Raw genomic sequence first — 55,042 nt, 5'->3', positions numbered from 1 at the left:
ACCTGAGAGATGCTCCGTGAGCACAACACATGCAATAGGCAAACGCTATCTTAGGCAGCATTGGAGACGTAATGAAAACCAAATAAGGAAACCATGCTAACATATGGGAGACAGGCAACATTAGAGAGCCAACATGATGCACGTACCATTTTGCTTTATGATGATTAAAACACGAACATCCTTTAAGGCGGATGTGCTGTTCAAAGATGGAAGGCTCCATAAGGAGATGTGAAATGAATCACTCACAAAAAGTACTGTTGAAGTCTTTTAATAACACTAGGAAAATATCATAGTATTAAAATCCTGCTCTCAAAGGGTTATTTCGGTTGGGATATCTGTGTTTATAAACCAAACTTTTGACCCAGTTGTGTTTTACTTTTAAACCAACTACTCCTTTACAACGGCATTTCCAGTTAAAACACAGCTAACCTATAAATACCTGAATACCACAGCACACACCGCGTGCGTGGGTTTTGTTTAAATCTTAGTGGAGATATTGGTAAATCTACTCAACACGGGGAAGCGAATGTCGATTTGTTAAGCGGGGAATGTAACAGCCAGTAAAGAGTACATTGCATATATAATACAGAAGGAAAAATTATCATCTGGAGTATGTGAAATTACACGGATCTTTGCACCTTAAACCTATTAGAAGTTATTCTGTTGGCCAATACTAATCCGCTGAAGAAGCAGAACGTTGGTCAGAAGTCTAATGTTTCCTGTACCAGCACAGAGAGAATATAAGCAGTCCAATGCTGTTAAAAGAAAACATGAAATCCAGCTCATGTTTCTGGTTAGGGATCAATTTCTTCAGGAATTATTGTTAACATAACATCTTCGTTACCCCTGCGAACAACCATGTTCAAAGTACTGTCCTTTTTAATAATGTCACTGACATCAGAGGCTGAAGTTATCGACTGTCCATTGATGCTTATAATCACATCATTGTCCTTCAGGCCACCACTGAAAAGACAAAGGAACAACGGATTACTGTTAGGGCCATTTCATTACCCTTGCTGTACTTTTCAGCCGAACCAAAAGGCACCGAGTATTTCCATTTTCCCACCTGACAGCAGCCAGACAGACACAGCAGGCCCCCAAAAAGCAAGCAGAATTTATGTAGCCATGCACACACTGCTTGGCAGCCATTCATCCTACCTTCATATTTTAACCACACATCGATCTAGCTCAGTCACCAGGAGTGCCTGGGTGCCTATAGAAGCCAGACACAAACACCAGACACCAACCAAATGAGGCTGGCCCAATATGGATCCTCTGCCCAGGGCTGCCCAGACTGCTTCTGGGACCAACAAACGGGGTGCTGAGGGATACCATCAACCACAGAGTCTTGCCTGGTCTTGCACAACAATCTGGCTCCAAGTCATGGAAATATTAACCAAGAAACCAGATCAGACATGATTCAGCCCTTCAGCATAATCCGTTTTCACAAAACCACAGACCAGTCATAGGCCGCTTCCGCCCGCAGAAAATGCCTTACATGAGTGGCTCTTGTAAGCAGGATGCCTCGGCCAACGTTGTCAGCCTGCTAACAAATCTGGTTGCCTACTTTTAGCTGTGGCTTTCAGCATTTTCCTCAGAGAATCCATCCCTGGGTGTCTCACACTGGTGGGCTCCTGCTCTCGACTCAAATCCCACATAAGCTACTGCAGACTACCTCACTGTTTCCTACCTAACGTCCTACTCTCACCTTCTGCTAGCTACTGCTATCACTGCAATGTTTTTCCTGCTCCTTCAATTTGGACCTGCACGTCAGGGCAGCTAGCACATGTTATTCATAATGGGCAAACAGCCACAGTACTTCTACACCAACAGAAGTTGCATTTCACATTACAGACATGCACTGGCATTCTGCATAATCAACACTGCTAACAGGAATTACCTACAAAAAGCAGCAGACAAGCTAGACAACTTACATTACATCTCGTATTGACAAACAGGGATCATCCAACCATCCCCTTGTGATCAAATATAGTGGCACCGAGCAGCTTTCCGTCTATGTGTTTGGTGCTACATTAGCTTCTTTGCTGCCACAAATTCATGTCCAGTTGCAGAAAATGGACAATGTTTCCTATTTCCTGCTCTGGATCACTGAGCAATTTTGTACTAACCAAACTCTAGAATGTAGGCGCTGCCAACATGAGACATCCAGCCCAGTCCCACTGACTGGAGGCCTTCAGCAAGGCACCCTGCGAAGCATGGCACCGAGCAGCAGCCTTTGAGGTTCTGAGCACTGCTGAGTAACACTGAGGAAAATATCAGCTGGCCAAACCCAAAAGCTCTTCCCAGCAGCGTGGCTCCTGGAAAGGTCTCACATAGAGCAACGTTCCATGCCAAAAGAAGATCTCACCTCAAAATGAGGTGCATCAGGATTTGCCATCAGCAAGCACAGAAGGACCTGGGATAAGCCAGCCACATCCTTGCAAAGCAGGAGCGAAATATCCCCCCTTGGCCTCACACAGCAGTGACCTGCAGGGTTGCAGGAACACGTACAAGCCATCAGCTCCAACTCACCCCTGGCATTGGTACATCAGAGGTCTTGGAAGTGATGGCTGAGAAAAATGAAGAGTAAGCTTTCATGCTCCCTGACTCCTTGCCCTTTCAGCTGGGAACTCTGACAGGGCTTTGCAGCAAAGTGCTGGCACATCTACATTATTGCTGATCAGGGAATGAACGAAAACCACAAGCTGATTTCAAGCTGACAACCTAATAGCTATCAGATGGTCGCAATTCTGTTCATTTAGCTTAACCAGGATAGCCAGCTAAGCATGGAACATTCTCTCCTTCAGACAGTGGCAGTGGTTTTGAGAGCAAAGCACTCCAACTTACGCTTCAGCTGGTGTTTCTGGAATGACATCAATAACGTAGGCCCCAGAGACAACGTCAGGAAAGTCTTTATGGCGATCTTTCAGCTCTCTAGCTTTGCTGGAAAATGAAGAAGCATCCATAAGAACATTGTGCCAACATGGGGGAGAAAAGCATGGATTCTTACTCAGTTAACATTTACCAGCTGGGATATTTTACACGTGTTGGTGCGACACCTCACAATTCATTTTAACCCTTAAAATTACATCAAGAATTATCATGCTTTTCCTGCAAATGGCTTTTAATGCTTATTTCTGGCAGTAGAAAAGACCAGCTTTTTTTACAACTTGGACTTTAGTTCTAGAAGATTCAGAACACCTAAAAAAGCCTCCAGTTTTCAGTGCTCTGTCATGCTGCTGATCCTTAGGCATGGTGAAATGCAAACTGATGGCTTGCTCTACTAGGGAAAGTAGTTAACAGTCCATCTATTGTAGCCTAGCACACACACAGTGTTTGTTGATCATTCCTATAACCTGCTCTCTTCTGGTTTGAGTTTGAATAAGCAAGTCTACCAGAAAGCTTCATTTCACATTAAGTGATCTTAATCAAAATCATTTCCTACAAATGAAGCTATGCATGGAGCTGCTGCAATCCTTGACCACAGTGACAATGCAGGATAGATGGCAGCAGTAGCAGTTAAATTAACAATTGCTACATCTTCTCTTCTAAAGTGCTAAGGGAAAAAAAACAAAAGCCAGGGAGCTGCTGGACAACAGGCTCATAAAAGAGCCCATAGAGGAGTCCAATCATGTAATGGGCACAGCAACAGAAGGCAAGAGAACTGGGAAGAGCTGGCACCAGCACTCTTCTGCCCCTTTCTGCAGACTGCTAGCTTGATCCAAACCCACATGAAATGACCTCAGAATAGCAAGATAAGAACTGTTTTCCCACTCTTACTTACCTAGGAGTTAGAGACATCATTCGTATGCCAATGTATTTCTTTTTGGTTATAGCTTTTCCTACAAAAAGTAAAACAGGCCTTCATCAGTGGCTCTGATCAAACAGAGAGCCTTGGGGGCTGTTGGCTCTCTGTTGGATCACTATATTAAATCTAACAGCAGTTAGATAGAGGTACATTACCTTTAGCTTGTCTGTCATGGGATTCAGTTAGGAATTTCTTGATTTTATCAGATGGAATAGCAAACGAGATCCCAGCCGTAACCTTTAGTGTGTTAATTCCAATGACTTCACCATCCTGGGGAAAACAAGGAATTGCTGTTAACAAAGGTGAAATGCACATCCCAAAGTGAAAGGGAATATTTCTTCCGAGCAATCACAAAGACAAAGGTGCAAAACAATTCTGTAGCCAGAATTGTCTTCTGAAGTTCCTTTTCATAGAGCCATAGAATTGCTCGGGTTGGAAAAGACTCTGAAGATCATCAAGTCTAACCACAATTCTGTCCCAGTTCTCTTCATGAATCACCTACTGATATGAGAAGTATTCTAAATGTTTTGAAAAACCAAAAGCTCTTCCCAGCAATATGGCTCCTGGATAAGCTCTCACATGTAAGAGCATTCCATGCCAAAAGAAGATTTCACCCCAAGCAGAGGTGCACCAGCAGAGCCAGTAGGTTTCCCATCAGCAAGCACTGACGTGCTGGGGCCAAGACAGAAAAAGGCTCTGGATTGAAAGAGCTAACTATCCAACCACAGCTTTTAAATGGCAGGTTACTAGAGCTGCAGTTGTTTTGCAAGTCAAGTAGAAAAAAGATGCCAGGTTTCCAACACAGAGTCTCTGAGAAGCTCCTACTCCCCATCTGGGGCTGACAAAGCTCCTGCACAGCCACTTGGTTTGCACCCTGCTTTGCTGTTCTCCTCTGGGCTCGTCCACAGCTGCTGTAAGGAAGCTGACTGCTTCCTACAGAACCAGCATACAAAGGTCAAAGTGCTCATAAACACATGGGGTTTCCTACCCTGTGAATGTGCTTCAAAATAAAGGAGGGGCACACATTTCTGAACCATTAAACTGAACAATTTTCAGCTGCATGGCATACACCAGGTGCAAATACCTCGCATTAAAAATGCACTTCTTGCAAAGCACAGGCAAATTATTTGGGCATTACAAGTAGCCCAAACTATGCAAAGTGTAAACACCTACATATTGAAATCATGGCGTAGTTTGTGATTTGACAACAAAAACACAGACAAGTGATTAGTAAGAGCCATGTGAATTCTGTGTGGCCAGGTAAACACTGAAAGCTCTGAATCACACTTGTGTTGCACTTGTTTTTGTTTTTAGACCAGAAAGTTACAGGTTTCACACTAAGCAAACAAAGAATCACTTACCAGGTTTACTAAGGGTCCTCCAGAGTTTCCATACTGCAAACAAACATGGGAAAAGCAGGTTTTAATATCCACTTAATTCCTAGTGAGCAAAATGTTCAAGGAATTATGATTCTGTAGCAATTTTTCCATTATCTATTAAAAATACACAGTGAATCACTTATGAATCCAAACTATTACTTAACACGCACTTAAAATCCCTCCTTTTTTTGCATTTCAATCCTCCTTCTCTTGCCAGAGTAACCTAAGGAAACTGGAGCTTCTCACTGATTTTAATAGTAGTGGACTGGCAGCATAGAAGACTTTAATATGGCTTGGTAGCTGCAAGCAAACATCCCTCAACAAGGCCAACAGTAGACAAAAGCTATTGTTTTCTCCTTAATGCTGAAACAAACTTGAGCTCTTAAGCTGAGCGTGGCTTCTTTCTAGAAAGCATGACAGATTTTGAGGAGAAACTCATTCAGCAGAGAATGCCTCCTCCTCCCTTACAGGCTGTAAGAAGCTGAAGGGAAGGCAGCCATTGGACTTGGTGTGGTCCCTTTGGGGGTTTGGTTTAATAACAATCAGGCGCTGCTGCACCACAGATGTCCATATTTGCGAGGATGAAAGAAAAGCCAGCTATGCTCACTGTTCTTAAGAACCGCATTATTGGAGGAACTTTCAAAGCAACTATTCCAGAAATCTGAGAGCACAAAGGGCTGAAAGCTCGAGGCAGGACATACATTGATGATGGCGTCCGTCTGAATGTAGTCCATATCAGAGTTGCGGAGCCCCAGCTCCTTTCCTCCGCGCTGCGTGGTGCTAACAATCCCTGTCGTCACCGTGTTTTGGAGGGAAAACGGACTTCCAATGGCAACCACAAACTCTCCCGGCCTCAAGTCTCCAGACTGACCAAGCAAAAGGACTGGCAATTTACCCTACAAATGGAAAGAGATTAAGAAAAGAAGAAAAATTCATACATCGTTAGGACATTACTATGCAGGTAGAAGAGAAATAACTGTAATGGAGTAGAAGAAAAAAAAACACTTGAAGAGTGCATTTTCCACAACAGGTCCCCATTAAAACCAAACGAAGACCAAAGGAATATTTGTGTATTGCTGTACAAAGCAAACATTTGGCGATACCAGGAAGGAGTTGTTCCCAACAGCTTCTTGAAGTAATTAGCCAACAGCTGTTGATGTAAAAATAATATATTCCTTAAGAGTGAATTCTAGAGGGAGTCATGAAAGCAACAGCCAGAGTGTATCAAACAAACATGTGTGTAGTTAAAAGCATTTCACATTCCCATAAGACATGAACTAACGTTTCATCTATTGTTCAGTAGACAACTAGATTGCCTCCCACGTATCTAGGTGTCTTCTGAAGATGTGAGGATTTAAAGACTTCCTAGTATTTTCTTTTTATGACAGTAAGGGATGCCATTATTCTTTCTTTTCAAGATCTTATCTCGAAACATTAACTATCACATAATTAAAGACTTTCCCCCCCGAGACAGAAAACATTCTTAAATCCAGCATTAATGAAGAGTGCCACGATTTACAGCAATTAAAAAAGAAGGAAATAAAAAAGCAATGGCTGAACCTAACACCCCTATCAATGCAGTGGATAAACTCAGCATCGTTTCTCCAGGACATCTGAAGAGGTTGGATAGCAGATGGTTCAAACAAGACCAGTAATGTCCCCTGAGAGCCGTAAACAGATAATGGCAGCAAAGTCCCCCTGCTCACTGAGTAATTAAGGGCATTGTGAAACACTGTATATCAAAGAAATGCTTTGCACTGATGCATCATCCGCCTGCACAACATGCCTTGGGTTTGCTTCATGTTTTTAAAAGTCAGGTCTTCACCCTTTCATTGATGTTACAGTTTTTAACTCTTCCATGTTTCACCTGCTGTCTAAATGATCCTGACCATTTCCAGATACTTAACCACGGCACCAGATCATTTCCATTACTACCAGTGGATTAGGACATGCATCATTTGAGGCTTCATTTTAAGCATCTTGCAGGACTTGAGAGGTACTGAACCCCAGATGGAAACTGAAGTCTCCCAGGACAGATCATCTACTTGGTAAACCTAACTTAAAAGATAGGTTTTCTCCAAGCCCATCCAGCTGAAAAATCCTTGCCTTTGCACAACAAGCTCAACCTCCAAAATAAAAGACATTAATACAAGCCTTCAAAATAGGTGACTGCTTCTAGATGCAGTAAATGCCCCACATATGGATTAACTTAAGCCCAGTTTCCAAGAAGTGGGTAATTTCTAATATAAAAGGGATATTTTCAAGATATTCCTCAGCTTTGTCCCTAAAATGAAGGTACAAATTGGCTTAATAGTTACTCTTGTTGCCATTTATGTCTTCCTGGAAGCCAGCAGAGGTGCCTCTTTAGCCTGAATTTGTTCCAAAGCATGCAACTTACATGCCTAAAGTGTAGGGGATTGTAAAAGCAGACAGTGTGCCTACAGAGCAAAAAGGCAAAGCAGCATTTAGTATATTCTGGTTATTTGTGCATACCCCAACTCAATAATAATTTTGCTTTAGAAGTTAATAAAAGCTGAATCCCAGCTACACATTAGCAAAAAAAAGAGAAAATATTACACATACTTGATTTGGAAAACAAGAGCTGGCTCTAAGATCATTTTTTTTTGTCATCAGCAGCTTGAAAGACTGTACCAATAAATCATCCACAGGGATAAAAATCCACTGAGTGAAACTGAACCAAACGCACATTGCTTTGTGTTTTTCACCGCTGGTTTTATGTCAAGTGTCCGAGGAGATGCACAGTGTCCCAAAGTAAAAGGAGATAGCAGTTGTGTCACTATGTGCTGCCACAAAGACAGGAGTTTCAGCTCCAAGATTTAACCAACTTCATTCTAAGCACCCTTTATCCAACCGCGTTACAATTCCAAAAGCACCACTGTGCTCAGATGAACATATTGTTTTAATAAAAACCATTGCCAAACCCAAGACAAGATCAGATGCTCTACGGAAACTCCATCTTTCAGTCTCAAGACGACAAGAAATAATTAGCCAACTGCTTGTTCAACAGAATCACTTGGAAGAGCAACAGAACAGGCAATGCAATAAAGAAATATTTCATCGGAAAGCAATCCAAATTTGTAACCAAGCAGCACCATCCCAGGTCAGCTGTGCTGAGCAGTTCATAACCTCAGAGCACAGCCCCAGCTCCGAGGGCTCCCCCAGCACAGGACAGCAGCAGCACGAGGAGCTGTGCTGGAAGCACACAGCTCCATATGGGTATTGTTTGCACAGAGGGAGCACCCTGGCCCCTCCTTGCCTCCAGATGCTATTAAGTTGATGTAGCACGTGTTTTCAAGATGCTGTTGATCCAGACGTGCATCTCTTTCTGGCACTGCTTTGGAAAAATAAGACAAGAAATGGCCAATGTATGGAAAGCAGATGCCTTATAAAGGAGGGCATCTAATCAGTAAACGAAACAGACAAGGGGCTGTGAAAAAAATATCTTCTCTTTCATTAACAGAGACACCAGATTGGTCACATGCAGAGCTGGGATTTATACAATCTTTCTCAGTTACAAAAACAGTCACAAAGCCAAAAGTCGCGTTTGGCGGCAGAAAGAAAAAACATGGGGCAGCCTCTGACTAACACAATTATTACTGATTGTGCTGAGTTTTCAAGCCTGTGCCTATACTAGTCAGGCCTCAGTTCAAAGCCCAGCGCTGCACGGATTGGTGTGGGCCATCTGTGTGATTCAGCACGCCTTCTGGAAAGAGTTAGGGCTAACCTCTCGTCTGCTAGCAGCAACAATCCACTGCAAAAACCGCCTTGCTCTGCACATTGTGACATTCAGCTGTGAAAAATGTGCCCTGTGTGCAGCACCCTTCTAGAAGGGATGTCACCTAATGTAAAAACTTGTTATCTCCAGTGAACTGCAATTGTAACTAATGCAGATGGTTTGCCATGCGGTGTTCACCGAGGCAATAGAATTCTTTTGTTTTGTGGCCACACGCCAACGCACCAAAAGAACAAGGAGGATGCTGAGCCCTCAACAAGGAGGATGATGACTTCTTAAGAAGCCACAGGACCCAGGAGTCTCCATGCTAAAGGAAAAGCAGAGGGACTCACACAGGTTTATACAGAACCCAACAATCATGAAGGCTGGAAAAGACTCTCAAATCCCCATGGTCAACCCCAACCTACCCCCACCGTGCCCACTGCCCACGTTCCTCAGTGCCACATCGCCACAGCTATGGAACACCTCCAGGGATGGTGAGCCCACCACTCCCTGTGCAGCTGTGCCACTGCATCACTGCTCTTTCTGATGAGAGATTTTTCCTAATATCCAACCCGAACCTCCCCTGGCACAACTGGAGGCCATTACCTGCTGTCCTACCACGCATTTTCTTATCATGTTCTCTGCAAAATTAACAGCACTGTATGTAAATATTCCCATCAGTACCTCTGCAAGTGCGTATCAAGGAGAACTGGTTGTGATGAATTTATCTATATCACATATATTCCTGTGGTTTAAAACTTGTGAGCTTGCTCCCCAACAGCATGACGCAGCTGCAAGTCTTCACTCAGCTACAGGTTCACCACAGCAGTTAATTAAAAACCCAGGCCAACCAGCATGCCCTGCAGTGTATGAACACAGAGCCAGAGGCACCCAGCACCTAAACCCAGCTTTCCCAGTGACTCACGCCATGACCTTGGGCAACACATAACTTGCTTGCTCTCCCTCCATCTTTCATTGGATTAACCCTCGGGCGCCTGCTGGGAATGGCACTGACTCAAACAAGACAAATCTGCAAGCACACAGAAATAGGACTAAACATGCAAACCCATAAGTGGCACATGAGTCACTGTTTACACCCAGCTGGAGAGGGAGCCATTAATTAGCGCTAATATTTTAAGCCTCTCTCATCCCGAAGCGCTCCACACATTTTAATATAGGGTTTTGACTCGAGCGCTGGGTAAACAGAACTCCCACGAGATGTGGCTTCATCCAGCACCAAAATGCAGCCACTGCAGGTGCTGAAGAGCTAAACACACAGCCAGATGTTCACCAGGTACAGCAGCAGAGCTGGAGTCAGGCACAGGACAGCCACCAGTAGTGTCAGTCATCAGTGACTGTTTAGTTGGAAGCCTTCCATACACAAAGTGTGTGAATCTGCCCCTACGCTGGCACTGAACGAGAGCAAATCCCACCTCTGTACAACCACCTCCTTCCATCAGGGATGTGCAGTGAACACTTCACAGTTCATTAAAGCAGTGAAGAGGACACAAATGTTCCCAGCTCTGTTTCTGTTAAGGAGTGACAGGTTGCCTTCAGGCTTTCCACGTCTAGGTGGAAAAGAAGCAGATGTTTGTGTGGCGCTCTAATTCAGCTGTAAGCAACCTTGGCAAAGCATGCAGCTTCACTGGGAACTGCATTCCACTCTCATTAACAGAACTATTTAACTTTCAGAATACGTTACGGCAAAACAAAAACACAGGCCGTGGGCTTATGGAAATGTAGAGTGTCATCTATGATCTTGGAGCTATTTGACCAAATGCCAAAGAAAGCGAAAAAATCCCAACTTGAACACATTACAAGTCTCCAAAAGTATTTCATCGGCAGTTAGAAAAACAAAACTGAGTTGCCTTATCTAAATATGGAGCATGGGAAGCTTGCGGGGAAAAAAAGGCCAACCACTGCCTTGCCATGTCTCTGGGACTTCAATGGCCTGGCAAGGCACTGCTGCTCACCCTTGAAATAAAAGGTAGTAAGGATGAAAGCTCTGTCCCTTGCAAAGACTGTTCTCAACACGTGGGGAGGGAAGCACATATGACAACATCCTCTTGTTCTTCAGATGGAAATGAAAGAAGACTTTTTAGGGGTTAGAGAGGGGCAGACAACATCCCTATCCCCATGCTGCCACCCAACCCAAGGAGCAGCAGGGAGCTCACACCCAAGCTTTTCTCAATGCTGTCTGATTTCCACAGGTCCCAAGTACTCCTGCAACCAAGATGAGGGCTTCCTTGTGGGAGACTCCAGAGAAAGCAATGCAATATCCAGTGACACGATTTCCAAGTCAAAATGAATTGGAGAAAAGCCACTGACATCTGGAATTCAAGTAGTTTGGTTTCTAAAAATGCGAGCTATTAGAATACTGATACATAAACAGGAACGCTTGCTTCCCAGCTTCCTGCAGTGTGTACACACACGGAGAGAGGCAAATCCCCTCTGACCACATCCATACAGAGGCTGCATTGCCTCACGAAACCACCAAAGCAGTGAGGGCAGGAGGCCCTGTTGACTTAAGAGCGCTGAAGCGAGTGGCTGTCAGTACGATGTTGGAAAGAAACACGAGCAAAGAGCTGAAACATTACCGCAAAGCAGAGGTGCAACAGCAACTCGCTGCTGCTGTATCGCTTGGGTGCCAAACCCTTTCTAGGAATATAGAAGCACGCAGATCTGGTTGCACTGAGAAATGAAAGCCTTCACACCTTGGCATGTTTTCAGTGATCTGGGGGCTATGTCAGCCAGAGGTGAACGCCTCGTGGCTGGTTTTAATTTTGCAGAAAGACGGGCCCCAAAAGTGCCGTTCATAGGGACCAACCCATGGGCAGAGGCAAATCTGTGGGGTGAAATGGCTTAAAGAGAAATACAGTGCATGCTACTGCAAAATCTGAACGGCTTTAGGAACACCAGCTAACAGCCTCAACTCATACTTCAGGCCCAGCTCTGTTCCTAACCACAGAGGCATTCTTCAGCCTTCAGATCCTGCCTTAACACGCCACAGAAAAAACAGAAAAGAAAAAGAAATGACACCTTTGATGTCATCTTCAAACAATATGTTCTAAAAAGACTTTGCCTCTCAATTGTTGAGAATGGTTTTCATGCTGTATCTAGACTTGTGATGGGTCATCTGTACTGTCACATTGACTTCCTCAGTCATCAAATAAATCGGAACTCAAGAGCTTCTCAGATAAACAGGCAGGGTTAACGAGGAGCAGCACACCAGGAAGAGTCGTACAAGGGATAGGATGCTTACCAAGCACACAGCAAACTATGGCTATCAAGTTCTATTTTGCCTAGTTTAGAGCAGAGATCTGACAGCTGATCTGCTGCTGCCCAAACGGGTGTGCCCAGTTGCCATCACACAAGCAAGGCAGTGGAGCCCACTCCTTCTGCAGGAGCTCAGCCTCCAGGCACCAGCTCTCCCCCAGCATTTCATTGGAACCAATCCTTTCTGTCATAGAGAGCAATGCTAACGTGGCGATCCCTCCCCAGCACCATCAAGAAATCTCCCGCTGATGTTTTGTTGGGTGGTTCCAAGACAGAAAATGTTCCCCGAGAGAATCTGCAAACATGTATGAGTGAGCTGGGTTGCAATGCTCACAATCTGAAGCATGCGCTGTGCTGGCAGCTTCAGAAGCCAAACACATCAAGCCAAAAACACCATCTTGTCTCCTCAGTAAGCACGCCGTATTCAGAGAATTCTGTATAAATAATACCTCTAAAAGACACTGCTGGTCATCTATTTTTGTCTGTCCCGTGGCTGAACACTGGAAGACGATTATACCTGGGAGTGATAAACACATGTAGAATGACCTGCTGATGTGCCACTCTCAAAGGAAGGCCACAGTTATGTCCAAAAGCTAAAGCTGAGTATCTGTCATCATGAAGCCCAAGCAGAATCGCTCCTGCTTAGCAGCACTTTCCACCATCAGCATGAAATCTGTTTGCCTTCCCCTTTTTCCAAGCCATTCTCCAGGCTGCAGGCGCCCAGCTCTCCCTGGGGCTGTGCCCACTGCTGCTCTGCAGAAGCTTCCCTGGATCTTTAAGTGCTCACTGTTTGCACAAGTGAGGCCTATTAGTTGTTTTTTATATATAAATGTACTCAGGCTCTTCCATCAGCCATTGCAGTGCCAGGGAAATTTTGGAACGATTTCTTCAGGGTGTCAGATAACACAAAACTCAATGTCTGCTCCCTCCTCACGGCCTCAAAACAATGTGTTGCATCAGCTCGGTGCCTCCTCCCTCCCTATCTCTGAGTTACCAGCTTCTCCCTTCTCTGAAGCTCGCTTTTGTATCACTTCTTTAATCCTCAGCAAAGCAGGAAAACATTTGGGGGATTTTCTTTTCTTTTTGGCCACATTGTTGATAAGAAGCTTTTAAATAAGAAAAACCTGACAGAGCCTTTAAACAACAAAGGTGGTGAGGGAGCAACCCTTGGGTCATCCAAGAGTTCAGCATCAGGCGTCTGATTCAGTCACAAACCCTGGAACAAACACTGCCTCACCAGGGAATAGCTCTGAACTAAAGCAACCCTGCAAGGTCTACATGTTTCTGAGTCACGTGTTTCAAACAACAGATGACTGCCCCGTCAGCTTTGGAGGTCATTAACTAGAAAGCCCAAACAAGGGAAACCAACACGAGCAGCACCTCAAGCCATCACATGCATCTGCGTTACGCAGAAGTGTTTCAACACCAAGATTCCCCCATGCGCTCCATATGCACAACCATGTGACAACTGTTCTGCTGTTGCAGGAGGCAGAATAGCACCGAGAGCCACAAGTCTGATACTGCTGAAGGAGGGGAGTTCAGTTCTGACTTCTATAGAAAAGCACCTGCAGTGGAAGAATATCACACTGGCTCGAGACTGGATGTTTAAGAGACTTCCTACATACTTCTGTACTGTACTTCATTTTGCTATCTACATCTGTGTGGTGCAGTCCTTCAGAGGCACAAACCTATCTTCTAAAAGCTGATTGCTGACAGCTGTATAGGCACATGAAGACAAACACATCTCTTTGCCAACAGCAGGGGAATCTTCCCACATCTTCTCTCAGAGCAGGAGAGCTGCACTGGCAAAGTGTGTGCAGATCAGCCAATGAGCTGTGCTGCTGTTTGCTTTGAGGATGCACACTGAAATGCTAGGTGCTCGTTTGCATGATACAGAGAGCTCTAAAGATAAACCACCACCAGCCACAACCTTGGCTTTGATGAAATGCACATCCATCAGGTTTGCTTCAAGATCTGTCAAAACTCAACAGCAAACCATTGCTCTTTAAATCAGCCACAGAACATCCTCATTTCTGAAACAAAGAGGGAGAAAAACGCCATCTTGCTCACTGCCTTCACTCACCTGAGCGTCTATTTTAATTAGTGCAATGTCAGCTTTCTCATCGACGTCTTTAATTTTAGCTTCGTATGTTTCCCCGTTCTTCAGCTCCACCTTCACCCTGTTCTTGTTAGTGACCACGTGTGCGTTGGTCACTATCAGCCCATCCTCTGAGACGATGAAGCCCGAGCCACTGGCAACAGGGATCTCCCTCTTGGAGTAAGGAAGTCTGAAAGACAAAGGGAATAACAAACATTTATTTGCAGGACCACAAACAGTGCACAGCCAAAAAAGAAAAGGTAGATTTTAATGCTTTAAAGTATCTGCTATTACTTTCTGTTGTTAATAAGGCAATGCACATGCATTGGTTTAAACTGGGGTGGGGCCTTTTTGTTGTTGTTGTTAGTCTTTTTTTTCTTTGCCAGGACTTAAATTATCTCTAATTCTTCAGCATGACAAGTCTATCAGCTCAGAACCCTCTTTGCTGCTGTCTCACAGTCAGCTGCTTGCAGGAATACAAAGTCAAGCTGGGCATGGTGTTTACTTGCGGAATAACTCGATGTGAACCACAGCAGGAGCGATCTTCTCCACCACATCTGCTATAAAGTTGTATTTGTGCCGCAGGCTATTAGGGTGTTCTTGGCCTGAAATAGAAACAGAACACATGTCATGAGTTCTTCAAGTGACAGGAGAAAGATCATTGCAAAACACCTGAATTGAAAGCACTGTGTGGGTCTCTCTCCCTTCCTTACAAGTCGATTGCAGCACAACCCTTGGCCTGCAGTTTCCCTTCTGGCTTTTTGCACAGCAAGCTCTGCTGTTACAACAGTAAGCTCCATGCAGACTTCTCATTTCCAATGCACACAGCTGGGCCGTGGGGCTGCAGATCTGCTGCACTGGCATGTCTGCAAGCTGCAGCACCCTGCATGGAGCAGCCCCTGCTTCAACACTGAAGCGATAAGGTCCTAATCCCTACCTAAGCCTAAAGCAGCTGCTGGGAAAGGTTAAGGTGGGTACAAGGTTTGTGCTGCCTTCCCAGTGAGTCTCAAAGCCCAGCCCTTCCCAGGCACAGACACAGAAGCTCCACACATTGCCCTCGGTCCGATGGAGGAGCAGCTCCCGTGCACTTTGGAGCTCTGGAACCACCCCTAAAGCCATAAAAATAGACACACACACGAAAACAATGGGACCACAAAGCTTTGCATTCCTGGGCAGTACTGGAACACAAAAGCCCATGGTCAGTGAGTATTCAAAGAGATGTCACTGGGATTTCCAAAAGCAACTGGATGCTGAGCTCCTATTGTAGCCAACAGAAAGAAAACCTCTCTGCACCATCAGACGTCTAAATACCTCTGGAAAAAACAAGACAGGCCTGACGCAGCTCCCCCTTCTCACAGTTCAGGGATAGAACTTACGTTAAACTGGGAGCAACTAAGCAATCTGGCACCCTAAGGAGCAACAAATGTCACATATCCATAGAAGCAAGAAAGAACATCCCCTGTTGTTGTCAGTACCCCCATTTTCTGTTATACACGTCCAGCACAAAGATGATCTGTGTGACTCCTAGATGAACATTACGTGCCATGCTGCCCCATCCATCCCTACCATTTGGCTCCTAAATCTGCAGATTAAAGCAATAAGCAGCTTGGGGATGCTGCAGGTACTCGTGACAGCTTAATAGGAGGATTTATTTGCAGAACCCTGGGAGGCGTGGGACTGTACTCTGAAACCATCCCATTATCTATATCTGAACCACTTGCATTATCTCCTGACACCAGACCAGATAAATCTGAACATCTTTACTTAGGTGATAGAAAATATATATATATATATTCAGTTTCAGTGGAATAATTTAGGAACGAGTCATTGGTGCTCTTAACCAGATACTGGTTTGCTTCAGAGTGAAAACCAGGTTTCATTTGACTCTTAACACCAGCTGGCACGGATTGCCCTCAGGCAACGATGCTCAGCCCAACCCCTCACAAACCTAACTCCCCATTCACACCTTCCCGAGCACCTCAATTGCTTCTAATGCGATCAGTGAGCAACAACAGCCGCCACCTCATCCACTAACAGTTCGGACGCGTTAATCTGATCAACGACCCAAGAACGCCGATCAGAGAAGCGGCTCTCCCATCTATTTTCCTCTAAAGCACCGTCTGACTCATGCTTAAGCGGCGATCGTCGGATTTAGCACCCGAAAGATTAACAACCTGATTAGCCAACGCCTTACCCACGGGATTTACATTTCTCTTTATTAGAAACACCCAGGAGAACCCGCATCATCGCCATGCCTGAAGCTGGCAATGGAAACGGGAGTTTTGGGAGGCTGTAGAAGAATGAGAACCGCTCTCAGAATGAGTTTGAATTCATTCGCTCCTATCAAACAGGAGCTCAGACAGATTTATCAGGCTGGATTAACGTGACGTGGGGATAAAACGCCACGGGGCACGGCCGTATCCATCAATACCCTTTTTTGATCACCGCTTGCTTTCCAAAATCGTTTTGTTTTCGTTGCAATGCTGCAGGCATTTAAAGGTCACATCCTGCCCTTGGGAAAGAGCTGCCACAGATGGGGGTGGTGGAGGGGGGAACTGCACAGGGAACACAGCTTTTTGTTTTTAATGCCTTCAACCTATTTTTCTTTTGGCATTTAGCTATTGTAGAAGAGCTGTGCATGGTGAGACTGCTAATACTCCATCACTTTGAGCCTGGAGCTGCCATGGCCAAGATCCGAGCAGTGATGCTCTTCTGCATAGAAACCAGTGTGGGCCGTCCCAGACGAACTGAGAGTGAGAAGGTCAGAATATGGGACTGCGAAAAAAAGTTAGGCAATAAATACTGATTCATGGCATACTGACCTAAAAAGCTTACACCAGCTCACCACGCCTGTCCTTTGCTTATGTATTAGGAATTCTTGCATTGTGTAACACGGGTTTTGCAACAGCTCTTGACTGAGTGCCCACTTAAATGGAAAACACACCTTTTTTTCTTTAAGCAAATAAACAAAAGTCAAAGTACTATTCAGATGGATCCATTGAGGAACATTAGCAGGAATCCCTCAGAACTAATCTTTAGCATCGTACAAAGGACATAAAATTCATTCAGTATCCTCTGCATTCTGACTTACAAGGACCCACAAGGAGGTCAGAAAATCATAGAATGGTGTGAGTTGGAAGCGACCCTTAAAGGCCATCTGGTCCAACCCCTCCACAACAAACAGGGATACCCGCAGCTCCGTCAGGTGCTCAAAGTAACCCTAACTCCATTTCCCGACCTTCAGGGGGTGTCTTCAGGGATGGGCAGAACCACCTCTCTGGGCAGCCTGTCCCATTGCCTTATCACCCTTATTGTAAACAACTCCTTCCTCGTATTCCATCTAAATCTTCCCTTTCATTCCACATTTCAACTGATCCCCAAAACACAAGATTTCTCTCTTAAAACTGACTTCTGTGAGATATCCACTGTTGAATCCCTGCTATAATTCCTCCAAGGTTTTGTGGATCTCTCTTTCTTTTGCATTCTAAACCATTCCGCCCCCTTCTGGAGTAATGTTCCTATTAGACCCATTTTATTACTTTGTGGGTTGTTTGGTTGGTTGGATGTTCTTGAATAAAGCTCTAGCTCCCAAATACCTTCAAGGCTGCAATGTTCAGATCTCTGCAGCCTGCTCTCTGCCTATTTCTATGCTGTGATCACTTGTTTTGTATCGTTTTTTATTGAACTATTGCACAATGCCCCCAAATGCCCACAAGCACTGTTAAGAAACTTTCATTAATGACATTAATAAGATGATTGTTGTGCATTCAGTTAATGACCAGACACTGCCTAAGAAAACATAAATAGGTTACAGCATGAAAAATTCCCAAGGCAACTACATTTGCAAGGACTTCAAAAGGTGTTCTGGCTGCCAGCCCCTGAGCAACAAGGAGAAACCTTTGCCAGCTGCCATTAATGGCACTAATATCAGTAAACAAAGTGCTGAAAGGAAAGGCTGAATCCCAAAAGTCATGGAAAAAAGCACGAGGAGGCTGTAAACAACTGAAATAACACGGTTTCACACAAGAGGAGCCAAAAAAGCATGCTAAGATCTAGGTTTTCATTGCACAGTGGCAATGATGCTTTAGTGTTGATACCAATGCTGCTTTTGGTAATATTCGGAGCTAAGCTGAAAAGGAGATCTAGCAGATGTCACCTCTCCCCTTCAGCTGTGAGAGCTGCATCTGCTCACACAGGTGTGTCCACGTCTCATGAGAGACTCTGCATAGGAAGTTGTAGCAATGGATCTATCCCCCCATTCAGTTGCCCCCCCACACCCAGGCTCCTGATGAGTTTCAGCTCTAACAGATAAGAGAAGGTCTCAGGTTTCACACTTGGCCATAACACAGCTAATCTGTGGGCAACCAAAAGCCAGTTTCTGCCTTGCACAAACCCCTGGCTGTAATCAACCCAGACATCTCCACGATCTTTTTAAAGTCAAAAAGCTCCGATTCAGCCTGCACTGAAGCCTTCCATTTCTTTAAAACCTCAACTCCTTTAAAGATTAATAAACTTCCCAAGAAACAAAAGTCATCTAGACAAATACCAGGAACATCACGTATATTGCACAGACTGCTGCAGAGGATGCTCCTGTGCAGACTGTGGGGAGGGTGAAGCACCACCTCCCAGTTCACCCTTAAGTTATGCACCGAACAAGCTCTCCTTCTTTCCTGGGGAGCCAAATTAAAGCATCCTTTGGGCTTGCTCCCTGCCAGCTCTGAGCACTGAGAGGACTCTGTGTTTGAGGCCGGGCTGAATGGGGCTTTGGGCAGCCTGGGCTGGTGGGAAGTGTCCTTACCTATGGCAGAGGGTTGGAACTGGATGACTGTTAAGGTCCCTTCCAAGCCAAACATCCCTATAGTACTATGACCAGCACCCCATTCACCAAACTCACTGATATCACCCTGAGTAGTAAGATCTTGGTGTCCAGGTTCCAATAGCAAAGCCTTGGCCTCCCTATGGCCCCAGCAGGGCTCAGGCACTAGTGGGGCTGGCAGAACTGGTGACTACTGACACAAAACACAAGACCATAAGGTTTGACTTGGAGAACTTCCACCCTCCCAACAACACTCCAGCCAATGACGTTTGCACAACTCCTGTTGATACTGTATAGGACAACGTTAAACCTCTGGCACTGCTATGGAAATAGAAAGAGGAGGAAATGCACTTAGAACGGTGCTATCAGCACTGCTGGAGAGACAGAAGGAAAAAGTGATGTACGGGATGATGCTGCTGCCACTTCTTAGCATAAAACTGCAAGCCTAAACATTCCACTTCCTATTCAAGATGCCAAGAAAGGATATTATGCAATGAAAATAGTAGGGAAAGAAGAAACAACACTACGTGTTGCAGGCAATCTGCTCAGGAACAGCTCTGAGATCAGAGGAGGGAAGTTTGAGAGGTCTAAACCACAGAACCACGGTAATAAAACCACCATTACATCAGTACTATTTTTCCTGCATAATCAAAGGAGAGAGAAACAAAACGTCACTGATTTCTGAGAAGAAAGTCTATATCACCGTGACACCCCCAACAACAACAACAATATTTTCATAGCATCAAATGAGGGTGATTTCAAGCACCTGACTCTACCAAATAGAGATGTGAACAAACCCAGCATTCACTCAGCACATCTCTTGCAGCAAGAACCTGAGACCAAGTTGAGGATGGGAAGTTGCTTTTTGGCATGAATGCAGCTGGTCCGGGCTCTGAGCACCTGATGGAGCTGTGGCTGTCCCTGTTCACTGCAGGGAGTTGGACCAGACAGCCTTGAAGGGTCCCTTCCAACTCCAACCACTCTATGATTCAAAGGTGAAAGAAAGAACCCCTTCAAGGTAACGCACTCACAGCTTTCTTGTCAGGAATTCCTATCCAACTTTAGATTTAAACCCCAAAATTTGGGCCAGTCAGGAACACTTGACCCAGAAGAATAGGAGGCAGAAGAATATATGAGTTGGGGAGAACACTGAGTTGCAACTGCTGAATTGCTAGAGAGATACAGGAATGTTTCTCAGGAGGAGCCATAGCCAGGCTGCGTGCATCCACCATATGGGTCCAGCCTGCTAGTTTTGTGGGTTTGAAGCCCTCTTTTTATGTCTTAACTCAAAAAATACTTTAAAATGAAGTTGCGTTACTTATATCCATTAGTTATACAATATATTTTAGACGTGGCCTGAGATGATTCTTTTCGACTCAGTGTGGACAGACCAGGCAGTGCACCCGTGGCTCTAGTCCCACAGGAACAACCTCAGACTGAAGCACTTGAAACAAACATAATACAGCCATAACTCTCCCAACTGTATTAGCAGAAATATACGACCAAAAGCTCTGTAGCTGGTGGGGATAGAAGCAGGGGGAGGCTCCAGCAGCCCAATCCAACACAAGAGGAAGCAACATCTCTCTATAAACACAGTGCAAGTGAGTCCAGCTCCTGCCAAGCTGCTGCAGGAACACGCTGTCCCCAGGCACTGCCACACAGTGAGGACAAGTGATGGGGGCAAGCTATGGGGCCAGCAATGCACGGTGCTGCTTGGCTGTAACCGGCCCCAAAAGCTCCGAGCTTTTTTGAGGCACTGGAGAAGAAAAGGAATTTAAATAAGTGAAAATTAAATACTAAAAAGAGCAGCAATTCAGGATGAGGAGAAAAAGCGCCAAGCTCAAAAAACACCATTAACAGCAGTCCTGTCTGAGCTGGAAACACTAAGGAATATAAGTCAGCTTATGGAAAAGAGTCTGCCTTATTTCCTGCCGACAGATGAAAAGAGTATTTCAGGCAACGGGTTAAGGCGGCCGTGCTATTCTCTGTCTGCCGAACGCTGAAAATACAGCAGATGAGTCAGGAATTGCTTCTCCGCTGCTTTTTCCAGCTCTCAGCCCATGGCATGGACGGAGCCCCACACAGCCCAACGAGGCAACAACGAGGCGGTAATTCCCATACCCAGCCGGCCACCGACAGCTGCCCGATGCTGAGCATCCCCTCCCGGTTATCAAAGCTTCAAAGTCTCATTCTGAGTATGTGAGAAGCGTTTGGAGATGAGTGCCCAGAAAAAAGACAATTGCTTAATTGCTTTTCTGCCCGGGTAAGAAAACACCGGGGAATAAAACGCTCTTGGGTTTTCTGTTGTGTTTTGTTTGCTGTGTTTTAAACTATGTTTTCTCCAACAAGAACTCTTAAAAGCCCCTCGTTGGATGAAGGCTCTACAGCCAGAGGCATTGGTTGTCGCCACTTGGCAGCAGCAGGACTCTTCCCATGGTGAAAGCAGAGAAGGATCCAACCCGCAGACAGAAAACCCCAAGCAGCCATAAAACCTACATAGCCATAAAACCTACATAGCATCCCTCGCCTGGGGTTTCCTAATCGTACAACACACAAATCCAGCGTATCTCCATCACAAAGGCCATAAAACATCCACATATCAAACAAGTCCCACCACCGCCTCCACCGATACTTTCTGTGTGTTTAAAGAACCCTTCTGGGTGCAGAACAAAACACGGGCGGTCATGCCTGTACATCATTCTCTTTCCCAACGCAGATGTGAGGTATGAGGGTCCTGAGGGCTGCGTTCATTCTGGGGTGGAATGGTGAGACCTGGTTGGGCTTCTTGTACCCCAACCTCCCCCTCTCTGCCCCCCCAGTGCTTGGTCCCACCATGTTTGCCTTCTCCAGTTCCACTTTCTTCAGGAGCTGACTGGTATCCACCAAAGCTGCTTGCAGTGGGGAAACGTGATATACCCCAATAGAATCATTCTGGACTGCGGTTGGACTTGATGATCTTTAAGGCCTTTTCCAAACTGAGCAATTCTACGATTTCTCTCCAGGCACTAAAATTTGGTAGCTGAGACCTTCTCTATTATTGGTGCTTTAAGTAACACTACTGTGTCCTATCTTTGTAAGTCTCCTGCTACAAACATGAGGGCAATGTCTTCAACCTGCACACAACCAGTGCATTATGCTATAGCCCTTCAAACCAGAGTAGCTGAGCTGGATTTTACTTACATTCTGCTCTCTGGGGCAAGCTGGGAATCACAGTCACCTGCATCCAGGAGGCAGACACGAGTCTCACTGCCTTCCCTACATCCTCAGCACAGCCTCCATGCCCACACTGCACACCCACTGGTGCCTATCCATGGCTCCTGAGGCCCTGGCATGGGTATGAGAGCAAGGAACAGCTCTGATTTACCACAGCAGCCACATTCCACAGTGCCCCACTGTCTATTTGTAGCGCCGTCTTCTTTTGCTCTCAGCTCACATAAACTCACATTTGAAAAATATTTTCCAGCTTCTCCTATTTCTTGGACAGCAGATTCTTTCCTCTGACTGCTGGGGAGCCTCAGCCCCATCCCATCCAGCCTCCTTAATGGGCTCCTCCTGCTTACTCACAGCTCTCAGCACTCCTCAGGTACCTTTACGTCTCAAAGCCCAGGAGATGAAAGCAATGGAACCCTTCCTCATACCTCCAAGTCCACACTCCTGTTTGAAGTCAGAGTTCCTCCCAACTCCTGGGAAGGAAATCTGTACATGGGAGAGGGAGGAGGAGGTGAGACCACAGCTCCCACAGCTCCCAGCCCCCCCTCCTGGAGCACAGCACTCTGCTCTGGAGGAGTTTTTCATCCCTCGCTGGGGAATTGCTTCTCTTCTGGAAATACGTGGCTGTTTATTTCCACTGTGCTCAGCTGCTTTTGCCTCCCTCCCATCCCTCCTGCTGCAGAAAGGGAGACAGAGGATGAGTGAGTCCTCTGGACCACCCAGATGTGAACACTGAGCAGATGGAGGGGCCCCAAAGCCACCTCTGGGGCAGGAGCCTCTGTGCACACAGCCCCTTTCCCAGCCCAGCTCATTTCACACGTGCCGAGCAACCTGCAAAGCTCAGAACATTTCTCCAGCACGCGTGTCCACAGTCATCTGTAGGGAAACAGCTGGGAGCCTGATTCACAAGAACAATATCTGCTCTCCTCTTGATACATCTCTGGCTTCTTTCCTGACCTCCCCAGAATGCTGAGTCTCCCTTCCTGCCCTGATTACTCATCACTGCACATCAAAACGCTGCCAGAGCGCTTGGCCCAACCAGCACTGCAGGCAGATTTTAAGCAGCTGCTACTACTTTTTCCCCATTCTTTGCTGTGTGGAGATTTCATTCTAACCTTATTCTGTTGTTAAGGGCTCAGTTAATGACAATTCTAATGACGTGAGTCACAAACGGTCAGAGGAGAGTTGGGAACTGAGAGCATCCAAGAGGAACTCTGCCGTTCCTCTTGGTTAAAGGTCAGCAAAGAACGTGGGTTCATCTGTGTGCAGCTCCCAGAGCAGGACATAGAATCACACAATCATGGAATTAGGAGCCTTCTGACTCTGGACTGGTTCTTAGGAGTCAGAAGAGACCTCTGAGGGCCATCGTGCCCAACACCCTGCAATGCACAGGAACACCACGGCTCCCATCAGCTTGCTGAGGATTTGATCCAGCCTCACCTTGGAAGTCTCCAAGGATGGAACATCAACCATGTATCTGGGCAGCCTGTTTCAGGTTCACTACATAAGAGATTTTTGGAAAAGACTTTAAAATCAAAAGCCCAATCATCAACCCATCACCACCAAGCCCGCTATCCAAGAGGAATGAACATCTGAACCATAGAATCACTGAATGCCTTGGGTTGGAAGGGACCTTAAAGATCACCCAAAACCCCAAATCTTTTTCCTTACATCAGCTCTAAATCTCCACCTGTTACTACGAACCGACAGAAATATTTTATCAAAGATAACTCCACTCTGGATAACGGGCAAGAGGAGGTGTTCAAGGCCAGGCTGGATGGGGCCCTGGGCAACCTGATCCTAGTATTAAACTTGGAGGTTGGTGGCCCTGCCTATGGTGGGAAGGCTGGATTTATGATGCTCGAGGTCCCTTCCAACTGTCCCCACAGCAGCGCTCCTACAGCAGCCAGGCTGGGTCAGTTCACCTCCAGCATCCTTCATGCAGCACAGAGAGGATGCCCTCAGCTCACAGCCTAAATTCTGCCCACACAGTGCAGAACAAGGTGTAAAGCAACGCTATCAGTCTAATGAATTGAGAATCGCAGGGGGGGAGTGGGGGAGGAGAGCAACATCACGAGGCATTTTGTTACACTGCAGGTCAGGAAACTGTAGCGTGAAAGCTGTGATTGTGTCGGGCATTAAATGCCAGCTATGTTTCCAGGAGAACAATGCAGCTCTTACACAGAGGGGGGGCAGCGAGATGGAAAATGGGTGGTATGGATGGAGACGTTGGGAGTTGGAAGCTGCACACAGCAGGACTGGGCCCTTCTCCCCGTCCTGATGGAGGAAGGGGGGGGATGAAGATGGAGAAAAGATTACAGCTGCTGCTAAACCAAGTGCACAACTGGCTCAACCCATACCCTGAGAGTCAGTCCTAAGGGAAAAGGCGCTACGCAAACCCTTCTGCCACTCAGAAATAGGCTCAGCTCCTGTTAATTAACGAGCACGTTTGCACCGAGAGTCTCGGAACGGAGGCGCAGCTGTAGTTTAACAGATTTAATCCGATCGGTGTTGGGAAGACATCCTGCAGGCTCATCCTTTGCTCACCCCCCCCCTCCGCACCGAGCAAAGTGAGCCTCAGCGGTACATAACAGAACATAGCAGCAATTCCGAAGGAAACCACGCCACTTGTTGCTGCTGGAGATGCTGTTGCTTCTGGACGGTCCTTTAGAAGCACTGAAGTCAGCCTCAGTGCTGTTCGGATCCAAGTTCGGATCCTCTCTAGCAATCCTATTATTAATGAGCAGCGCTTTGCTAAATCGGGCACAGGCGGACACTGCAGCCCTGCTGCAGCCGCTGCCTGCACTCAGCTCTAACGGCGGCTGCATTCCTGGCTCCATTTCCCATGGCATTACACGGACACGGCGCTCGGATGAAAGTGCACTCAGTATTTCACAGCATCGCTGGAACTGCCCCTTAAAAGCCATTTGGTTCAACTACCTTGCAACGCACAGAGACACCCACAGGTGCTCGCTGCCCCGTTCTCTGACCTCGGCTGCTCGTAGGGACGGCCCCCCACGGCATCCCTGTTTGAGGCAAAGGAAAGCAGGGCACAGCGGCCGATTTTCCGAGCGGGACGGCGGATTCTTTCCCCCTGACACTTGGCAGCCTCGGAGCGCTGCATTCTTGCTCCGCTTTCTCACCGCGCTCCAACCCCGACCCGAGCCAAGGCCCTCCCCCCTGGCTCCGCGCACCCTCGCCCCTTACCCTGTCCGCAGGCTCCGCGCTGGATGGCGATGATGGGCGGCTGCCGGAGCCTCTCGGCACGGCGGCTGGCGGCCCGCAGCTGGCAGGGGCTGGCGTAGGTCACGGCGTCGCTGCCGCACACGGGCTCGGAGCTGGTGCACACGCAACGCCCGACGGCCGCTCGCTTCCTCACCGTGCCCGAAGCGGGCACCCCTCCGCCGGGCGGCACCGAGCAGCGCAGCCCTTCTCCGCACTGCGGGCCGCCCTCGCTGCCCCCGCACGGCTCTCCCTCCTCCGCCCCGCAGACGCGGCAGCAGCCGCACGCGTCCAGCACGGGGCCGCCGGGGCAGGAGGAGGGCACCGGGGGGCAGCGGGAGCGATCGCAGCGTTCGGGGCAGGCGGGCGGCGGGGGGGCGGCGAGCAGCAGGGCTGGCAGCAGGGAGAGCAGCAGAGCGCTCCGACACCACGGCGGCAGCATCGCGGCGGTGGCGACGGCGAGAGGCGGCGGAGCGGGATTTAAGCGGCGGAACGGAGGCGGCGCGGGGGGCGGGGCGGCCAAGGGCACAGCCCAGGGGTGTTGAGACCCCTCCGGTCGGGGTTTGGTGGATGGGTTGTTTCAAGTGCTTCAAGTGGGAATGAGCGAGCAGCCCTGGGAGTGAGGGATGTGCCGCCCCACCGGGAACGGCGATGTGACACTGAGGGACGTGGCCAGAGGGCACGGAGGGGTCGGACTTGGGGGTCTGAGAGGTCTTTTCCAGCCTTCGTGGCTCTGTGCTCGTGACCCCCGCGTTTATACCCTCGTATTACAAATACCACCGCTTAGACCGCAAAACACGGCGGGGAAGGGACGGGGGGACGGACGATGCTTACCGGACTGCCCGGTTATCCACAGAAGCACCGCCTGCGGAGCTGCAATCAGAGCCGCTCACAGCTGTCCTCCTGCTCTCCCTACGTGGCAACGAAAGAGGTTTCAGGAGGAATTATTGCAGAAGCGACCGCAAATAATAATATGCCACAACGCACAGAAAAATACCCCGACCTGCATCATTAAAGTGGTTGTTAGTTATAAAGAACGGTTTGAAAATGCCCACACATTGATTTTTCTTCAAAATCACATATATACAGGAGATGGGCTCAGCGATCTGAGTCCAAATAGGGATCTCCTATGATACGTTACATAGATATTATAGCAACGTTTCTCCCAGCTGTTGCTTATGTATCCATTACTTATTGGCTGCTTTTGAGCAGCTCCCAATTTGAAATCAAGACAAGCTCTGAGATGAGCACCTATCAGCACAGATATGTAAGAAATTCAAGTGTGGAGTGACTGCATCAGCTCCCAGCTGCCCCAGCAGTGCATTCCTCCGGCTGCCCCACCCAGGCTGGAAAAGACCTCCAACACCCCCAAGTGCAGCCTCAGCCACCCCCACTATCCATGTCTCTAGGTGGAAGGCTGTATTACAAATCCTCGCTTTTATTCTATTAATTGTATAGGTTTCACATGGACACACACAAACACACCCCACTCCCCCTCACTGTAGTGCTTCCAGCCCAAACAATGATCCAAAGCCAGGAGACATCTATCAGCAGGGGCTCAGCACCTGAGAAAAGTGCACTTTGGAGACTCACCTGCAACGTCTTCCACCTCCTGCTCTCCCAAAGGAGCACCTGGGTTGTAGACCTGGGCTTTGCTGATGGCTGGGTTAGGAGCAGGAATGCAGTGCAGCAGAGTGGTTTGGATTCTTCACAGGTGTGCTCAGGCTGCACTCGCAGATATGCAGAATTACAGTGCTGATGGACGTTTCAAATGCGAAGCCCTTAATTAAAAAGTCAAAGGCATCACTTTGAAGAGCAGAATACCACCGCTGCTCCATTCATTACCTTTACCAACGAGTTCCAGTTGCTTTCTTATATTTTCATCCCAGAGAGGCAGCACAGCAAAGCCAAAGCAAAAATCCAGGGCAGACATTTAGAACACGATTCAGCTCCAGAGCAGCCCTCATTACTTCAGTGGAACATCCCCAAACTGCTGCAGCCACTCACTGGCATCAGAGCTGCACAGACTGTGCTCCAAAGCACAGGTGGGAATTACAAGGCTACAAGCATCTGATAGCACTGAATCCACTGGAACAGGTTGCCCCAGGAGGCTGTGGATGCCCCATCCCTGCAGGCATTCAAGGCCAGGCTGGATGTGGCTCTGGGCAGCCTGGGCTGCTGGTTGGTGACCCTGCACACAGCAGGGGGTTGGAACTGGATGAGCACTGTGGGCCTTTGCAACCCAGGCCATTCTATGACGGAAAGTGTAATTATACACAGCACAGAGCAATTCCATCTTAAAGCCCGAGTGTGACCTCTAGGTGGTGCTGGCATCCTGTCCTTGCAGGAGCTCAGGCAAATGTGTTTACTGAACTACAGTCTGTACCACTACATTTGGCAGCCGCTTTAGGAGCAGCTGAACTGCAGGTTTAGCAGTCAATATTGCAGCAAGAAACCTATGGAAAGGTACAGATGTGAGGAATTATTCAATTTCCTCTCCAATAAAGGAGAGAGAGAATAGCAAATGCTTAACAAATGAACAGATGCACAGCACACAGCAAGACATCTCACTCATTTCAGTGACCACGGCTCAGGTCACAATGCTCTCTGAAGAAGAGCTAAGACAGAATAATTCTGCCAGATGTCCCAATTAACTGGATTTGGAGAACTATGCACCACCTATATAAAATACTGTATGCAATTACATTTCTTTATCTGAAGCCTGCACGTTGTTGAGGCATCAATTCACTGCGCCACATTACAATAGGGAATGCTGTCACTGGTGTGATGAAAGCCTGGCTGCTGCTTCCAGCTGTCACAGATGTGATTTCTCCTGTGTAACACCAAAAACACCACAAAAATATTCAATGCACTGCAAGAAAACAGAGCCAGCTGTTACTTTTAAGTTACCCAAAGTGATTTATTGACAATTTAAACGTGACATATTTACAGCACTGTTTCTAAAATAATTTAACAATTTTCATAGATTTATAAAAGTACTGATAAATAGGAGACCCTGACAATTACCAACCACAAATATTTCCCTATCCTACTGAGCCGCATCAGTAGTTCTTTCTGTCACCCCCCCCCTTCTTAAAAGTCCCATAATGGAGCTGCTTGACCTCCACCCGATGTGTAAAATTGCCAATACCAAAATAGAGTAAAATGAACATGCAGTGTGAAAGCTTGTACCAGAGCAAGTGATTTCAGATGTTAGACTATGGCAAAAATACTTTAATGCAGAGTGCCTTCCACACCGAATGTACTCGTGAAAAAATAAGCCTTTGAAGAGCTATTGTTTTTGTCTTTAAAGAAGTTAAAACCTACAATACTAGTTTAGACACTTACAGAAGCTTCCAAGTCCGTGCTAGTTTTCACATGTATCTAAAGAGTCAAAGAAAACCAGTAATATATAAACACCACTGCCTTAAGACTGTGGTTAGTTAGCTTATGGATAAAAACAATGAAGGTGCTGACGTAAGGTTCTGAAATTAGACTGTATTTCACTCTTACATGACACCAATTATTCCATCCTTGGATCAACAAATTATCACCGTAAAGCCATCCGTATCTCTCAGGCAGGAAGTCAGTTTGGAAGTCAAGAGAGAAGATGGACTGGTATGATATGTATCTTAGGTCAGAGTAGACAATAAAGTAACACAGAGCTGGACTATCTGAATCACAGTAAGCAGCAGCATGACATATTCGTGGGGTTCTGATTAAAACAAACAGTTGAGAAGTTACACACTCAATCTAATCCAATGCTTGAAATGTAAAGGTTCTTCCCATGTGCACCACCGAAGCCCCATAACACAGTGTACACAAATGACAAATACTCATTTTCTCTTTCCCAAGAACATATATTGCACAGCTAGTAGACTCCATACCAGAACGCTGGTATCCCTAGCATAAGATTTCTACTTTAAAACAGCCGTTTCAAACAACACTATTCAGAACAACTCTCAACCCAAGGTTCAAAGCCACGGCGAATGGTTTGTGTACATACCTAACGTGAAAGTGTTTCAACAACGTGAGAGAAAACACAGGCACTTTAAGATTATTAGTGCACCAAAAGTTATAGGCCACAATTGCATGACTGTGAACAGTTCAGTACCAATAAGGACAAAACTAAACGAGGAGGTCTTCCACTGATCCAACACAGAAACAACTGCTCACAAAGCACTGATAAGAAAACCGTCCTCAAAACAGTAATCGAACGATACATTTAGACATCTAAGAAAAATAATTACTGCAAAGCCTCGTGTAACACAATATAAACCCTACTCAGTTCAAAAGGTCCAAAGTGTCCAAATTCAGTAAGTCCAATTTCCCTCCTCCCCCCGCTCCGAGACAACGTGACATGCAGTCCATTAAAATCCAAATGTGCAAAAAGTTACAACCCACCTTTAGGAGTGCATCAAAAAATAGACTATTCAAAATATTATTCTAGTGGAAATTTTTCAGCACCATAACTAGAATTCCAAGGGGAGCCCAGAATTCTGATTCTGATAACAATTCAGTTGACACTGTTGATCCTAAGGAACAAAGAAACACGTTGTGCATTTCCTGCTATCTGAAAAGCCATGGAGAGAGAAACAATTCTCATATCTGCATAACATCTTACTGTAGTTCAGAATGAAGTTAAGTAATCACATCTTTTGGCAATAAGGTTTTCACAACACAGCATGAATTTCAGTTGTCAGATTGGGAATGAAAAGTTGCTGGTACTTTTGCAGGTTAGCAAGGTACGTTTTTGGTTTTGTCTTATATTTACTTCATTGTAAATTGTGCAGTTTGGCCCCTCCCTGGTGATTTACTGTCAGGCTTTGAGAAAACGCAGGAGGTCCATTTTTGACCCTTGGCTGAAAGGCAATATATAAACATATATATATATATATACACACATGTTTATATAAACACACATACATATGTGTATATATATATATAGATGATAGATAAATCAGTGTTTGTTTTTATTTTTGTTCTTATTTCCTGTAATTTTCTTTGGTTAAAAGTCTGAGCAAGGAAATTAGAGGACCGAACAAATGGATCATTCTCCAAACACTTCCATCATTACACATCGCTAACTGGAAGGCTTGCATCATCCAGATCCACAAGGCCAGGATCCTGTTCCTGAGTGCCATTTTTGCTTTGGGGTTCCCAGAGGCCCTCTTCAGTCACTTTGGCAGCTGATTCTCTTGGAGCGACAGCCTGGATCTTGTAGCTCCCTGGCTTGGCCTTGGTAAAAGATTCGTGAAATCCTCGCTTCTCCAAGGCAGGGTATTTGGCGTGAGGGTTTGGGACCAGAGGGCTGTTGTGAGTGGCTGTGGAATGTGAGGTGGCTGGGGCTGGGAGGGCAGAACGGAGAGCATGGCTGGGTTCGGAAGAAGACTCGGTATGCTCCTGGAAAAGAAAGGAACGTGTCAAATCAACTCACTGACGTCACATTACAAAGATGCAGTTTCAGATTTCACACTCGGAAAAAAAAAATCAAGACAGGAAATACACAAAGCAAAGCATCAGCCATAGCAGGAGGAGGCAAGTGCTTTCCCAAGGCAGTGTATTAAGTGTGAGCCTACAGCAGTATGTGACAGCAACATCCATTTCTTCATTTGAAGAAATTACATTTCTCAAATCGAGCTCAGCAGTTGCTTACACTTTATAATGTAGTCCAGCAAACTGAAGCTTCTCATTTTATTAAGGCTATATAACCTTCTGAAGATGTGCACCTTCAAAGCTATTGAAAATGACATCTTTCAGAAATAAATTTAATCTAACCTTTACATACAACAGGCACTTGCATCCTAAATCCTCAAGCAGCACACGTTTTACAGGTTGCCCAAGGAGGCTGTGGATGCCCCATCCCTGGAGGCATGCAAGGCCAGGCTGGATGTAGCTCTGGGCAACCTGGTCTGCTGATTGGTGACCCTGCATATAGCAGGGGGGTTAAAACTAGATGAGCATCATGGTCCTTTTCAACCCAGGCCATTCTATGATTCTATGATATTTTCCCTCTTCTTGCAAGGATCCATCTCCTCAGTTTATTTTGGGGACCAAAGAGAAATGCCAACTCTGCTTTGCTATCAAGACCACATAAAAACTCTGAAGTTAATGGTCCCAGAAGAAAATCTTATTTCCTTCAGCTGTCAAGTTACTTTCTTGTGTTAATAACTGTTACCTGCCATCCTGCTGACCTTTACATACCACTTTATGAGGCTGACACTTGGAAAATAATCTGACATTTACTTCCTGAAACAAACATGTTACCAGACCACCTGGGTGCTGCTTAGAAGTCTAAGGCACAAGGTGCACTATTAGACATCCTAGGTGACGGGAGCAGTTAATAGATGTAACTTGACTATAATGAGAAACTACTGACAAAAAAAATAGCTGCTTAATGCTGACAGGAGAAAAGCTCTGCAGGCCTGGGGGCTCAGTTTTTGGCCTGGGAACCAGGGACATCTTTGAGCAGTGCAGGTGGCATCCTGAAGGTACCACTGATAGGGATGAAACAACAGAACTGAGGGACAACTTATCTGAAAAAAGCTGGAATCATTTGAAACTGGCTACACTTTTACTATCTATTCAACACATATTCATATCCAGGCAATACCTTCAACAGCTTTTATAGCTCTATCTATCCACATTGGTGATCTACAATGAACAGGAATCTTTAAGAAAATTATGCCTGTGTCCACAAGCACCATGAAAACCTGCAAGCCATCATCACAGCGACTTCTGTGTACCCAGGGGCTAGGAATCCCTTTAGATCATGATGACAGGAGGACAGCCTACCTGACCTACACCTCTATCTCCAGAAGAAAATGTCTCAGATTCTGCATCCTATCTGTCAGTTCTGCAATGATGCCTCAAAGACCTAGGGATAGCTAAAACAGCACCGGATGTTAAGTTAAACGGTATGATCAGAACACCGTGCAATGATGCACTAACTATTTCACTACATGCATTAGGAGCTGCTGCTGCTGCCACTTCTGCAATGTAATTTTCTGTGCATTTGCACAGAAAATTTTCTGTGTTAGTGCAGGAACTAAAGAAATCAGCAAACCCACGTGTGTACACAAATCAAGGCACTTCTCAAGCATTTCATTAGCCAAAATCTATCACAGATGTGTCCAAGATGCAAACATATATCCTAAATGAAATACTTCATTTTCTCATAGCAGTTTCCAAAGTTTCTTTTAGAATGCTATCCCGGTGATTTATAAATGTAATCATAATGGATCCTGCTAAATAACATCATATTTCTTTTTTTATATGAATTATAGCACAGGATGAAGGAGTCGTTCATCTCTGGACTTCAACTATGTGCTCAAATTCAGTGGTATTACATATTAATTACACTGCTGTATTTCACACCTGACTTGGCAGTTCACTTCAAGACAAATGTTTGCTTTAGGAGACTGTATGATTCAGTATGTTACTACTGCCCTTCTTTTTAACAGTACTCACAGATGAACACGTAGGACAGCAATCAGGGAACCGAGGACAAGATCCCTCCACAGAAAGCTTTCTGATTATATCAGCCAAAGGATACTTGGATTTTACTACCCACACTAACTTCACCTTTAAAAGACTTTGTTGCTACGTTACTCTCCAGCTGTACTGCTTTGAACAGCCATCGTACATTGCAGTGCTTCTACGTTTGAACTAAATTTCATGCAGACACTTATAAGCCATGCAGATCAGGCTGCAGTTATTATCCTTCCAATTGCCAGAGTTAAGACGTGCATTTTTTGTGTGCACGCATCTGCATTAGTTTGTGGGTAGCTGAAGTTTAATTTTGCTTTTGCGCAGTTCCAAAAAAAATATATGTAAAGTAAAATGGAAATATGAACTCTCATGCAAATCAGCTCTTGTGCTTTCATTTCTAAATCAGATTGCAACTTTTACTGTGTTTTAATGCATATTTTAGTTTGAAGTACAAATAAATGCTTTTGTCACTTTTCAATTCCAATTATTTTATTTTCTTGCTTTTACAGTGCAAGCCTGTCAGTGAATGATGTAATTTACCAGTTAGTTATCAGGAATGGTAACAGGTAGCATTATTTTTAGTTTCTTAATAGCGCAAATTAGTCTCTAGTTCTAAGCCCTCTGTTAAGAAGGCAAGTTTCCATGAGAGCCCACATACGTGCTGCATTCACCAGTTCTTGATGTATACCTCTGTATACAAGGATTCGACAGCCTTCTGGCCTGCCGCATCTGGAACACAGTGCAAAGCTAAGATTAGAGTAACCTATACTTGGGGAAAGAAGAGAGGGAAAAAGAAAAGTGATGCAGACAGTAACAGCGAGGTTGCTCAGTTAGCCCCACAAAGGAAACAAACCAGCATACACAAAGAAAAGGTATCTGCGTATTTTCATACCCCCCAAAAGTAACAAGATTTACCATAGCAAGTTTTTATTTAAAGCCAGCTCTCAGCTGCAAAAATAACTGACAGCTTCGGCTCTGTTGACAGAAACACTGATGCAAAAATATGTAGTCAGGTGTCAGATTGAAGTTATTGGATTCCAGATGATGGGGGTGATGACATATTCAGCTTATTACAAAACATCCCACAGCCAGAAAGTGAAAAAGCATACCTTGCAGCATCTGAACTGTAAAGTATTCCATTTGTTCTATCTGGCCATACTTGGGGACACTGTGACGCAGTTTAAATGCAAGCATGGATGAAATGCTGTCATCCACACGGCTTCACCAACATGAAGATCTGTCACAGTGCCTCAGTTCAGAAATGCTAGATGGTGTTCACACTACGTTTCCAACAGCAAGATCTAATTCATGCGAGCAGGCATTTCTTCAGAAAGTATTTCAAATGTGAATCTGAATCTGCATATACAGTGAATTACGAGCAACAGACAATGATAATCTAGTAGCGAGAGTTGCTATAAGCATGTTAGGATTTTGTCATTGGAATGCACAATCCAAATATCAAAAGTGCCTCGCAGGAATTAGAAAGGTTCAGTTTTACTCACAGCAACATAGCAACAAAAGATCCAACTGAACTCAGAAGAATCCTTCTATGTCAGCACTTGCACGACCCACGTGTTCAAGACAGTACAAGGCACATAAAGCAACACACAGATAAGACTAAGCTACGTGCTCATTAAGAATACAAAATAATTTATGCCAGTCCGTAGGAAATATCATGCAAAGATGCCACGTTACTACAGGACAGAATGGAAGACAGACAAAAGTAAAAATCTAGAACCTCGTGTGCAGAAGTGAACACCAACTAATTGCATTTCTTTAAGTTTCAGAGTAACATACGGAAGCTGCTGATCTTCCAGGTCCCCGCTGTGCTACAATGGCCCCAGAAATTGCTTTTATCCAACTGTGCATGTCTTCTGGACTGTCCGCCTGGATCAAACAACACGGGTTATGTTTAACAAGCAGCTCTTTTACCAGCGTGCTGACCATCCTCATTATAATCAGAGCCTTAACCTACTTGAAGGGTCTCTTATTTAAAGCCATATGAACTTGTATTTCTTAAAGCTGATATTTCTTAAAAATTTTGCCTCAAATTTACCATTATATACATATGCTTCTATAAAGTAATAAGCAGCAAGTGTATAAATAAATACACACACTATTTAATTATTCTAGATTCTTTTCTTTTTTTTGCTAAGTTCAAACAAACAAATTAAACCACCCACGTTAATTCTTACAGGAGATCTGCTGACCTCCCTCAGGGGACTCTGCACAATGACAGCTTCTGCATTTTTCAGTCACTTTACTTCTATGAGGTAATTACTGAAGAGCTACAGCAAAATAAGAAGCAGTCTATATTCAGGGTCTGCTATACATTTATGTAGAACAAGAGATGAAACAGATTAATAGTGAGTGTCAAAGGCGTACATATCTGAGACAAAAGAAAAATCTAAAGCTCCCTGTTAGGTTGCATTTGACTAAAATTAGCACATACACCATTAAGAAGCATATGTAACATGTCTATTAAATTCTGTTCAGCTGTGAGACTGCTCACAACTCAGCATTTGCCTCCAAAACCTAATGGTATAAAAGCCATTCTGATCCTACAAGAGAAAGCTAGAAATGAATTCCTCCTCCAGAAATAGGAGAAACAGCACTATAAGCATCACACTCCCACACAGCAAGACAATGCAAGTCTTTGAGATTTACACTAAATCAATTTACACTAAATCGAACTTTAAAAAAAATAATAAGGAAGAGATGCAGTAAATAATGTGCGTACAGATACTGCCAGATACAAAAAACACTTTCAGATACAAAACCTAGATATTCCTGTGCTATTTTCACTTGGCAACTAATTTTAATCTGAGAACTTGATAAAAATTCAGTACCCTCAAAGTAAAAGATTTAGTATATTGAGTAGATACCATGGAATTTGAAGACACAAATACCAACCAAACCACATTAGGATTTATTGTTCATTGCTTTCAGACACTAACAACACTTGCTGTGATTTAGAGTCTCTCTTACACCCATCTTCCGAAATATAATGAAAACTGTATTCCCTCTGAAAATCACAGTACATTTAAACACAGCTTCATAAGACAAATGGCACCGCCTCCTTGCTTTGGCTATGTCAACCTCTTGGTTTTACCCAAAGTTTAAAAGAAATTACCTGTACATAAAAGGTTCGAGAAGTAGTTACTATTTCAAAGAGATTGTCTCTCATCATTATATCACTGTAAATGAAAGAAGAAAGTTCAATAGGAAGTTCAGCTTTTCCAATTCATTTTAGTACTCTAGAATGTGCAAAGAGTTAAAGCATGTGCTTTTTAGAGACCTCTGCATTCTTTGCCACCCTATATATATATATATTTTCCTTTAAAAAAAGTTAAAAAGAAGAGCACCAACTCATATTCAGCTTAGCCTTAAGACTCCTTAGTTCATTAGCAACATGTATGTTTGGTTGATATTTTTACTCTGAATGTCCTAGACCATATTATATTAAGTTTAGATAAATATTGTTTTACTCAGATTTCTACAAGATTTCACATTTCTATTGTTGTTTTGACTCGGCAAAACATTATTCCTAAATAGCAGCCTGCTTAAAAGAAGAAAACCCACAATATCTATCTCCACAACTACAAAGCCAATTCCCTTCTTACTATATCACCACCCAGTAGAAAGCAAACAGGAAACAGTGAGTTTTCATCTAAACTTTGGTCATTTGGCTCAAGTGCTTGAGGAAGGCAAAGGCCTAAAGACTGTGAAAGCAGAAAAGGGACTCCTAGAATTGTTGCCCTAAATCAGACAGAACCTATGCTTTTTTAACTCATAACTGTACAATATCCCTTTATTCTGCCCTCATCTAATGTATTAGCATTTTACAATAGTAGCCAAACACTGCAGGTTTGGAACACAGCATAGTACAGCACTCCCAACATCAGTTCTATGCACTAACTACCTGTTGCAAATGAAAAGCATCATACATGCATAATAAACTGAAGCTATTTAAGTTCCTCCATGTTTCCAACAAGCAGTCTAGCCATGACAATGCAGGGTACTATGTCCCAGCACCAGCTCTTCTCACCTTTGTTTGCATTCCTGAACTTTATGGACCTCTTTAAGTGGTATAACTCTGAGAGGTTCCTTCTCCTGAAAAAAGGGAAAAATACTATTTTTAGTAAATAAACAGCACTGCTTGTGAATAGCAGAATTCTTTGTCTTGGTTGTCACAGGGAAAGATCCCACCATTTGTATGATAAACATCTCATAATCTTAACTTCAGATCAAGAACTGCAAGATTACAGTCATGTCCCTGCATGTAACAACCTGCTGTTTCAAGTATGAACTATATGTGAGAACGAAGTGACAAAAGATATTAAAACAAAATTGAGGTGATAACAGAATATACCCTATTGCTGTTTTTCAGTGCCGTACTGACAGGACCCTTAAAAGAAGACTGAAGTCTGAGCTAAGTCACTGTGAACATCTTTTTCTTCTTCCCCAATCATGAGAAGCTATTTCAAGACACAGACAGAAGTTTCAAGAACAGAATGCCACAAACACATGTGCATTTTGGATTTTCTTGGAAGTATCATTGATAAGCAACAATCAGAATCTCACCAGTTCAGACTTAAAATATCCTATTGTGTTTTCATCCAATTGAAAGTATCTTCTTTTCCAGTTCTTCATCTGCAAAAGGAAAATAACTTCATATATTATAATATATACACAATTATATATACATATATATATATATATGAATATATATATTCTGAAAGACTGCCTTTTGGCATGAGAAAGCACTGGAAAGATTTTATAATAGACAATACTATCTTCTACAAATTTTTTTGTGTGTAAAAACCTCCACTTAAAATTGTAGTGGTCATGTAAGAAATGTCAGAAGACATTAATGAAGTTAAATGCTTCCTGTTAATTTTTAGTGAAAAACTCAAATGCTACAAGAAGGTTCATAATCCAAGACAAAAATGAGTCTGAGGACTCACAGTATGTATATCTTGCTTAATCCGAATAGTTGACTTGCTTTTAGTCAATGTAGCAAGGCATCACGTGAATAGTCCCACTTGTACTAATCAGTCTACCAAGTAGTACCATTCTTCCTCTGAACTACACAACCATTAGTGTCTTCTCTAAACACCTGAGTGATTTAAAAAGCAGATTTCTAATTCAGATGCTTCTAGAAAACAAAATAAGGACCTCAACATAACTGCAGTAGAGTAGAATGTTTAGTTGAATGCATTAACCATAATGTGGAAATCTACGTGTTAACAACTTTTCCTCTCCAATACATCAACAACATCAAAGACCATGAATACAATACAAATTATATTCCAGAGTAGGACAATGTTTATCTTTAATCATCCTTAGTACTGGCAATAATGCTATAGTTGCTGGTAACTACTTTTTTTTCTTGACATCTGTCTACTTGGTAAGTAGAACTAGCACGTTAGGACCTTAGTTCTTGACTAAGGAAATATGCTGATCTCAAATACTTACCACTGCTCCTTGTTTTACACAGTAGCCAGCTTTGATAATAGCATTATCTGGGGGATGTTTAGCAGTAAAATAAGGAAGGTGACTTTGCGATCGTTTCAGGTAACTCCTATCACCTCCTTCACTGCACTCGTTGACTTCTTCTTTCTAGAAAAGAAAAAAAAGAGGAAAGTTCAGCATGCCCTCATTCTTTTTTCTAATGATCAGCCTACACTACCACACTACAATCAGAGTCTGGGCAAAGACAGGATTTAAACTCATTTGTTGTTGTTGTCCTAGTAACTCCTAATGTCTCCATGTGGATTTCCACCCCTCCCCACCCCAAATGCTACTGTACATCAAGGTGACGTTTTTATGCAAGATTAACTCTTACCTCTCACTCAAGAGGAAATGGTTATTTTAGGACCTAATATTTTCTAGGCAAAACTAGTGTTATTTCTCAAGGAACCCTCTACCTCATATTTTCACTGAACTTAACTGTCTTCACATGCTCATTTCCTGGGGCTCTCATCAATAGTTTAATCTGCTGTCATCCTTACTGCCTCTAATAGCATAGCATAATCAGCTGACATCAACTTTCAATCCGCTTTTCCTGCCCATTAAGATGACAGAACTTTGGCACTATTCACCCCAACAACTCACTTCAGACACATCCATAAAAATAATATCCCACTTCTTCTAGAGGTATTACCTGGGTTGGCGTAATGATAGGAACGCCACCAACAATTTCTGTCCTGTAAGACACTTGCTTCTTTCCACCCGGGCTTTCAGCTTGACGGTTTGCATTATCCATTTGACACAGAGGATCAGACTGCTTTGGTACCTCAAATTGAAACATGATAATTAACTAAGTTTTATAAAATGCATGTGAAGACAGAAAAAAAAAAAACCCACAGTTCTAAGAAATACTTTCAGTTTGTCATCAGCACGATTTAAGAAGTGGTTTTCTCACTGTACAAGGCTAGAAATATTTTATGTGGAGATACGTTGCAATGGCTATGCTTCAGTTTTATACAAGAACAACAGCCACTTTACAGTCTGTTGTGATTCTACTCTGTACACCCAGGACTGCACGTTTTACAAACAAAAGGTACAATCATAGAATGGCTCAGGTTGGAGAGGACTTTAATGATCATCTAGTTCCAATCCACAAGAGAAATACGAGCAGTCCTGAGAGCAGAACTGATAGCCTGGGACAGCTTCCCCTGCTCCTCTTCATGAAAAACAGAAAACCACAAAGCCTTCTGACTCTGGTTTTATTTATTATTAATAGTGAAGTTTTCCTAAGTCCAAAGAAATGCCTACATTAAAACAGTTCAAAGGACTCATAGAAACACCACATCCCTAGATAACCCCCAAAAAAGAGAAAGCTACTAACAACAGCAACATGTGCTCTGCTCAAAACCCTTTCTTGTAAGGGTATGCTCTTAAAACAGTTCATATCATCACTTCCCCAAATATGGACAGAAACAAAACCATAACTTCTGTCTCTTAAAAGACTGAGGTAATCCACAGATGTTTTCCATGATGTGATAACCAGCTGCCCTGCTACAAACCAGGAGAGTCATCTGCCAGTTTTAAGAACACAGTTAATAGCTTAATACTTCTTTCATGAGATATTACTAAAAATCAGGCAAGAGCCTTTGTAACACGGCACCACATGTCCATTCATTATTTTAATGATACTTTGTGACTTATAAAACTTGTGACATCAGGTAAATGCACATTTCTTTGCCTGCAAGCATCATCCAGTTATTTCAATATGAAGGCATATGGTAATTTAAAACCATTATTAGAGACTATCATGTGTTTTATTGAAGTCAACTCACACTTCTGTCAAATTTCCAAAGCAAAAGGCAGACAAGAAAAATGAACTAAAGCTTAGAAGGGAGTTCAGTTTGGTTCCTTCAAGTCCTGGAAATTAGCCAGCACTTGTTTATAGAGATAAAGTGGCCACTCCAGTGTAAAAGCCAGAGACATGCAACACGTTGCCAAAACTGACATCTGAAAACAGTGCAACATAGCAATGAAACCACTTACTGTGATTTTGGTAGCTTTGTTCAGAACATTTACCCATTCTACCAGGTCTTGCTGATCATTGGCTTGTAGAAAATATTTTCTCATCCCTGCATTCATAACTGTTAAAAAGCATTACCAAAAGTTAACAGTACTGAAATTTAAGAGCAAACTTCACACCACAGTTAAGAGCTATTTCAAACAGATAAACCAGTTCAAGTGATTAAGCTCTGTGCTGCATTTCTTAGGAAATCACCATGAGATATATAAATACACCTACTGACTGGCTTCCTTTCTTCAAAGGAAACCTCACTTAAATGCCTCTTTTTTTTTTTTTTGATAACAAAAAGCCAAACAACTGCAACACACATAAGTTGTTAAATACCTTTTATTACAAAGAAAGTATTGAACTTTGGTCAGAATTTTCTTACAGCTCTATTTCCTTTTCCCAGTCTCTATTTCCCCAAGCATCAACATTTAATACTTAGGAATTTCTGTCCTCTGACCACCATCTGCCACCCTTTGCAAGAAATTCATTAATGCCATATAATCACAGACTTGTAATTACTTCTGGCAAAATCAATGTTGATAATTAAATACATGATGGCCTGGACCAAACACCTTTAGAAGAGTCAGAACACAAAACTTTTATTTTATTTTAGTAATTTGACAAAGAAAGCAGAACTTGAATTATTCTGTATTTGTGCCCAGCAACACCTAGCAGACTTTTATCTAGAAAGGACAAACATCCTTCTTTCTAAGTAAAAGGGACCTCACAAACTCAGAATTTATACTGAAAGAACCTTAAGATAACCTCCAACTAAAGCTTTCCCAGACCTGCAAGATATTTGCTGCTTTACCTCTAGAACCACAGTTCAAGTCATCACTAACATAAGGACAAACAGCTCTGCATGTCGATATGGAGAGGAATCTGTAGATGACACTGAACTGACATAAGAGGTACAGAATTCCTGCAGCTCCACATGAAGGGCGATTACCAAGTGTTTCATTAGCTCCAACACGGGCACCTCAGAAAAAAACCCAGTGCAAAGCAGGCAGCTCCCTCCAGGGAGGAAATGATACACTGCATGGTTCACACCACATGTTAACCTTGTGTGGATCCACACAAAGTGCAGCAAAGCTGCCTCCTCTGGGCCTGTGTAACACTACCTATGGTAAAAGTGCTAAGTTAGGACTGCCAAACACCCTGCAGGCATTTTCAGCACCTTCAACTGAGATAAAGCTCTTCTGAGAATGCAGCCATAAAGAAAGGTTACTTGTGAACAGTAGCCAATGACCATCTTTATGTACCATTTTGTGAGTGCCAAAAGCTTGCTATGAAATACTGGAATCATGTTAGGCTATGGACAAGTGACTTACTAGTAAGAAAAATTAAGAACAAAATCTAAGGGATTTTATGAGCTGCCAAAGCTTTATCCAAGTTTAAACAAGCTTAAGCATCAAGAAACCTAGAAGGTACCCCAAGCAAATTATTTCCTTCACTGAAGCACCATAGGCTAAAACTTAATCCAAGAGCATTGGCAAGCATTATGGTGTTTTAATATCAATTAAATGAACTCTTTTATGAGCAACGCAGATTAAAATGGTTAAATGACTTGCCTCTATAGCTGACAGGCATGCTGTATCTCTGAAAACAGCCATCATTTCTAACTAGCTTATTACTGTCTCAAAAGCTTCAAATATCTGAAGAAACAACTCTTACCTACTCCTCATTAAGCTGAAATACGAAAAAGCCATAAAAACACACCACGAAGAAACCAGCATCACACCCGTATTAAAGAGGAAATGGTGAGCACAAGCTATTTCTAAAAAAAACACCACCAGCTGTATCTAGTAATAGAATTGCAGAACACATCTTTGTTTCAAGTTTCTGAAGAACTTACTTGGCATGCATGCTGCATACAAGTACTTACCAAAACAGAACTCTGCCTTTGGCCTTAGCTTAGTTGCATCGCTAACCTAGCAGGAAAATTAACACTTTAAATATCACCGAGTACACAAAAAATACATCAAACATCACCACACTCTCTTGCAAATGGCTGAATGTGAAGATGAGCAACACAGTATATGGTACAGATATCGTTATAGCTATGATGATATACAGACAAAAAGAAAAACGTTATGTAATATTCACTTTAAGGCGTACATCCTGTGGCAAAAAGACAGCTTAAACCATATGCTTCTATTGCTTAAATTTTAGGATTCCTTGCCCTTCTAAAGAAGGGAAAAATCTCAAAGGCAAAACATTGAAGTTGCCAAATGCAACATTTATATTTGCATTTTGAACTTCTCTATCTCAACAGAACTAGAAGTTTAAGAGCATTTCCTACTGCCCAGGGCTGCAGTCAATAACTACGAAGTTTCAGTTAAAGCAGCAGGAAGGAAAAAAAAATAGGAAGGAGATGAGTACAGAAGCACCTGCAGATGTGCCCGTGATATCGATGTGGCATGTTACACCTCTTACAAGAACAGAAAAGAATAGGAGATAAGATGAAACACAAGAACAAAAGGAAAAAGTTATATCCAAAGAAAGACTGATTTTTTTTCCACTTATTTGTTAATGCAATATCTACTGGAAGTTTAAGCATAGAGACTGTTTAGTTTTCCTGTGAAAGTAAATGACTGTAAAGAATTAAGTATTCTCTAGAAATTTCACTGTTCTGTCTATTCAAGATGATTATTATTGCTAACTATCACACCCATTGACTCGTCTCCCACTTCACACACTTCCATGCACTACCTAAGAGGCATTTCAAACTGTCTGAAGTTGAGGTGTTTGTGTCACTTGGTAGTCACCAGCCATTTCTACCAACAAGCATCTTACATATCTTCTTACCTTTGAAATATAGGTAAGTTTAATGACTCCAACAGGTGGAGATCCAGAGGGAAGATTCTGAAACAAATCAATGTTGCAAAGTGAAACTAAATTATTCTCACTTCATGTTCAGTGTTTACAGATAAAAAGCAAATAATTCAATGCCACAAACAAAGAAAATCCGACACGTTTTTACACACAATAAACAATGTACACTTCCAACAGGATCTAAACCACTTGTTTATTATACACGCATCTGGTAATAAACTAAAAACAGAAAGACTGCTAGCAACAATACGAGCAGTAATTGTTTCAGAGGTGCGTGTATTTTACTAGAGGAAAAAAGGATTCTTGCAGGTCAGCAACCAGGAAATCCAGAAAGAATACTTTTTCCTTAACAGATGTTGGCATCTTATGTATTTTGATCAGGGCAGGCGGAAGGGACAAGAAGTGACATTCAGCTATTATGCCAGATACTTCAAAGGCTGCCTCATGTATTTACTAAAAGAGATGGAAAAATTGTAGTTTTATTCTTCTTTTTTCTTTCCCTTTCTTCCAGTTTTTATGTGCACAGAACTAATAATAAAGCTCTTTTTCAACTTTTTAACGTATTTACACAAGGAAACAAATCCAAATGATCGGTTTGACCTAATAACCATTGCCAAGAGCATCTCACCTGGGGGTTATCCATGTACCAGACCAGACTGTCTTCTCTTGTGTCCAGAATGAAGTACCGCCGCAGAAACTTCCCGCTATTCTCATTTTCTTCAATGTCAAGGAAACCACAGATGCGATTCTGACGATCTACATAAGGCATTTCTGAGCCAGAACATCACACTGCAAAACAACAAGTGGAGAAGTAAAGCAAAGCTCCTCATAACTGACTTTAAAGACCATTCTGTGCCCAGTCCATACTTTTCAAGCAGTTTCAACACGTACCCAAAAGAAGTTTCTACAGAAGAATAAGCAAAGTGTGGCTGTTTCCTCCTACTACCGTTGAATTCTCAGATGGCTCATCCTTACTTCCTTGGAGCATAGACTCAGTTTATCTAAGCAGTAAGTAGAAGTGCTTGTTTTTACCAGTAAGAGTAATCACCAATTGGGCAAAACTGAGATCGTGTTAGGTTTATGCTTCTGTCTTCAACACTGCCCTTCATGACCAAGGATCTTTGTCAACAGCACCACCACCCAAAGTGCTTTTCTTTTTTCTTCTTCATATTTTGCTCAAGCAAGACCAACAAAAAGGCTTTTGAAAATACTGATTGCATTTTCTCTTTATTTCCAAGAAAGAATCCCACAGCTGACAGTGGTACAAACAGGCAGCTCTTCACCCTCGTACATCAAAGAGTAAAAGCAATGTGTGCAGCAGAAATGTGAACACACCTCCTCACCTCCATCTAAGCAAATGTCTCAATATTCTCATGGTACCTGGAGGGTCATTATGGGTTGTCATTTTTGGGTTTTGTTTGCTGCTAAAGAACCTGCACTACTGACCACCCACCCCCATTACCTGCTTCAGCTTTTAAGGCTCCACTTCTTTTTTGTTTCTACATCTAACTGGTGCCAACTTTTACCAGGTCAGGACCAAAACAATTCAGCTTTCCTTGTGTTCTGCTAAAAACAAACTAAACAAACCAACGCAACACACCTCAAAAATATTAAGCTGACACATAAAAGGTTTAAGCACTTCAGATTTTTTCCTAAGAACTTTCAGCTTTCACTGTGTCATTTGAAAGTTTAATAGTTATTAAAACTGCACTCCTTGCTTAGTTACTTGATTTAAATAGATATATACGCGCATAACGAGGCAGACACTTGATAACTATCTGTATCTAGATACTCATACACCACAGTACAAGACACTACATTTTGAAGTGCTCATGTTTGGCAATCAGATGTAGACATACACATGTACTTATTTCTGGGTATCAGATACACAAATGCGCAGACATAAGTTTGTATTTACAACCGTCCTTTTATACCACTAGTTAGAATTTGAACATCATTCAAGTTTTGCACCAATCGCTGAGAAATAACTTCTTCCTGCTGTCACGATCCTGACACCATATGAGAAGTCGTTCAATTAACCAGTTTTAAGGCAATTTATTCCATCCGTGAGGTATAACCAACCCTCTTTGCACCAGCACCACATTAACGTCCTGGTGCCAATTCAAGTCTGAAATGCTGCCATCAGGGACCAGAGCTTCCCGATTCCATTCAGCAGTGGTTGCAAAAAAAAACATGAATAGGCCACAGTATCAGCGTGAAAGGCTACTTTAAAAAAAATCCAGTCATTTTTATTACTTTAACATTGCTTCATTCTAAAGACGTGTATTTTCACATACAATGAAGTCTGCATGCTTGCTGGAGATACAAGATATTCTCTTCACAGTAGCAAGGACATTACTTGGGTATAAGCCTGCAGTGAAAACCTGATCAATTGGCTCTTTCCCCTTTAAAAGGAGTGCCCACATATAAGGTATGCATGTTGGTTTTAAACTTCAGAGATACAGGTTTGATCTCTAATAAAGTAACAAGATGTCTTAAGGTGATTAAATTCTCTCTCGCAATGCAAGTACCACAGAACTCAGACAAGCTCTGTAACACAGATCTGCTTGTAACCAAGCGTGAAAGCAGACACTTGGGCACTCTCAAGGCTCTGTCCTAACAGTAACCCCACCGGCTCTTGGGATCTCTTTACACTGGAGTAACACCTTCTCACCATGAGCCCTATACAAACAGCAGTAGCTATGGGCAAGCTTTAGAGCGGCTGTTGTCTAAATTACATCTCTAAACCGGCACAACTTGGCAACACAGAGCTTTAATTTAAGTACATTTAAAACTCACCATTTACCACTGCTCTCACAAATTGTGCCAGGCAGTTCCTCTGCAACACATGCAGTGCTTCTGGGACACAAGTCCAGCTTCATATCAAGTGCTGAAGCCCAGAGAAGCTGATAAAAAGCATGTGTCAGTGGCTGGCTTCCTACTGGAGCAGGCTGAAGCTGCTGAAATCTATCGGCTAAAAAACCTTAAGCTTTGTTATAAAATTGAAACCCAACATAAAATCATGCAGCCATCCTCCAGCTGCAGAACTTCACTTCCCTCCTATCATATCTTGGCAAGAATCCACCGCCAATTAATACCAATTCCATTCAGCTTTCATTAACAAACCATAATTTGATAACGCACATAACAATCAATTTAGACCTTTCTTCCAGTTATAAAGCAGCTCAACACATGACAAAACCACACTGCAGCACCCTGCCTGGCAGCTCCAGACAGACAGCAAAGCAACAAAGGCAGAATACTGTGTTGCTATTATCACTAATATCAATACCTGTGGCTGGAAGACCAACCTAACAATTCTTTAGCACTTCAGCTTAAAACTGCTCTGCATAATATGATGCTAAGTAACAGATACCGTTTACTGTCAGTGAAATCATTTCAGCGGAGCAGCTCTTTCAGCCTCACTGGGAGGGCTGTGCTATAACCCAAACAGGACGTCTTGCTTATTTCTGTAGCCTTACATCCCTTCTTTCAGCAGCAGAGTACTAAATTAAGAAGGTACATACCTCAGCCCAACTTCTCTCGGATTTCCCCTCTCACCACTCTTTTCCTCTGTGTACCAACATTCCTCAATATTTATATCACAGCTGAAGGTTGTCCGGCCTCCTGGGCACCTCAAACTAAAAGTTACTGAGCACCTCGTCCCAGCCTGCAGCTGTGTTGTCCGGTTATACAACCAGAAGCCCAAGAGGCACATCAGCATCTTGCCCCACCAGCTGGCAACAGCCTTTTCATACTCTCCTACACTATTTGCTATTTTTAGTTCCACACCAGCACCTGCTGGGTTCACCTCCTTTACAGTTTGATGGCTTCCTCCACCTTTTCAAATCCAAAGCCTTTCTAAGATGAAGAAAGCAGCATGTGAGGCAATACTTCAATTATTTCAACTCTCCTTTGGCAGTCAGTGCTTAATTGACACAAAATAGGCATAAACAGAAGGGGAAGGGGTTCCAGCAGTTCCAAAGACACCTCAATCACTGGCAGCTCTTTGCTTTTCCCTCAGCAATTACTACCAGCTTCCTGCTGTAAATCAGCAGCTCACCAGCTGGTCATCATTTTTACTGACCGTTTACTCCATTTACTGACTCCCATGGGAAAAGGATGAGTTCCGATTGTCCTACTTATACCCTGCACACCACAGCAATGAAAGCTTTTCTTCTTACATGCATACAAGGACAATCAAGAGGAAGAGGGAGAAAACCCTGAGCCAACCCGCTCTGAAGAGCTTCTGAGAACCATGTAATCTTCCAGTCCAGTTGCTCAAGCTTTTGATTTTCCATCCCTTGAAGTGTTTTTTAGCAGGGAGGCAGAACACTGTGTTGATAACTTAAACCCAGTGACAACTTCTCTCCCATCTCTCACAGACCCCTTATAGTTTTCTTCAAAGTACCCAAAGCATGACAGGAAAATAAAACCAAAACACTGGCAATTGGAGAGACAGATGACTTGGGCACTATTTCGATGATAATTTAGGATTGACTGTTCTGAAATGACATGCTAAGCTTCCCTGTTTCCCAAAGATCCGTCACTGTTTCTGTTCCATTTCTGTCCCAGATGGTGAAGCAAACTGAGTGCTTCTGTTAAACCGATGACATGATTGATTTGCTAGAAGCTTAACAAGCTATTAGCAGTGTTCTGCAGATGAGAACTGAAAGTCTCCAGGAAATGTTGATCCCTACGTTTGGATTCCTTCTCTGAAGTGGTCAAAAATAAGGGGAAAAAAAGCAGCTGCATAACCAAGCCCCAATATAGAAGCAGCATTACCTGCAGTGATGAATCACCTCTGAAAAATAGCCATCTTATCCTGCACTTAAGCCTTACTCAGTCATCACCATCTTTCAAACACATCTGATCTATTGTTTTCCAAGCCTTGTTAAACCACAAGGAACCAACCATTCCTTTCTTTCCTTACCTCAGTAAGACAAATGCCTGTAGCGGTACTCCACATTATCTACAACTTAAGTGCTACAGCATTAACGTGCTTTAATACCCATGTACAACAAATGTTTATTACAGTATACATTTTACAGTGGAAATACACTGAAGTACATAGTTTGATGTATCTCTTTCAATACAGACCGAACCCAGTAGAGTCTGCAACACCCCTGAGGCCCTTGGTATGACAATAAGCCATGTGTGTGCTGCATGGCAGTAATGTCAGCTATCTCTAGGTAAAACCTCCTGCATACTTCAAGGAAAGTTCAGAGTCCCAAGGAAAACGTGCTGATGTTTCTTTAGTCAGACAGCTATTACCTATAATACTGACAACTAAATATTAATTCACTGTGCAAGGCTTTGTGTAGGTCAGAATTCCCAGCACTCTAAAGACCGGAGGTGTCCTCCAGAACCAACCTTACTTATTACATCCTATTAGTGCCACATGAGGATTCACAGTGGTGGGGAGCAACCATGGAACTCTACAGTAAGAACAAATTCAGTGAGAGCTCTTCAGTGAGAACAAGGCTTTGTCAGCCTCATGTAAGTGAGCCAATACTCCTTTAGACAATGCATGCTAGATCTCCAACCATCAAACGGCAACGTTTTCAGGCCACTGCCTTTTCATATATATCTTTTTTTCCACTACCAAATTAAAGAAAATCCAATTCTCAGTAAGAAAGAAGCAAGCTGCAAGCCTACAGAACTTCCCTGCACTGGGCACAGTCCACAGCTAGTTGCTGACTTTCCTCCTCACCCACTGTACGTGCCATGTCATAAATACCAGCTTACGGTGCGGCTGCCGGCCTGCGTTGGCACTGGTGTTTCTCACAGCATGAATTACAAAGTGTGCAAAGAATAACCACACTCCACCTACAGAGTAATCCTAATAGCACCAGGAAGCCATTGGGCTCCTGGCATTTTGCAGGATTGCCCCATGACCTACGCACAGCAAGACGGAAATACTCCAGAAGAATCATAAATCCTGTGTATGTGCAACAACATGCCTGGAAATCCTGAACTTACCACAAACAGACAACAGGCTGCTTTTCAACTTACTGCATCACAGCCTTCCCCCAAGGAGGGAATAGAGGGACCTCTCACAAAGCAGTGCTGCTCCTCCACTCTTCCCCTGCACCCCCCCAGGAAAGAAGAAAAGAAAAAGTCAGAGCGACAACACAAACTAGAAAGGTGGTATAAATGAAGAAGCTTAGAGCGAACTTCATTTAAGGAATGAGGAAATAAAAAGGCTAATGAAGAAAAATACAACGGAAGCCTAAAGTTGTGATTATGCAGGAACATTACTGAAGCAGGAACATCCTTTAAGCATTGCTACCTAACTCTGCAGCACAAAGTCTTCAACCTAAAGAAATTCATTTGCCAGATGAGTTATTAGTACAGCCTAAGTTCCCATCTGTTATCAGAAACTTTCCTTAAGAGTTAACCAATAATTGAACAATGTGCTTTGAAGTGCAGGGCTAGGACTGCTCTCTTACACCAAACCTGGCGTGTAACTGTTCTAGCACTTAACAGAAGAACGCTTAATTAAATCTCTAGTCTGAACAAGTTCAAATATTTTATTGGACAAGGGATGTAAATGTGATGGGGACCAAAGCGCTCATACACATCAAAATAACTGCATATTAAACTGATGAATTTATCACATCTCTGTCAGTGCAGAGACTGCTCCTGGGGGCGTAGGCTCTCAGCAATAAGAACTCATGTTTGCACAGCTTGATAATTGCTGTCTAGTCTGCACTTTCAGTTTACAGCAAGGACAATTCCATCTTTAACTTCCAGCAGAAGGATTTTCAACCAAAACACTTTTAGCTCAGTGGTGCGGTGGAAAAGCTGACCTGTTCTCATCTTCTTTCACCTGAAGAGCCAATAAAATCAAAAGGAATTTAGGACATTCTACCATGCCAGCAATAACTAATAAACAAAACTGATAGCTAAACCACTCGGATGTAATGCTTACCTAGAATTAATGGCATTTTCCAAATAAAGGAACAGTTGACAGTGGAACACAGACAGCTTTGCTATCGTCCCTTGGATCACACCAGAAAGATCTGGCTCATTCAGGTTTTTAAGCGTTGCTTTTATACTTTCGCTTTTAATACGCAAAACAACGCGGTGCTCCTCCAGCTTTTAACAACCTGCTTTCTACCTTAACTGACCCAAAAGGTTTCCTGCCAGAACTGCTTTTTCTTCGACCTGACCGTCAGCAGGGAGCTCACCTACCCTCTAACTTCCAATGTAAGGCAGCCAGAAGCACCATGCACCACAAAGCCTGACTGCTGTACCTTGTAGCACCCGGAGATGCACTGAGCTCTGCAGCCCCAGCTGAACATGGAGGGACAGAGCAGCAGTTCGTCCCAGGCCACACAGAGAGCTTTTGGCAATGCATGAAGCTCAACCTGTTTCCCAAGTCTCAGCACAGCAGACTCACCACTGAACCACCTTTCTTCTACATAAAATACCTTAAACTATTCAGATTTTCAAGGCAAAGGCATATGTTCAAACCTGAAAACTGTTTAAACTGTTAAATGCCACAAACAAAAGTCTACCAGACCTGCAACTCCCTACTCACGCAGATAACATCTGGTAAAAGTAAGTGGCTCATACAGTTCTGCCCCAGAAAGCTTAATAAGTTCCTTCTCCAAGATTAAAGAAACACCTACACATTCTAGATGCTTCTGCAAGTCCCTGGAGGGAGAAAACGCTGCTCAGTGCTGAGACAATGAACCAAGCTTCCTTCCTTGGCAGCAACAAAACCCTGCTGCTTTACCTAGCGCTAACAGGAAGGTGTTATTTATAAAATTGAGCCATACACAATCATATATCTAAGCGTTTCAAAATTAGCCTGCTGCATATCAGACAACGGCCTCTGACTTACAGATGTACAAAGTCCTCATTTCAGAGAGCAGCATAAGAGTAGAGCTCTTCTTTTGCTAAGTACTTCGGCCTTATCTCTAATTTCAGTCGTTCTGTACATTAACATATATAGCTTTAAAACCCAACCTTAAACTGTACTTGCTTCTCCAACCTCTTCAGCGTGCTTTTTCTTTTAATCTTTAAGAGAATATACATGATTTTTATATCAGGTAAACTCAATGGATTTTGATGTTTGTGTTTCTGATGCAGCTCTATAAGGCACAGTGAGCTGTATGTCCTGCCACGTCTTGCTGCCTTTAGATTCAATCTAACCACGGAACAGTTTGATCTCTTGCTCTGAACCACTTGCTCCACTTTGTAAAAACATTCTGTGCTGAATCCAGTTACCTAAATTCTCCTACTTCGGCAACTAAACAGATGACTACCCTCAGCTTTCACCCAGCCCTACAACTGCACAACAGCTTTCTTGGCTCCAAACCCCAGGAGCATTTTCAGAGAAGGCTTTCCATTGCTCCTGACTATCAGGAGAAAACAACTGCTGCAAGAAGGATGCATTCTCTCGCATCACAAGCCATTGTTCAGACCAGCAGTGACATACAGCTGGCTACAATGGAGCACATACCACCACCACACTGGGGAACTTCACACTTCTAACATGCTCTCACTTTCCAGTGCTTCAGGCTTGCTGCATTTTGAAGGGACTACATTTACTGTGATAGGTGTCAGCTCAAACAGCCAGGGCTGTTTGGAAATGAAGACACTGATGAAATTCTAAATCTACTAAAATAGATTAACAATTCTGCAGGCCTGGCATTCTGGACTGTGTCCAATCCTGCCCTGGATGCTGTATTGCAGGCACAGATCAGGTCACATTTTAGTAACGTCCTAATGCTTTTTTCTAATCTGCTACAGTCAATAAAAATGGACTTCTGCACTTCCTCTCCTCTACATTAACACTCTGATAAAGTCAGCCTATATTATTCTTGCTGATAGAACTTCCTTGTCTTCTGAAACAAGCCACAGTGACTTGGAGAAATCAAGGCCTTTCCTCCCGTTCAGGTTTCTTCCCTGCATGTACACATCTCTGCACCCCATGGAGCACATCTTCTCTCTGTCATTCAGTCTCTGCTCCTAAGAAAGGACAACTACAGGGGAGAGATGACAGAAAGGGAAAAAAAAGCCATTAAGGTGCTTCCTATTTCCCGTACACGTTACTTCTTTTGTCCTCTCTCAAGTTTATATGTAAGCAATTCTTCTTCCAAAACATTTAAATGCTGCAAAATACCCTGTTAGTCACCTACCGCACATCTTTCTCTTGATTTCCATCTTTGAAAAGCACACAATGGAAGCTTAAGCCAGCCACAGTTATGTAACACAGAAATAGCTTAAGAAAACAGATCTCATCTGTACATTTGACTACCTCAGAACTGACTTTTCCTACAGTAACAATAGCAGTGCTGAGTAACTGCAGACACCAGATTCATAACAAGTTTTACTTTTTCTTATGCAAAGCTGCCTGCAGTGGCCCAGGACTCAGTGACATCATGCCAAGCATTAACTGTTAGAATGCACAAAACCCAGCATAATCTCTTGAATTAATACTTTCTGCAGCATCAGGGCTTATTTACCCCTGAATTACGAGGCTCTCCTTCAAATACTGACAAGGCTGACAATCCCTTTCAGTGAGACCCCAGCTAATGCTGAAGGATGTGATAAACAGGAAAGCAGAACTTCCACACTTCTCTGCTTTAGGAGCCTGACAGTGTCATGCACATTGTTACTTGTGTGAATCTATCAACACGTCAAAATAATAACCAGAAGTAGGAGACAAAACTGCAGGAACCTAAAAGGCCAATCCGCTGTTCCAAACCCACTGCTAACACCTTCTAGAACGCAGTGACTTCCTCTCAACGTATCCAACATGGTACACCATCATACGGTGCTGTTATCCAGTATCACATACTGAATGAAGGGGAAGAGAACATGGCATGCACCTTTGCTGATACAGTGGCCCTTTCTTGGTGAACAATGTGTCAGAAGGCAACGAAAAGCTTATGGCATCCAGCAATCTGGTTTCCACATGCATCCTTGTATATATACACAGATGGCTGGTAACCTCTGTAAAAACACAATGCCTTTGCAAGGTGAAGCACGAAGCAATCTAGGTCTTAACTACCTGACGAAAAAGCATTAGTCTCATTCTCAGTTTTACTCAGACAAATGAGAGCATTTTCTACCTAACGAGCAGCCTATTAAGTGCTATAACTGAACACTTCCCCACTTGACTACAAAGTATTCTGTCAGAGCATCCCAACGAGCCATGAGAGGTAAGACAGAAGGCTTCTTAAAAACAGGCCTCAAAATAACAGCCTGGTCCCCAAAGACAAAACGTTGCTCTCTTGAAGTCACCTGGCAAATATTTTATGCAGCAATACAATGTCTTTTGCGCAGGTTATATACGTTCATTACTCCCAAGGCAACTGCAGAATTGAAGCTTTAATAACACGCCAAACGTGCATTTGGAGGAGGAGTACCTGTGCTACAGAGCACAGATGTGAGAAAGACAGAGCTTAATGCTCATTTATAGGCAAGTTATCCATTCAAAGGCTCTCTGCTTTGAGGAACGAGCAGCCCAGGTGGCTGAGCAGCACGCTGCTAACCTGCAGCTCCCTCCAACAGCCCGTATGAAGCCATAGCAAAGCTCAGGCTGAGGGCTGGGGGCTGCAACAACCACCACAGCTCGGCACCCCACACCCAGCACCAGCACTGCAGGCTGTGCCCTGGTAACATCTGAGAAGGCAGGAGGGAGAAGAGGTAAAAAAAAATACTACTAATAAAAAACAAAACGTGGGTAACGAGATCATCCTCTTACCGCTGGGGATGTGACTGAGCCCTAAACGCTCACCGGGGCGATCGTGCCATCGCCTTTTGTACGCTGCCCTCGAGGTGAAGCGCTCGGAGATCCCCACAGCAAAGCCAAGAATTCGAGAGGAAGTTAAAAACAAAACGATATTCGAAAAAAACAAAACAATAATCACAAAAGAGGGAGAAACCCGAGGCGAACAGACGAAGGCGGAGGACAGCGCCTGCAACGCACGGCAGGAAGAACGCCGCCGCACCCTCGGGCCGGGTCGGGCCTCAGGCGGCCCCACCTCGGCCCTCCGCCCGGCCCCGAGCACTTACTGGAGGCCGGCGCAGTCCGGGAGCCCCGTGAGGAGCCGGGCCGCGCGGGGGTCCCGTTCGCTTCCTCCTGCCGCTCTCCCGGCCCGTCCCGACGGCGGCGGCTCGAACTCGCCCTTCCCTTCCCTTCCTTTCCTTCCCTTCCTTTCCTTCCCCTCCCCTCCGCTTCCCGCCCCGCTCAGGAAACTCAGCCGCCCGCCCCCCGCCGCTCTCCGCGGCGACAGCGCCGAGGTCCCCGCCCTGCCGTGCGCATGCGCCGCAGGGCAACCTCCATAAGGCGGAGCATCCTGGGATATGTAGTGCGCGGGAAGCGCATGGCGGGAGTTGTAGTCCGCTGAAGCTCACCACAGGACTCCGGGTTGTGGCCTGGCTTATGATTGTTGGGTTTCTGTTATTTTACTTTCAGATCATTACATTATATTCAAACGCTTCACTTTATAGTAGTTGCATCAATTAAAAAAAAAAATTAAGGAGCTATTTTATGTATTTTTGTCTATTTTCTAATTTAATCTACGTAAGTTCCCAATATAATAATTTTACTGTACTATCATTCATCTATTCAATTATAACAGAATAACAGGCATCTACACGTACGTAGAT

The 55,042-nt window shown here is 43.8% G+C and overlaps 2 protein-coding genes across 5 annotated transcripts; both read right to left on the bottom strand.

Annotated features, from left to right (window-relative positions):
* Positions 1 to 252: 252 nt before the first annotated feature.
* Positions 253 to 26,024, bottom strand: HTRA1 (HtrA serine peptidase 1). Its single transcript, XM_072339918.1, has 9 exons — positions 25,531 to 26,024; positions 14,803 to 14,902; positions 14,283 to 14,487; positions 5,889 to 6,083; positions 5,170 to 5,202; positions 3,964 to 4,078; positions 3,785 to 3,842; positions 2,848 to 2,943; positions 253 to 963 (listed from the first exon to the last, which is right to left on the bottom strand). The coding sequence occupies exons 1-9, from the start codon at positions 25,985 to 25,987 to the stop codon at positions 795 to 797; spliced, it is 1,428 nt and encodes a 475-aa protein (XP_072196019.1). The 5' UTR covers positions 25,988 to 26,024; the 3' UTR covers positions 253 to 794.
* A 2,424-nt stretch (positions 26,025 to 28,448) lies between these two features.
* On the bottom strand, positions 28,449 to 54,651 carry PLEKHA1 (pleckstrin homology domain containing A1). Of its 4 annotated transcripts, none has more exons than XM_072340665.1 (13): positions 54,446 to 54,651; positions 44,040 to 44,200; positions 43,385 to 43,441; positions 42,462 to 42,507; positions 40,552 to 40,649; positions 39,203 to 39,334; positions 38,515 to 38,658; positions 37,621 to 37,689; positions 37,085 to 37,149; positions 36,170 to 36,233; positions 34,834 to 34,923; positions 33,695 to 33,765; positions 28,449 to 30,948 (listed from the first exon to the last, which is right to left on the bottom strand). In XM_072340665.1, exons 2-13 carry the CDS (start codon positions 44,178 to 44,180, stop codon positions 30,723 to 30,725), a joined length of 1,203 nt encoding a protein of 400 aa, XP_072196766.1. In that variant the 5' UTR covers positions 44,181 to 44,200; positions 54,446 to 54,651; the 3' UTR covers positions 28,449 to 30,722. The 4 variants fall into 4 exon arrangements, with proteins under 4 accessions (XP_072196766.1, XP_072196767.1, XP_072196764.1 ...); XM_072340666.1 differs by having other exon boundaries at positions 33,725 to 33,765; positions 54,446 to 54,631; XM_072340663.1 differs by lacking the exon at positions 33,695 to 33,765 and having other exon boundaries at positions 28,455 to 30,948; positions 54,446 to 54,587.
* Between the last annotated feature and the right edge of the window lie 391 nt (positions 54,652 to 55,042).

Source organism: Excalfactoria chinensis, chromosome 6, assembly GCF_039878825.1.
Source record: "Excalfactoria chinensis isolate bCotChi1 chromosome 6, bCotChi1.hap2, whole genome shotgun sequence".
NCBI lineage: Eukaryota > Metazoa > Chordata > Aves > Galliformes > Phasianidae > Excalfactoria > Excalfactoria chinensis.
Note: the sequence above shows the minus strand (reverse complement) of the source record. Positions and strands in the feature narration are given on the sequence as shown.

Excerpts from the sequence above, each read along its gene's own strand:
- HTRA1 (XM_072339918.1), bottom strand. The coding sequence starts at position 25,987 with ATGCTGCCGCCGTGGTGTCGGAGCGCTCTGCTGCTCTCCCTGCTGCCA. Across the intron at positions 5,203-5,888 it reads AGACGGACGCCATCATCAAT|TATGGAAACTCTGGAGGACC; the intron begins GTATGTCCTGCC and ends GTTTGTTTGCAG. Across the intron at positions 964-2,847 it reads CCAGAAACACCAGCTGAAGC|TGGTGGCCTGAAGGACAATG; the intron begins GTAAGTTGGAGT and ends TTGTCTTTTCAG.
- PLEKHA1 (XM_072340663.1), bottom strand. The coding sequence starts at position 44,180 with ATGCCTTATGTAGATCGTCAGAATCGCATCTGTGGTTTCCTTGACATT. Across the intron at positions 40,650-42,461 it reads AAAGGCAGAGTTCTGTTTTG|TTATGAATGCAGGGATGAGA; the intron begins GTAAGTACTTGT and ends GCTTTTTAACAG. Across the intron at positions 30,949-34,833 it reads CTGGAAGATCAGCAGCTTCC|GAGCATACCGAGTCTTCTTC; the intron begins GTATGTTACTCT and ends TTTCTTTTCCAG.